Consider the following 67837-nt stretch of genomic DNA (forward strand, 5'->3'; position numbering starts at 1 on the left):
AATACTAGTCTGCCATGTTGATGACTTAGTCTTGACTTAATGATTCAGACTAATACAAAAGTCACAACTAGGTAACTCTCCAAACAATCAGAGGTTAAAAGTATTATTTAACCAGACATCTGCTATTGAGTGGGAGCTATCTGAGATGTAATCAAATAGGGAACATTAGAAGATATTCAAGAAAGATTTATGAAAGTGATCTATATGTCAGATATTAAGGAACTATGTATCAGTTATCCTTGTATCTCACCATCTAATTTCGATTTCTATAAGATGGTGCTTACTTTAGGGGTGGAGGAATTATTGTATAATAATTCAAGCTCTACCAGAGAAGAATTATAACTTGGTCTATTCGAAAATACCAGAAAGTTATATCACTGAAGATAAGTCTACACTGTATTATCTCAATTACATATTTTAAAATATGAGAGATATGTCTTCTGTTTATTCAGATGTACTTTTAAAACAGTAAAGATTTCAGTATCCCTTGATAAGTAAAGCATATAGTAAAGGATGTTTCATAAGAGTATTTATGAACTAGTTTCCAGAAGTTTGGGTGGATTCAAATATACTACACTTGATCTGAAGATCATGACATCAGATTGACCTATTTGCACAGTTTGTTTTATATTAGTGCAAGTGGGAGTTTGTTGGGTTTTATGCCCTAAATAAAACTCTTTACAATCTGATTAGTTATCAATATAAGAAATTTGAAGTGATTGATGTTTGCATGAATTTTACATGCTAATGGTTTAATATGTTAAATATGTTTATGACATTCATACACATAAAATCAGTTAAATCCAGATCATATGTTTATTCACAATTACAGTATCGTCAACACAGTGGAATGTGATTGTGATCATATGAATCAAAAGTTTTGGTCCCTGTTTCATCAGTGTTATTGGATTTACACTAATGTGATAATCAGCGATGATGTGTACTTACACTTGGAGTAAGTGATATGTACTTTCCAGGACATTAGTAAAGTATACTAGTTTCGAATGTATGGAGTATACATTGGACTGGACCGATATTGCAACTAAGTTAAGATATTACAAACTTACCGTTACACATATCTTTCCAAGTCAATATCAGTAGTTGATCTTAAGATTAAAAGAATCTAAATCCTGATATGCTTAGGCTCAACTCAGGAGTGCTATTCATGTTCTTTGATTTATTAGTTAAGCCTACTTTTGGGTCAGGATGATACGTATATTTTGGGAACATGATAGTATGATTGAGTGGGAGTGCTGAACATAAATATGGAATCTATAGCTTCTACTGGTGTATAGAAGTCAAGTGATGATTCCCTTCGAGCTTAGCAAATAGAAGTAAATGGATGAGCTCTTGTTTAACTGACTAATTATTAGATCACTAAACACCATTTACAGGTAGCTAAGTGTTTTAAGGGGCAAAATACATTGAGGGGTGAGAACGGTAAAGAAATCCCATCTCGATGTAGATCATCTATATAGAGGATCTTTGTAATGACCGCTCTAGTAATGTGGATTAGTAAAGGCAATTAGCACTAATTTTTATTATTTTATTATTATTTGTGAATTAATTTAATTGTGGACCCCAATATTTAGAAATAAATATTAGAGTTATAATTTCTCAATTCCGGGGATTTTATTAAACTCTAGGGGTATTATTTAGCCTATATGTGTAATATGCTATTTTTGTAATTTTTGCTCGGCGACAACGGAAAATGCGATGGATGGCTAGATTGATCACATGGGTAAGTTTAGAACCCTATTTCATAGTGGGAAATAATTTAGAGAAAATAAATTATCGGGATTGAGCGGGGTTATGGAATTGACCATTTTACCCCTAGCTTTAGAAATACCCTAGTTTTAAGTTAAGGGCCATTTTAGTCATTTGGTGAAATAATGGGTTAGGTGGCTGCCTTGTATAGTGACACCTAGCATATTAAGTTAGAAGAGTTAAATTGATTAACTCATTTCATTTTTGGAAGAAATTAAGGAAATTAAAGGAAAAAGTCAAACCCTCTTGAACTCTCTCTCTCTCTCTTGCTTCGGCTGAAACAAACCAAGGACCAAAACTAGAGTTTTCTTCTCTTTTCTTTGGGATTAAGCAAGGATTCAAGGCAATCTTAAGTGAGGTAAAACCCTAGACCTTTGTTTGTTGTTTTTTTTAAGCTTTTAGTTAGGTTGAATATGTGATTCTTGGTGTTTGGAGCTGTTAGGTTTTAAAATGTTTGGGGTTCAATTTCTGGGGTTAGTTTGAGTTAATTTAAGTTCCTAGCACCTGTTATTGTTGATTGGGTTGAGCTTTGTGCAACCTTGAGCTTTGAATTCAAAGCTTTGGTCTTTAATGGCAAGTTGAGTATTGTTGGTTTGTTCTGTGATTTGTTGGTTGGAAATGGATGTTTATGCATTGTATAGGTATACTGGAGAGTTTGGTAAGGTTTGGGCTTGATTTGAATTAAGGGGGATGATTTTTGGTTTCAAAGCGGCAGGAATTAGGTTCTGGGAGACCAGTACCAACCGGTCGACCGATTGGTGACCCAGAACTGGATTGCCGGTTGGGAACCGGTCTGCCTGTTGGGGGAATTTCCAGAACCCTAGTTTTGGCCAATTTTTTGATATCTAGGGTATTGCCATGAGGTTTATCGATAGGGGAACTTTTAGTTTCAAGTTTAAGTCCCAGAAAGTGATTTAGCGAGTCACTCATCTGTGTTGCGATTATTGTGATTAGGGCATCCATCTAGCACGTGAATTCCGTTCAGGTCGGCCAGCACACTTGAATTCGGAAAACAGGTAAGAACTGTGTATAATGTATGATGTGATTATCTGAATGTGTGTATATGTGTTTATATATGCATGCTTGAATTATGTTAAGCACTACCAACACTTGTATGAAGAAGTTATAGAGTGCATTGGTATAGTGATTATTGTGATTGCGAGTACGATACAGTGATACCAACACAAGCATGGGAAAATGCTAAGGTGTGTGGTACATCACTCAGTGTTACTCAGTGATCGGGGTAAACCCTACCAACACTCGTACAGTGAGGTACGATGTGTATGTGGTATAGTGGTTGTACCCTGGTATTGAACGTTCATACTCATCTGTTAAGCTCTGTAAATAGGTGTATGGGCGCCTATTTACAGGTCGGAAATTATATGGTATGTTATATGCATTTCTTGCGAGTCCGTTGACTCACGGTCGCTTCTATGTGTAGGTAAAGGAAAGGCGAAGGCTGAACAGGAGTGAACCTGAGCTCGGGTGAGATTGTACAGGTCAAGCGGCGCGACCTGGAGTGTTCGGTCTCGGGACATCTGGGAGTTATATTTTGAAAGTCGCTGTGCGACCTGAAAATTATGTATTTTGAAATGTAAAGTTTAGACAGTAAATTTTACAAAGTTTGAAATCGGGATCCCGAAATTTGTAAATATTATATTATATTACAAAGTTTAATATTTAAAGCAAAAGTTTTAATTTAACACGTTTTTCGAGAAATTTCTTTGATTAGCAAAGATTGCACAGTAATTGAAAAAGCACTGTAGCGTGCCTTAGCATTAGGGCGTTACAATCTTTAAATCACAATAAGATTATAACAATGGTTAAATGAGATAGTATATTGATATCGTGGAACATACAATATGCTCTATATAAGTCTGAGAGTGCAATTCTAAGTTCTAAGAGTGGATTCAACGAAGAATTAATAAGTAGGAATTTACTTGGTAAATTTGGTTCACTTATTGGAAGCTCAGCATATAGATCCATGGTCCCCATTCTAGTTGAGAACATTCTGCTTGTAAGACTCATTAATTGATTCGTGATTGATCAATTATAATTCTAAAGTTAGACTGTGTCTAATTTTATGAATTTTCACTAAGCAGGGGTGAAATTGTAAAGAAAAGAGTTTTCTAGGTTTATTTATTTATTAATGGACTTTATATGTCTAATTAATAATTAAATTAAATGACAATATTATTTAATAATCTATTTTAGTTATTAAATAATTAGTTTTGGCATTTAAAAGGTTAGAATTGGAAAATTGGCGTTTTTGAGAAAATAGAGATAAAAATTTGATAAAATTGCAAAATTAAGTGAGGCCCATTACTACACCATGGCCGGCCACTTAATGTGCTTTTTCAAATTAATATTTTCATTATTTTAATGCCAAATAAATCCTAACCTAAACCTAGTAGTTGCCTATAAATAGAAAGTGATGGCTCAGTCTCATACAATGCTTTCATTAGTAATCTGACAGAAATTTCTCTCTTCAGAAAAACTGAACCTTCCCCACTTTCTATACCTGGCCGAAACCCTCTCTCTTCTTTTCTCCTTGATCAATTTCGACCCTAGTGAAAGAGTAAGTGCCCACACACAGCAAGCAGTAACTCAATCATAGATTGGAAGACTGTGAAGGATCAAACTTGAAGAAGAAGGACATTCGGGCTCAGATCTTGATTATACTCTGCTACAGAAAGGATTCGAGGGTTAGAGATCTGAGTGGAAGGAGACATTAATTCTGCTGCATCAATGTAAGGTTTTCTTAACTTTATATGTGTTTAATTTATCGTTTTAGAAAGTTCATATTTAGAGTGTTTAAACAACATACTTGTGAGTAGATCTAAGATCCTGGTAAAATAATTTCCAACAGTTAATTCTTTGTTGCATCCACGCATAGAACTCAGAATTGCACTCTCAGTTATATAGAACGCTCTATATGTTCCACCATATAGATACGCTATTAATTATCCATTGTTATAATCCCAATTTGATCAATGATCCTCTATAGATGATTTACATTGTATAAGGATTAAATTACCGTTACACCCTTCAATGTATTTTATCCTTAAAACACTTAGCCCCGTATAAATGATATTTCAGCGAAGTGAAATGAGTACTCAACCATTTATCTCTGTTTAGCCAAGCTCGAAGGAAATCATCATTTCACTTTCTATTTGCTAGATAGAAGCTATAGATTCCATATCTATGTTTAGCGCTCCCACTCAATTGCACTACCATGTTCTCAAAATGTACGTATCACCCTGACCCGAAAGTAGGCTTAACTAACAAATCAATGAACATGTGTAGTACTCCTGAGATTAAACCTAACCATATCAGGATTAAGATCATTTGATCTAGGATCAACTAGGTGATATTGAATTGAATAGATATTACGGTAAGTTTAATATATCTGAATCAAAGTTCAATATCGGTCCCTTCCGATGCATACTCCATCCATCCAACCCAAGCTTTACTTTGACCAATGCTTTGGAAAAACATGGAACTTATCCAAGGTGCAAGTAAACTATGTTGTAGATTGTCATATCAGTTAAACCCTATGTACTGATAAATCTAGGAATATATCTTTAATAACATAATCTTGATTACTTTCCACTGTACTGACGACACAATAAACAAGAACATAAATGTGATAAGGGCTTGGATGAATTTATAAATCAAATAAACAAGTAAATGATAACATGAAACAAATGACACACAAATGAGTAAAAAATACTTCTGTTTCTTTATTGATATTGAATAATATAGATTACATTGAAATAGAGTTTTATTTAGGGCATAAAACCCAACACTCTAACCATGTGTTCTCAAAATGAAAACGTTTATTAACAAAAGGTACACAACTATCACTATACTGATTAAGCAGGACCTTAATAGCTCAATGATCAAAACCATAAAATGGCAAATGGTAGAGAACAACATAAGGAAACAGATTACACTAAGAATCGGATCCAATGGCCCAATCTAATCTCTCAGAAACAGTATTATTTTTCCAAATATATTTATGACCAATAAAAGGAAGTGGAAATAAATGAAACTTATTCAAAAAATTAGAAAATTTATCCATGTTATTATTATCAAAATAACTTTATCTTTATGAAGGAGATAACTATTAAAATCTCCCATGATGAACCAAGGAAGATTAGAAGCATTGTAATAAACTTTATCAAGAAGATCCCAAGTAAAAACACGTTGGGAGGCAATAGGAGAACCATAAAAACCAGTAAAATGAAAATTTTTATTATCATTAAGAGTTATAATACAGTCTATATGATTACATGAAAAAGTTAAAATATTAACATCAAGACATTCTTTCCACAACAGCATGAGTCCCCCACCAAAATACTTCCTAGGGACTTCAAAAGCATGGTCAAAACCTAGTTTGACTCTAAGGTTGTTTGTTGTATGGATAGGAAGCCGAGTTTCCATCAAAAAAAGGAGTAGAGGTTTGTGATCTTTCATCAAAAGGGAGAGCCGTCTGAATGTTCGTGTACTCCCTAAACCACGTGCATTCCAGCACAATAAACTCATTTTTCTGGGCGGATGTGCTCCGCATCACCCGCCTGTTCTGAATCAGAATTTGTAGCAGAGGAACCATCACCACTGTCCCCAGCATGAGCTCGCTTGAGAGTAGATCTCAAGGAGCCACCAACGACAGCTTGGTGAGCTTGAAAAGAGGGGCGTTTAACCCCAGAAGCTGAAACCAATCCCTTACCACGTACAACAAGATCCGGCTGGCCTGTAAGAGCATCAGCTTCCAGCTCCATGGTATGAGTATCAAGAGCTAGATCTCCATAGCTGGTGGCAGGGATATGAGTTTGAGCATGGAAGGCTTCCATCATAGATTCCGATCAAGCCATATTTGTGGAAGCAGCTACCAAAACAGAGTCAGTAGAGTAAGATGTGAAAGCAGAATTATTGGAGGAGGAACCAAGACCAAACCTACTAAAAGATGGTGGCATTCCTCCAATATTGGGATTAATAGGTGTAGGGATCATAATAGCTGCAGATTGTTGGGAATGGGTAAAAGTGAAACCAAAAGTGACATGATTAATGAGGAATGAGGGGAATCGAATGGCTGGCCCCGAAGAATCCCTAGCAGGGATGCTAAGATCAACAGTAGGGATGTTAAGCAATGTCATGGTTGGTGAGTGTGGGTATTGGAAAGGTGCACTCTTATCAGATATTTTTTCTTTTCCCCTCAATAAGATAGTAAAAGGACAAAGAGGCTCAGAGTGAGTTTCATCACATTTCTGCAGAAAAGCATGGCAATATCTTTTGGTATTATCAAGACAACCACAATAGAAATAAAAGTCAAGAGGCCTCTCATATTTAAAGTCAAGCCACTTAATAAACTCCCTCCCCATACGAATAAACCTAACATTCATACCCCTTCTAATAGGCAAATTGACATCTAAGAGTATCCTGAGCCTCAAATAAGGCCCAGTACCTTCCCTAACCGTGTCTCTATCCACTTCAATGAGGTACCCAATTTCAGAGGCAATAAATTTAGCTAATTCATGGGACTTACACATAAAAGGGATGCCATACACTTGCAGTCAGAAAGGGACATAGTGGAGGTTATTAGGAGTGATAGGGAAAGAACTCTCAGGAATAACAAAGATAGTGATGCTCTGAGCAAAATGCCAAGGCTGGCCCTCAAGAATTCTACCCTTATCCCCTTCACATCCAAATGTAACCATGAACAGACCATTGGCATGTTCAGAGACATAAACAGGGAACCTACATTGCGATGACTAGATACCCCAGAGGGTTTTCATAAGAGAGGGCCTATTAAAAGGTTTAACAGTGTGAAGTTTAAGTAGTAAACTAATAGGAGCTGGAGAATTATTTGAGGGGTTGGCATCAAAGGTAAAAACAGTGTTTTCATCAGTAGAAAGTGCAAGAGAACTCAAAACACTATTTAGAAATTCATCCATAGCAGAGATAAATAAGTTAAACAGTAAAGAAAATGAGGAAGAAGAATAGATAAGAGGTGAGAAGAAAGTGAAGTACCTAAATCTGGCTTTATAGATGTAGAACCAGTAACCCCTAAGGATGACTCTCCAATAACCCTTAATCATACCCTAAATTTAGCCAGAGTAGCCTCAATGATGAAATAGATCTGATGAGCTTCAATAGATCCTTCATCCGCCTCCATCTTACGGTTTCCAACACCAAAATAGAAGATGACAAGATGGTTTTTAATGCAAGAGTTTAGAGAGAGTGAAGAGAAATGACAGGTTGGGTTAATATGAGGAAGAAGATGAATCAAAGAGCAATAAATGCTCGGAGTAAGACAAACAAGATTAGAGAGAGAATAAACATAATACTCAGAGCAATAAGTGCTCTCATTAATTAGATGAAAGCTTAGATTAGACAGAAAATCAAGAGAAAAAACCACCACATAGACAATATGGATGGACCAAAACCCCTATAGCAGGGACCAGACACTCACCAAGAGAAGAACGGGTTCACATACTTACCAGAGAGTTCCAGAGAGAAAAAAGTCTTTTTATGTGAATTAGATTTTCTTTGTTCCCCATTTGTTTATTTATTAGAATATGGAATAGATCCGCGCTTCGCGCGGTTTTAATAATTTTTTAAAATTTTACATTAAAGAAATTAGTTTTTAGTTACGAATAAAATCTCAAGTCTAATACTATTTTATATTATTTATGAATAATATAAAATTATATGATATATTTATGTAAATTTTCTTTTATCTGTGATTAGCACAAATATTAATCATAATACAATAAAAATAAAAGTACATTTCGGATAAAGTTATTTATAATAATTAAAAGCTATTAAAAATATAATTTTTTAAATGAATCAAATATTATAATGGTATAAATTTTTATGTAATTAAAAAAATTATCATTTTTTTATTTATTCATTTATAACAAAATTTAATTTTTTGTTCATATATATTTATATTAAATATTGTTATAGTTTTTTTATTTATATATAAATATTAATTTAAGTATTAATAATTTAAACATTATGAATTTTTAACCTTTTTATTGAATGAGAGGTAGATATTTTAAAATATTATTTATTAATTTTTTGTTGCAATAATTCATTAAATTAATAAATTATGATTTCTTATCTTTTTTATTACTATTATTACTTATAATATTAATTGTCTGTATCAATTTTTTTAGTTAGACTAATATTATTATTTTGGGATATTGGCGGCTAAACCACCTGAACTTCACGGTTTGTAACACTTAACCATAAAAACTGAATTTTTGGCGGCTAAACTACCTAAACCCTGGTTCCGTTTTGCTTTGCACACTTCCGTCCAAAAATCACAGTTAAGTGCCACGATGGACAGTCCACGTGTACACACTTATACACATGGAAAATTTTGAGTGGTCCACATAATATTAATTTTAAAAAATAATTATAAATATTTAAAAAAATAAAAATCAGAAAAAAAAAATATTTTTTTTTACTTTTTTTTCTTTTTCTTTTTTTTTAAGTAATTTAAAAATTATAAAATTATAAAAAATAATTTAAAAATTATAAAAATAAATAAATTATTTTATTTTCTTATTTTTCTTTCTTTCTTTCTCTTTTTTTTTTCTTTTTCTTTTCCTGACTGGAACCATCAACACCCTCTTCTTCTTCATATCTTCTTCTTACTTTAATCTGCCATTATCACCATGAAATTCATCTCCCTCTCTCACGATCTCCCTCTCGCTCTACTGCCCTCTCTTAAATCTGAATATATATACATGTATGTAAGAGAGATAAAGAAAAGTTTATGAGTTTAGGTTTAGATCTGAACTCGCAATGCAAGAAGCGAGGTCGACGCATATGGTGCTTGGATGGAGGAAGATGCAGATGGTTCTTCGACTAGGATTCCCGTTGTCACTCTCTCTCGCTTTCTCTCGTCATCGTCGAAGATGGTGCTGGGATGGAGTCGTTTGGGCAAAGATTTGTTAAAGGTGTGGTGTGATGGTAGTGGTGGTGTGGTGGTTATGGTTTCAAGAGAGAAGATTATAGATCTAATTGGGATTTTAGAGTTAAGATTTTATTTAGACTTTGTGATATTGTTTATGATTTGTGTTTCAATTTGTGTGTTCTTGCCCTAATTTTTTTCTTTGATTTGTGCTTATAACCAACACTAAGCAGTAGCATCTTACAAAAAAAAAAAAAAAACTAAGCATTAGTCGTGGTAGTGATATGGTCTAATGTTGGTTATGGTCTAGTGTTGGTTATGGTGTGGGTTTAGAGAAGAAGAAGAAGGAAGAAGAAGTTGTGGGTTTAGAGAAGAAGAAGGAAGAAGAAGAAGGGCACTGGTTTTGTCGAGAGAAGAAAAAAAGCAAAATAAAAAGAAAAAAAAAAAGAAAATAGAAAAAGATTTTTTAATTTTTTTTAAATATTTATAATTATTTTTTAAAACTAATATTACGTGGAACACTAAAAATTTGCCACGTGTACAAGTGTGTACACGTGGATAGTCCACTGTGGCACTTAACTGTGATTTTTGGACGGAGGTGTGCACAGCAAAACGGAACTAGGGTTTATGTAGTTTAGCCGCCAAAAATTCGATTTTTGTGGTTAAGTGTTACAAACCGTAAAGTTCAGGTAGTTTAGCCGCCAATATCCCTATTATTTTAATTGATGAATATTTTTGTCTCTTCTCTTTCTTAGTGTCACATTGTTTAAACTCAATTAAGATGTATATACATAAACTAATTAAGATATACATTTAAAGTAATTGTGAAATAAAAAAATTACAAATATTATAAGTAAATGAAAAAATTACAAATATTATAAATAAATAGAAAAATATTAATTTTTGGATATTTATACAAAGTTGATCAATTGAATATATATTCATATATAAATATATAAAATTAATTGGGTAAGGTATTCAATTGCTCCTACAAAGAGAAACAATATTAATTATTTTTGGACAAATCGGTGTGAATGAAGAAATATTTTACTTGTAGTATTTTTTTAATGAAATATAATATATATTGTGTTTACTTGTAGTTAATGGGTAAATACCATTTTGGACCCTGTGTTTTGTAAAAGTTGCCGATTGGACCCTCTGTTTTGTTAAATGACAAAATGGACCCTGTACTTTCAAAAATGGTAAAAATAGGACCCTGAACTGATTTTTTGTCAAAATAAAATTTAATAATAATCTAATGTAAAAGTGTTATGACAAAACTGTTTACATTTTTTGTATCTGTTTGTATTTTCAAGTTGGTTATATTAAAAAAAAAGTTGTCAAAAATTAAGCTCAGGGTCCTATTTGTACCATTTTGGAAAATACAGGGTCCATTTTGTCATTTAACAAAACAGAGGGTCCAATTGGTAACTTTTGTAAAACATAGGGTCCAAAATGGTATTTACCCGTAGTTAATAAGTATACTACTTACATAGTTTGTAAACAATGTGAGACTCTTATAAAATATATATATACTACTTAGAAGACATACTATAAAATAGATAAAATATTAATAGATAAATAGTAAAAAAAAATGTTCATAAGATGATATCTCATTTGATTTGTATTTTTCTTTATATATTGAGAAAAAAAATTATGTTCAATTTCATTTAAAATTTTAGTTTGAATATTTTTTGGCTAATAAAAATATAGAATTATATATATAAAATCTTAAAATAAAATTAACTTAATAAATTGTATATTATTATATATTACATCAAATATAAAAAACTTAAATATAAATAATGAAATGTATATTAGATGAAAGATAAAAAATTATAAGACATTAAAAATAAAATAATAAGAACTCATAAGGTAAAAAATTAATCAACCACCCATAAACAAAAATAGTTTTGGATGAATTAGTATGTGTTAGAGTTAGTTAGAGTCAGTCGGTTTAGATGTATGTTAAAATTTCAGTTACAACTGTAATATTACTTTCTTTTGTCACGTGTTCTTATTTCTCAATGTAACAGTACTCAGTATAAATACAATCTCAGCTCATCTTTCTTATTGAGCGTCTCTTTCATTTCATTCTCTGTTCTCTTCAATTTCTTTCTCTACTTTCAACTCTCACATGGTATCATACCTATGGCTGATCCTAATGATCCTCGCACCAACGCTCCCCCTCGTCCACCACAAGCTCTGATCGATAATCAGGCTGCCGCTCTGCAATTTCAAGTTCCCAACACTCTGCTTCCATTAAACATCCGACTTGATCGCAATAATTACTCCTACTCGCGATCTTTAATCATCCCCTCTGTAAGGGCTCATGGTCTTGAAGGTGTTCTTCGTGGTACAACTCCTCGGCCAGAACCAATTCTTGCAGGTACGAACACGATAAACCCTCTCTTTGATCACTGGATTCGTTGTGATGCTCTTCTAATGAGTTGGCTCATGAATTCTCTTTCCGAGGCAATGCTTGGCCATGTCCTTCATTATGAATCTGCTGCGGATGTTTGGACCGTCTTTGAGAGTCTCTTTGCCACTCAATCAAAAGCTCGACAATTGCAACTTCGCCTTTCCATTCAGACCACCAAGAAAGGGTCCATGACTGTTGATGAATACATATTGAAGATGAAGAATCTTGCTGATTCTCTTGCAGCAGCTGGACACAAACTTTCAGATCAAGAACTGGCGATGTATATTCTTGGAGGAGTTGGTCCCGAGTACGAAACAGTCGTGGTTCTAATGACTGCTAGAGCTGATGCCCTTACTTTACAAGAGGTTCAATACATGTTGCAGAATCAAGAAATGAGGATCGAACAAACAACTATGCCCAATCTCTCACAGTATGACATAAAAAGAATAGTATTTATAACCTACATAGATAATGCCTATATAATTTATAAACAATGTAGGACATTTAGTTTCATGTATTTTTGTAGTTGTATTCTAAACAAAATAAAAAAAAATCACAAAATTTTAAAAATAGAATAAAAAAAAATTTAAGATGCCATCTAAACTTATTTTGTGCTTTCCTTTATATTATATATAGATAGATTAGAAGGGATGAATGTGGTGTTTGTGTTTTGGTAGTAAATGACTTTTTTTTTTCTTTTTGAATGAAAGGGATAAAACCTTAAAAGAAAATCAACTGGAAGAGAATACGGTAAATTAAATCCTAAAATAAAACCATTAAAATTAATTAATGAATTTCAATAATAGTATTATAGTTTATATTATACTATAGAAGTAGAATTAAAATTTAAATAAATTAGAAAATTAGGAGATGAGAGATTAGAAAATAATGACAATTAGGCTGCCACATCAACTCTTAAAAACACTCTTTTATATATATATTGATATTTATTATATTGATTCTATTGAAACATTATCATAATAAATATATGAAATCAATAATAACAATATAAATATTAATAATAATTAAATATTTATTAAACATGTATATACGTTAATAAAATATAAATAAAATTCGTAAATATATTTGTATATATATATTTAATTTGTATTAATAATTTTAGTAAATATATTATTTTAGTAATTGTATATCAAAATATAAATATTGACTTATCTATTTTTATATTTAACTTCATGCGTTTTTAAAAAAATTAATTGAAAATAATCAACATGTTAAAATCGTAAATATTTATATTTATTTCTATTATATAATGTGAATATGATGGTTATTTGTAAATTTTTATAAGATTGTATTTGCTCATTTTTTTATAATATAATTACTTTACTTGTATATAATTGAAAATTACCCAAACTTATATGGTTAGCTAGAGGAGATCTCTTCTTTTTTAGAGATTCTTTTCTTTTAGACTATGTGATATTATTTTTATTTTCAATGAATTTGTTCATTATTACAAACATATATATATATATATGGAGGAGGTTTTAATGGTTACATTTAATATGTAACCATCATAATTACATTGTTGAATAGTTGTAATTAATTTAGAAATTAAAAAAATAATAATAAATAACTTGTAACTTGATACTTTACTTTCTTATAAAAACTTTAATTATATTTAAAATTAAATTACTAATAATTATTAATTAATTTTATACAATTTGTTAATTAGTAAAAATCTTGTAGCAATTATTTTTTTTAACTTAAATAATTAAAATAATTGCAACAAAACTCCTTATATTATAAAGTTATTACACACAAAACCTTAATTAATAAAAAATAGTATGAATGACCTCTAATTAGGTAATTTTACACTAAATATTACTTTTTAATACTTTTAAGGGTGTGTTTGGAAGTAACTGTATAATTACTAGGTATGGTAATTACTAGGGTAGTAATTACACAGTTTAGTAATTACACTATATTTTAAAATACAAGGTGTGTTTGAATATGAGGTGGTAATTACATATGAATTCCTAATATCTTGTTTGACAAAATAGTTAGTGATTATATGGGAAAATAATATTTTTTAATAGCTAATGTTTAATATGGAATGTTTTTAGTAATTACACAGTGTAATTACATTCAATTCTCATGGGGGGCCATGAGAATTGGAGAGTGTAATTGGAACCCCTCAATTACTTCTAATTACACAGTTACAGTGTAATTACATGGTCAAACAAACATGCCAAATTGTGTAATTACCTCCAATTACACACAAATCCAATTACATTGTGGCTTTCCAAACGCACCCTAAGTGTCAAATTAGTGTGTTAGTCCAATGTTGGTTCAAGTTATTTAGTTTTTTTCTTTTAAAAATAAAAAATTAAGTTAAAAAAATGTAATAACAACTATAAAATTAATGATCGTTAACTATTTTCGCTCTTCATCAATCTAGAGATTGTAAAAAAAAAATTACCAAAGTAGATTACTAATTAATTGAAATTGTTGTTTGTTTTTCACAAATAAACATAACAATAGGAAAATAGCAATCAAATTATTAAAAACCAATGAGAAATCTAACTGTAGTTGGTTGAATAGAGAATTGGGTTTGTGGCATAGATGTAGGAGATTGTATCGAAGTGGAAAATTCACATATTAGGTTGGCACAAATTGAAACCCTAATTTTTTTTAAAAAAAAAAATTATAAAAGAGGAAGATGGGTCAAACAGTTGTTGCAAAATAATAATTAGATGTAATTTTTAAAAATTAATTAAGTATTCAAAAATTTATTTTAGAAAGGGTGGAAGTTTAAATTTTGTAAAAAACTAGAATTTTATTGTAAATATTATAGTTAAATGGTTTAAATGTTAAAAATATTATAATAGGGACTTAAATATAAAAATAAAATTATTTATAAATATTAATTGCTAAAAATGGTCTTATTAAATATTTAAATGAAAATTAATTATTTTAGGAAAATTGTTAATTATGATTAATTTAATTCTAAAAGAGTAATTTTTACCTATTGGTAACCTGCTATTACAGGTAAAAAAAAATGTATGGTTACCATAAAAATATAATTATTGAGTAGTCACCCATATAAATATATATATTAATTTATATTATTTTAATATCTTTTCAATGAATATTATTAATGAGTGGTAAAGATGTAATTGAAAAATATGGTATTTATTGTAGGCTAAAATTTAGCACATACTATTTTTTGTGCTAAATTTGATATAATGTTTAATTTAGGTTGAATTCGGCACACATTTTACTATTATTAAAGGTAAGTTTTAATAAAATATTATAAAAAAGTGACAATATATCACATCTATAACTCTCCATTAGAATAATCTAATAAATGGAAATATGTTAACGTATTAATCTTGAGATTTTTTTTATTGGTGCTTAAAATTTTCCTTTGTTATATTCTTATTAGTGTAATAACTATCGGGTCTTATATAAAAAATAGCTTTTAAGAATATTACTAACCAATTGTAAAACAAGACTTATAAAAAGTATTGAGTACTACTGTGTCCAATTATAATACTCTTTGTACACTAAAAATACAAATATAAAACTTTTTGTGGAGAGCCGTTGCAGGTACATTACCAACTTGTGTCCAACTAGTGATCAAGCATGTCGATATTTCAGTTACTTGCCCTGTTTGTACTCTACAACCTGAAATCATCAGCCATGCCCTCATCTCTTGCCCGTTTTCATTTGATTGCTGGTAGGGGTGTTCGCGGTGCGGGTGGTGCGGTTTTTAACCATTTTTTCAAACCAATCCGCACATGCGGTTTTTTCAATTTTTCAAACCGCACCCGCACCGCGATACTAAAAAACCGCAAAAATTGCACTGTAAAAAATGATGCGGTGCGGTGCGGTTTCTCGGTTTGAACTATCACAATTTTTTTAAAAAAAAATCATCATAAAATAATTAAACTATCATTAATATAATTATTCCAAAACACTTAAGAAAGTACAACAAACTTGAGACTAATAAAAGTTATAACAACAACAATAAGTCAATAATCTTTTTAAAATTTCAACAACACACCTAAATCAAAATAACAAACTTGAAACTAATTAAATTCCAACAACAATATAAATGTACAACTAACATACTTTTAGCAATAGATTAAAAATAAAACAAACACAAACTTCCAACTCCAAATTTCAATACACATATATGGGCTTGGGTTTGTTGCTAAGAAGAGAGGGTTTGTGAAGAGTTATGAATTTTGTCCTAAGATTTATAGGCTTGGGTTGGGCTCATATGTATGGGCTTAATTAAATAAATATAAAAATTGAAATTTTAAAACATGCGGTGCAGTGCGGTTTGAATCGCGGTTTAATAATTCAAAACCGCACCGCGCGGTTTGGGAAAAATTCAAACCGCAACCGCACCGCGAAGAATTGTAAATCACATTTTTTTTGCGGTGCGGTGTGGTGCGGGCGGTTTGAGCGGTTTGATGTACGCCCCTAATTGCTGGAGCCAATGTGCAACTCCAATAGTTTTTGATCCTGGCGGTTCTCTCGGCAATTGGTTGGAGACCATCTTTAAGCAAGCTGAAGCTGATATGATTTGTCTTATTGCCCTGTATAGCTGGGCAATCTGGAAGGCTAGGAAAAAGGTTGTTTGGAAAAAGAAACACTCCTTTGTTAATGACGTGCTTACTTCTGCACAAGTAGCTCTTGATCACTAGAATAAAGCTCAGGATAAAATTTCGTTGTCATCAATCTGTCTGAAAAGCATCAGTGATGGCGCTGAGTCATGGACTAGACCCGTAGAAAACACAAGTAAGATTAATGTAGATGCAACACTCTTTGATAGCGACAACAAGTATGGTTTCGAAATTGTTGCCCGAAACCATCTTGGTCACCTTGTTGCAGCACGGGCCGGTTGCCATAGCGGAAGATATGCAGCTGAAGTCATTGAAGCCATGGGGAATAAAGAAGCTCTCGGTTGGGTAAAGACCAATAATTGACAACATGTTCAAATTGAGACGGACAGTCTTGTTTTAGTACAATCTATTCGAAGCAACCAAGCAATGAGGTCTACTTTCGGCCTTTTAATCAAAGACTACCAACTTTTGTTATCTACCCTCCCAAATGTTAATTTATTTTTCATTAGACGATCAGCAAACCGAGTAGCACATTATGTTGCTAGACATTCTTAGTATCAATCTTATCGTAATAAATTTGATATTTCTATTTTTGGTGAACTCTTACATCTTTTGTATTCAAAATATTAAATTATTCAATGAAATTAATATTTTATCAAAAAAAAATACAAATATAAAAATATGACCAAATATAATTTGATAGTATATTTGGGACCAAATCCATTGGAGATGATGTTATTGCCAAAAAAAACACACTTACATTTTACACAAACTAATTATTGCAGGTGTTTGATTAAAAGAGAAAAGAAGAAGAAAAAAATAATCCCACGTGTCTTTATAATCCCACGTGTAAGACACGTGGCAGAATGGCCGGAGTGATGAATGTCGTTGGCTGTCTACGGTTCCAGCAGGGCAAAGGGAGGCACCAACTTTCGTGACCTCTCTACAAAATAAAAACCTCATCTCATCGTCTTCTGTCTTCTTTCTTTTCTAACCCATTCATTCATTTTCACGGACCTTAAAAAGTAAGGGAAAACCCCTTCTCCTCCACCTCCACCTCCACCCCCAAATAATAATATTATTAATAATAAACTTATTATTCATTTACAACACACACACGCTCACGCACACATTAAATTTAAAAACACTCGAATAATTTTATCCCTCTCTTCTCTGGGGTTTCTGTTTGGATTCTTGTAAAAATGGCGAAGAAAAGAAAGTCAGACGCTACGCGCCTCGACGAGGTCGATCGAACCATGTACACCACCTTTTGCAGCGCCGCCAACTCTCTCTCCCAACTCTACACCCAGGCTATGAACCATCAGCGCCTCTCCTTTCAAGCCGGCGAACGTCAGGGCCTGGTTCGTCTTTTTTTTTTTTTTTTTCCTTTTGATCTGATGTTGATGCTGTCAAGATATATGTCTCTACTGATTGAATAACGTTTTTTAAACTTCAATTTGTTCGATTAGGCCTTAGATTTTTTTTTTCTTTTTCTTTTTTGGGTTACGATTCTTGTTTGTTCTAGGTGTCTTTGAAGTGAAGTATCTTCTTTTGGGTCATTGCTCTTTTGTTGTATATCTATAGGTATATTTATTATGTAATGTATGGTTCTTTTGAAGATTATTCCATTTCGTTGTTTGTAAATTGTTTCTTTCTGCCTTGGGATTTTCGGTCTCGAGTTGGAGCCATGACTCATATTTTAACTTAAAGATTTTCTTAATCTTTTATGCTTTCTCTTTCTAAAGGTTTATGGCTTTAACTAAAATCTTATGCCGGAGGCCATGTGACAAAATATGTTGTTCCGGTCATTCTTTCTTCTATGAAATACAGTTTAAACCCTGTCGATTAGGGTAATGAGATACAGTATTTTTGTCTTTACATTACCAGTGCAAGGTATTTTCTAATTTAGTTTATGGCAATATACCAATCTTATCCAATCTTCATTGATAAGAATCAAAATGCAAGGAAGAATATCTTCCAACCAAGTAAATTCTTCGTCTGTCGAAAGTACATAATCCAGAAGTAGCAAAGTAACATTTTCAGGCACATTTACTGAACATTTGTATGGATAATGTACGAGGTATTTACTCATAGAAGGGGGAAGTAGCAAAAATTTCTGAAATTTTAGGTGTTATGTCGAACATGAACTGAGCTACTTCTGACTCTTCTGCTTGCCCTACAGTACATCACTCACTAAATTTTAGGTGTGAAAGATTAGATTGATTATATCAATCATGCAGTTGTGGAAACCTTGAATATGAGTTATGATTTCTTGCTTAACGAAATTGTTAGGACCAGAGTTGAACAATTTAGGATCTTCTTGGTTTTGGATAATCTACCAGATTTTTTCCTCCTAGAACAGACAGATACCATGTAGTTGTGGAAACCTTGAATATGAGTATTGATTTCTTGCTTAACTAAATTGTTAGGATCATAGTTGAACAATTTAGGATATTCTTGGTTTTGGATAATCTACCAGATTTTTTCATCTTAGAACAGACAGATGTTTTTCTAAATGTTATTTTTAAGCCTTTGGGATGTTATGGAGTGGCTAGGACTGTCTTGCTTTTTAGGCTCGAGAAAAAGAAGAATCGGGAAAGTGTACTTATTGGGGGGAGCAGGGCTGGTTTTTATGAGGTTGAATGGAAGGCTCACCTTGATCCGTCCACTTTGTTTTGGCTTCGAAGCCTGTTTATTTTGTTCTTGTTAAGTCCTAGGAGTGCTATCATAGCTGGAAAATTTTATATGCCAGACAACCCCACGGGAAAGAGAAAGATGGTGACTCTAAGGCTCGCTTGGTGTTTGGGAAGTTGCTGTGTATTCAAAATCCAATAGTGGCTTGGTTATCTGAAGTATAAAAGTATGGCTTTGAACTTTTGATGTCAAAATGGATTTGCTGTTATATTTTGGGGTGAATTTTATCTAGTACTAGGATTGTCCCATAAGAATGAGTGAGGTGTGAACAGGATTGTTAGAGAGGTTGTTCAAGCTGCCCCTATAAGTTCCTGAATTCTTCCTTAAGTTTATTTCCATTTTTAAGCTGGAGGTGAGGATCTAACTTCAGCTAAGTATCTCCACCCCACCTTTGCCACTTTGAGTTTGATTTTGGAAAAATCATCACAGGGTTGATTCTTGATTTAATATCGCCCTAGGCTCTACTTTTTGCTTGGTCCTTAATGTTTAATTTTTTATGATTCTCTTTCCAAATCATCTTTACCTTATTAATTTCAATTGTTATTCTTATTGATAAGGAAGACTTACAATGTTAGTATTTTTATGATGGCTTGGATTTGAGAGAAGTAGGGATGACTAAAGGGTCTAGTTCAATTATTCAGTGGGCATCTTTTCTTGCAAAACTTATTTTGTTGTCACTGGTTAATAATTGGATTCTTTGAATTTCAAGTCTCTTTTAAGGTGTTTGGAAGTCCTTTTCTTCTGATCGCATAAAAATTATGCTTGGTTTTATCCATTTCCAGTCCTCTTATCTATGAAGAAGTTTTCTCTTTCAATGGTGAAAGCAAATGTAGGGTGTTATGGGATCTTTAGTTTTGGCCGTGATCTGGGGCTGTTTAATTGAAGACAACTACCTGTATTTTGAATACAAGGTCATCATTAAAGATTTACATTGAAGTGGGTGTATCTTTCAGTTTCATCTGACAAAGGGTTTAGAAATTGTCTTTTCTTCACTATTTATTGTAATGGAACAATGTGGTCCATTACATGTGATGATGTTGTTAGGTGGGTGGAATCTGGTTTAGATGGGTGGTCTCTTGTCCTAAACCTTGTCCCCTGTTTCTGCTTTCTTCATTAATACATTTAGGTGCTCCTTATTTGAAGGAGAATAAAAAACAAGAAGAGGTAAGTTGGGAAGCATAGCAGTTATGCACTGACTTATGGCAACATCTTTTCAGGATCAGGGTTGGAATTACATTTTGGTGTAGTTGTACAGTTTAGTAGATTATTTGGCTGTATTTGATTTTTGTTTTCTTATTTTCTCCTTTAGCTTTACGATTATTTGATTGTCAGTCTTCAAATGTGGAGGCCACACTTTGGTTTTGTTCTTCATGGGAACTTGGGTTGAAGTTGAAATATATAAAGAGGATATATAAATTGTAAGAGAGTTTTCACTTACCCTGGGAAAGGATAAATTCTTGGATGGCTTCATGGTTATCCAATGTAAAAAAAGAAACTAGAATTTTAATGTTTTTCAATTTGCTTTGGGATTGTGAATCATTTTATGTATTTATCAAGCACTCCTAGTCCTGGCTCTGGGATTTTTTTTAATCAATTTAGTGCAAGTTTAGTCTTTTGCAATTTTTTTTTTCAAAAAAAAAAAAAAAAACTGGAACTTGATAGTACCTCACTCTGACAGATGCCTTTGCTGGGGTATATTTTCGTAGAAATTTCCCACATAAAATTCTACATCACTCGAATTGTTTTATTGTCCTTGATATACACAACATTATGCATGTATCAAAATTACTCACTCACTAATCTCATCTTTTCCTTCACAGGAGAAAATTTACCAATGGATTGTAAGGCAGCAAGAGGAAGGGTCAAGAGTGACAACACCAGATATAGTTGCCTACTTACAGGTATTTATATAAATAGAGTACTTATATACATTTAAGATGTCCTCTATCAAACCTTAATAAAATGCTATAAACATTCAGCCAGTCAGGGAAAGGAAGGGAAAAAAAGAAGTGCAATGTCATTGGAATATTCTTTATCTCACTGCACCTTGCATTTATGTACTTAGCCACAGAACTTCCTAGTTTCATGGGATTCAAAATGAAATTGAACATAGAATGTGGCATATGTGAATTTTAATGAATTTGTTGTCCTTGGGATACAAGAACTCTCAATTTTCTGGTTACGTCAAAGCAATTGTGGTAAACTTGGTTGGTTTATTTGACACTTCGATGGTATCTTTGAAGTTCTACTTTTATGGATAAAGAAAAGTAGCTGTATTTTGTAACATGGCTAAAGAGAAATAATATGATCTTTCAACTTTGGGATAGAGTGAAATATTGGGCGGCTTTTTTGATCTTTAAAACTCTGCCATCTTTTTCAAATCTAACCAAATGTAGTTCCCTGTCTTTGTAATATAAGATGATCCCTTGTCAAAACACAACTAAGCTCGATAATAAGTTTGAAAACTTTTCCTCTTTGTGTGAGCCCTACTATTTTTGGGGGAATAAAATTTAAGCATTGCAGGCATACCATGAGCTCAATCCTTCAACATAGAAGTGTCTTGTGCTCTTTTCTTTGCCTTGGGTTTTTGGTGGAGAATTAGCAAATTAACCTGCCATTAACTTTGCAATTTCTGCTCTTCTATGCTCATGCAAACATCTCCTCCCCTTAAAAGCATTGCCAATAGTTATCTAATCTTGAAGTTGAAGATGATTGAACCTCTTGTTTTATTATGAAATTTTGTGCGTTGCCTGAAAGATGTTTGCAGTTTATCTTCAGGGTCATTAATGTGTTGTGTTCTTGTGCAGAGAACAAAATTTTTGCTATTTGTACTTGGATTTTTTTAAAATCTTTTAGGAGAAAAGCTGGTTGCGTGTTTCATTGTTTCTATTATAATATCTTACTATTAAAGGTTAGACTCTGTATGCTTTGCTTGGTAAATGACATTGCCATTATTTTCCTTGTAAATTTGTAGAATGAGCTGGATTATGGAGCCGAGGAACCTCCAATGTCTCCCAGAATGCTACTTCAGCAACAGCACTTACAAAATGCAATGCACTCGACCAATCTAGGGCCAACCGCTCCAGCTGCTCCCACTCCTGTTGGACCAGGAGTACGCTGGGGGAATCCTGATCAGCAAGCTAAAAACTCGGTTTTCTCTAATGCTCTGTCTAGCCCGGTTCGCCAAAGCCTTCAACCGTATCACCTTGCTGCGCAGGGAAGTTACCATTCAACTAATCCAACTAATGTCCTGACATGTGGAAATGGACCTCGTAGTAACAATGAGGGGAACCATCATCATCACCAAAACAGGGACACCAACTCTCCCATGTCGAATGATTCCTTGGATATGCATGCAGATAGTCCGGATTCTGGGTTTCCTCGCTGAGTTTGGTTCTATGATTGAAATAAATAGAAGAAAAGAAAGTATATGATAAAGAAAATGTGTTTGTTTTGTGATGGAAAATTATGTTTGTAGTGCTGAACTTGAATTCATAGAAAATTTGAACAATTTCATTCGCTATTTGTTTTTGTTTTTTGTTGCATGTAAAATGGGTTCTATTATATTGCATTTTTAGATTGTTCTTGCGATTTGCAAGTTCAATAAAACTCAAATATAGGAGGAAGAAACTAGAAGCACCAATACGAAAATCAACACATAAAGAAGAAGAATCATCAACAAAGTGATAAACAGATTATTCATTTTTGTCATCTGCTTAAGTAGCAGCATCAACATGGTGGAATAAGTTAATCGAATATGAAGATAAAATGCAACAGCAAATATATGCAAATCACCCCATAATAATTATGAAATCAACTCCCAAATATATTATAAGTTACTTTCAAATCTTATTTAATAAAATCAAAAATAAAATTTGATTACAAATTTATGACATTAACAAAGTTCATATTAATAGCATTGGACAAAAATTATAATTTTACTAACATAAAATGTATACCACTGAAAAATAGGAGTGTGCAGAAAGTTATCTAATCCAATTATAACTGACCGATCCAATAGAATCGGACATCCAATCATAATTGGATCGAATCAGATGTAAATTTTGAAAATCCAATCGGATCAGATCAGTAGTTAGATCGGATATCTGATCCAACGGATAACCAACCAAACCGATCATGTTATCATCCAATAGTCATCTAATTATATTTATATATTTTTAAAATGTATTTATAATTTTATATATCTAATATATTTTATTTAAAAATATATATTAATTGATTTAATATACATTTAACACATTAGATTAAAGAAAAAAAAATCTTAGATTTAAAGTATTAATTTTTATTTTCCTAAACGCTAATAAAATTATCAATACGTATTGAATAAAATTTATTTTTTAACAGTTTTATTATAAGATCATGAGAATTAGGTTAGACTAAACTAATGTTTATTATATATGTTAGATTATTAAGTTTTAAATAATATTTTTTTTTTAATATTTATATTTTTTTTAATGAAATTAACTTAAATGGTAGCTAAAATGGATTGGATGGATCCAATCCAATCTAATAAAAAATTAGTCAATGCATCCAATGGTTAGAACCGATCCAATCTAATACATTCACTGGATCAGATCAGATCAGATGACTCAATTCAATTGGATTGGATCGGATGACAAAATTCAATATTCAATAAATAATTGGATTTGATTGGTTGGGTACAAATCCATTGGAAGTAATCTAATGAACACAACTACTCAAAAAGATATTAAATTTACTAGAGCACTCCTAATATATGAGTTAAAATAGCTCAATCTTAAATTTTAGCTATTTTATATATTTTTTAGCTCAATGAATAGTGCTTAACTAAATATAGAAATAACTATTCATTGAATTAAACATATTTTAATATTATTTTCTTAATATTTTAATATAATGTAAAAGTTTGATATATAAAATAGATAAAATAGAATTTTAATAATGTATTCAAAAAAAATAAATATTGGAGTGCTACAAACTCAAAACTGAAATTATTTATACTAATTTAGAGAATAAAATAAAGAGTTTCTTTTTTCTACATTTTAAAATAGGTTTTTTTTTGCAATTTTATAAAATTTCACATAGCAACCCACATAATTAATGAAACAACTTAAATTATAACTAAAATTTACATAATAATCTACATAAAAATTACTAAAACAATAGGGAAATTTGATTTTCTATACTTAGAAAATCAAAAAAATTTTCCCTAAACCAAAAATTTAAAACCTAAAAAAACTATTCCTTTTTTTTCAAAACCCCAAAAATACCCCCCTCACAATATTCTCTCTCTCTCTCTCTCTCTGCATCATCTCTCTCTCCCTCTATCTCACCCCAACCGCCCACCCTCACCCGAACCACCCTCACCCACCCACGTCAACCCCAACGCCGATCACCACCCTCACCCCCGTCGACCACGACCCCAACCCCTCCGACCCCAACCCCTCCGACCCCAACCCCAACCCGAAAGAGCAACCCCAGTCCGACCCCAACCCGTCCGACCGTCTCTGAAACTTTTTTTTTTCCTGCGATTTGAGAGAGGGAAGAAGACAGAGGTCCGATGGTCGGACCTTGGGGTCGGACCCATCGGACCCCAAGGTCCGACCGTCTTTTAAATTTTTTTTTTCCTGCGATTTGAGAGAGAGAGGGGAAGAGAGAGGTTCGATGGTCGGACCTTGGGGTCCGATGGGTCCGATTGGTCGGACCCATCGGACCCCACGGTCCGACCGTCTTTTAAATTTTTTTTTTCCCCGCGATTTGAGAGAGAGAGGGAAGAGAGAGGTCCGATGGTCGGACCATGGGGTCCGATGGGTCCGATTGGTCGGACCCCATGGTCCGACCATCGGACCTGGGGTGTGGGATTCTTGGGACCGGCCGAGATAGAGAGAGAAAGAGAGATGTTGTGAGAGTTTGGGGGTATTTTTGGGGTTTTGAAAAAAAAAGGTATAGTTTTTTTAGGGTTTAAATTATTGGTTTAGAAATCAAATTTTTTGATTTTCTAAGTATAGAAAATCAAATTTCCCAAACAATAATATATGAAGTAATTTTGTTAAAATAAATAGAAAAACAGTTTTATAGTTTTTAATTTATAATTAGGTTACGTAACTATGCTTTGCGCGGTTGTTATAATAATTGATTTAAAATAAAATAGTTTAATTATGACACAATTGTTATAATAATTGATTTAAAAGAATAGTTTAATTGTGATTATTTAAATTTAAAGTATTTTATATTGTTAGTATAAAAAAAAAGTATGCTTTATATAGTTGCTATTAATTTTATTAATAAATGCTATGATAAAAATAATATTATGATTTGTTGTTTAATAATTATTTTTTTTATTTTAAATAAATAATTATTTTTAGTAATTATATATTTCTTTGAATATACATAAAATATATATGAGAAATCACTAATATAAGATAAGTTTGTACTTCATGATTTTATACATAACATATAATTTAAATAATATTTTGAAATACTTCTTTGTAAATAATATTTTTTTTATGAAGGTTCTATCTTCCATCTCATCATCATCCTTTAATATAATCAATTCTTTTCTTGTAGTGATTCGAGAGACAACAACATATAATTGACTATGGGAAAATACTTACTTAGAAAAATATAACCCAGCATGTTGAAGAGATTGTCCTTGACTTTTATTTATTATCATAGCAAAATATGGTGCTAAAAGAAGTTGTCGTTTATTAAGCTTGAATAGTCATTTCGATTCGTTGGGAGACATGATAATTTTTTGGAATTGTGACATTTTCATCGATATTTGTTTCAGAAATAATATCAACTCTAATGAACCATTTTTCAAGATGTGTAACAATCAATCTTGCGTCATTACATAAATTTTCTGTTTGATTTATATTTCTAAGGAGCATTACTGGAACACCTTCCTTAAGTAGAATGTCGTGATTTGGTATGCCATTAAATTTCAAACTATGTAAAAATTTAGGTGGATACAAAAGATCATCGTCACTTGTCTTTACACTTGCTTTGTTTACAGTGTCTGAGCTATAATATATTCCCCCTTCACCTAGTATAATATTCATAATCATCTCATTCAATTCATGGACCATTTAATTTTTTGGTGTTAATATTACTCTTTCTTTCAAATATGCAGGATCGTTGTAGTTTTGTAAAAGTGTGTTGGGTTTTCTGCCCTAAATAAAACTCATTTCAATATAATCAGATTTACTAGTTAATAAAGATCAGAAATAACATTTTATGTTGCATGGTTCACATGATTTATTTCATGATTATATATATAATATATAAATTCTATTTAAGTCCAGAACATATGAATTTGTTAATGATTATAGTGTTGTCAGCACAGTAGAATATAATCTTGATTATATGTTCGAAAGTTTATTCCCTGATTTGTCAATTCACTGGATTTAGACTGGCATGATAATCAGCAATAGGTATTCTTACACCTTGGATAAGTGGTATGTCCTTTCCAGGACATTGGAAAATTTTACCAGTATCGGATGTATGGAGTATACATCGGAAGGGACCGATATTGAACTTTGATTAGATATGTTAAAATTTACTGTAATATCTATTCAATTCACTATCACTTGTTGATCCTAGATCAAATGATCTTAATCCTGATATGATTAGGTTCGATCTTAAGAGTATTATACATGTTCTTTGATTTGTTAGTTAAGCCTACTTTTGGGAACATGATAGTATAATTGAGTGGGAGCGGTAACATAAATATGGAATCTATAACTTCTATAGGAATTTAGAAGTGAAACGATGATATCCTTCGAGCTTGGCTAAATAGAGATAAATGGTTGAGATCTCATTTCACTTCGCTGAAATATCATTTATACGGAGCTAAGTGTTTTAAGGATAAAATACATTGAAGGGTGTAACGGTAATTTAGTCCCTATATTATGTAGATCATCTATTAGAGGATCATTGATCAAATTAGGATTATAACAATGGATAATTAATAGCGTATCTATATCGTTGAACATATAGAGCGTTCTATATGACTGAGAGTGCAATTTCAAGTTCTAAGAGTGGGTTCAATAAGGAATTAATAAGTTAGGGAATTTACTTGATAAATTCGGTTCGGCTTATTGGAAGCTCGGTTATATAGGCCCATGGTCCCCACACTGTTGAGACCATACTGCTTGTAAGACTCAGTTAATTGATTTTGATTAATCAATTATAATTCTAAAGTTAGACTATGTCTAGTTTATGAATTTTTACTAAGCAAGGGCAAAATTGTAAGAAAAGAGATTCTAGGTTTTATTTGTTAATTAAGAGACTTTATATGTCTAATTAATAAATATATTAAATGACAATATTATTTAATAATTAATTTTTAGTTATTAAATAATTAGAATTGGCATTTAAGTGGTTAAATTGGAAAATTGGCGTTTTTGAGAAAATAGGATGGAAAATGACAAAATGGCAAAATTGCAAAGAGGGCCCAATCCACACTTAGTGTATTTTACCATTTATTTTTTCATTATTTTAATGCCAAATAATTCTAACCTAAACCTAGGTGGTTACCTATAAATAGGTAGTGATGGCTTCAGGAAAAGACGATGCATCTCATTCCTTCAGAGAAAATTTCTAGCTGCCACTTTTGCTCTTCTTTTCTTCTTCTAAATTTTTAGCCTTGAGTGAATGAGTGAGTACCCAGGACATGATTTGATAGAGTTAGAGTACAATATCTCAAGGAGAGTTGGACACTCACATCCTAAGATGTGATATAACGACTTCAAGCAGGCGAGGATTCTAGAGGAATTAGGGACAAGTTGAAAGGGTGCAATCCCGAGGTAATTGTAGAAATCTTTAAAATAGTCCCTAAGGGGGAGTACAGCCCCTGCTCTAATGTGTTCAACACTCCAAGCTCCTATTCTTGAAGGTTCACTGGTATTGTAACCCTTGTCCTTCAAAACACGTTCTGGGGGAAAAACAACTAAATTCGCGAGGCGCGACTGAGCGAATATGATATCCTTTTTCATTCCTAATATCGCAAGACCTTAAAACATCCCCTACATAGGGGGAAATTGATCTAGCCATAGACTCGATCAATTCTGTCTCGAATGTAACAGTGGGATTCTGGGACATTATAGATTTGTGAGCTTTAGAAGCCATAATGTCGAATTCCAAATAACCTGGTGGAAAAGCAACAATGACTTATGGTAAAAATAATAGCTTTACTAAGGAAATATTTGCTAAGATAGGCGTCTCAGACCAAGCTGCTTCTCCTAGACAACGACATCTACCCTCTATGACTTCATTTAAGAATCGCCTATAGTAGGTGGTTACCTCTTCCTTGTTGGTCCTAATGATGTGTTTTCTAATTTTTTTCATCATTAATTTTGAATATGGATTGGGGTTTATGAATTTGAGGTTTAAAAACTACAGCCTGAAATTGAGAATAATCTGATTTTAAAGGGTCTGAGTGTGTAAGTTCTAGATTGGAATGGGAACATGGTATTGTCACAAAGTATAATGCCCCAAAAATGATTAGAAAAACAGAGCACAGTTAAAACTCAAGACCTGCGAATCACATAACCTTAAAATTTCTAGCCCTAGATTACTTAAAAATTCATATAAAACCCTCTCCAACAATAAATGGTGCAAAATAAAAAGGAACATACATAAAGGAAGCAAAACATAAAGAAATAAGAAGAATTGTGAAAGAGAAGCCACTTACTAGTTTGGAGCAAGAAATTGGGTTCCGAAGAATTCTTTGTTGAAGATCCTTGGTGCAGAGAACCTGGACGTCCTTGATTCTGGGTTTGAGAAGTGAAATCACTTGATACACGAAGAAAAAAAGTAAGGGATAATGATGGCAATGAGTTTTAGGAAGCAAAGTGGGTTGAGGATTTTTTCGAGTTCTAGGTGTTGGAAATTATTTTACCAGGATCTTAGATCTACTCACAAGTATGTTTATTAACATCCTAAATATGAACTTTCTAAAACGATAAATTAAACACATATAAAGTTTAAGAAACCTTACATTGGGTGCAGCGGAATAATATGACTCCTTCCGTTCAGATATTTAGCCCTTGATTCCTTTCTGTAGCAGAGCATTATCAATATCTGAACCTGGATCTCTTTCTCTGAATCTTTGATGCTGAAACTCCTTTGCTGATGATCTTTCTTCACGATCTTCCTCACTATGATTGAGGTATCACTTGATGTGTGTGGGCACTACTCAAATCACTAAGGATTTCGAAATATTGAAGAAGAAGAGAGAGAGTGGTCAGCTAAAGATAGGGAGAGAGAAGACTCAGTTTTTCTGAATAGAAAAAGTCAGAAGAAAAGTGTTATTTTTCTGAAGCCTTCACTATCTATTTATAGCATTCCACTAGGGTTAGATTTGAATTATATGGCATTAAAATAATGAAAAAATCAATTTAAAATGCTACAATAGGTGGCCGGCCATGCCTTTAATGGATTGGGCCTTGGGCTTTGCAATTTTGCAATTTTAACACCTTTTGTATCTGATTTTCTCAAAAATGCCAATTTCTTAATTCAAACATTTAAATGCCAATTCTAACCATTTAATAACTATAAATAATTATTAAATAATATTGTCATTTATCATATTTATTAATTGAACCATACAAAGTATCATAATTAACAAATATGCCCCTATAAACTCTTTCTTTACAATTTCGCCCTTACTTAGTGAAAAATTCACAAATAGACATAGTCTAATTTGAGAATTATAATTGATTAATCAAAACCAATTACATGAGTCTTACAAGCAATATTATCTCAACTAGTGGGGGGACCATGGGTCTATATAACCGAGCTTCCAATAAGTAGATCAAGAATTTAGCACTAAAATTCACTAACTTATTAATTCTTCGTTGAATCCACGCATAGAACTCAGAATTGCACTCTCAGTATATAGAATGCTCTATATGTTCCACCATATAGGCACATCATTAGTTATCCATTGTTATAATCCTAATGTGATCAATGATCCTCTATATGAATGATCTACACTGTAAAGGGATTAAATTACCGTTACACCCTACAATGTATTTATTCCTTAAAACACTTGACCCCGTATAAATGATATTTCAGCTTATGTGAAATGAGTACTCCACCATTTATGTTCGTTTGGTCAAGCTCGAATGAGATCATCCTTTGCTTACTATTCGCCAGATAGAAGCTATAGATTCCATGTTTATGATAGCGCTCCCACTCAATTGCACTACCGTGTTCCCAAAAAGTACGTATCACCCTGACCAAAAGGTAGGCTTAACTAACAATTCAAGGAACACGAATAGCCTTTCAAGATTGAGCCTAATCATAACAGGATTAAGATCATTTGATCTAGGATCAACTAGGCGATATTGACTTGAATAGATTTTACGGTAAGTTTAATTAAATCTAAGTCAAAGTTCAATATCGATCCCTTCCGATGCATACTCCATGCATCCAACCTGAGCTTTACTTTAACCAATGTTCTGGAAAGAACATAGCACTTCTCCAAATGCAAGTAAACTCTGCTGTAGATTATCATATCAGTAAAACCCTGTGTCTGATAAATCTAGGAAACTTTATTCACATAGTCATGTTTATTTTCCAATGTGTTGACGGCACAATAAACAGGATCAAGTATGTGAAAAGGGTTTCAGATGAATTTATACATTATGTACATATAATCATGAAATAAATCATGTGAACCATGCAACACTAAATGTTATTTCTGATCTATATTAATAAGTAAATCTGATTATATTGAAATGAGTTTTATTTAGGGCATAAAACCCAACAAACTCCCACTTGCACTAATATAAAACAAAAAGTGAGTTTCAAATAATCTCAACACCTTGATATACAAATCAAGTGTAGTAGTAGTAAACTCCTCGTAATAGGATCTGAAAGGTTGAATTAAACACAACCTTTTCTCCACCATTACTCTTCCTTTAATCACAAAATCATTGATAATGTGAAATTCCTCTCTATATGTCTACTCTCTTGGGATACTGGATTCTATACCTTTGGCAACTACTTTTGGTTAATCAGGAAATTAACACTAGTAGTTTAAGGCAATTTGGAATGGTGCCAAAGATGTATAGAACTTTCCTTAGACTGAATAAGTACCTTTCCTGCAGCTTTAACATTCAGTCTCTCTCTGGTAGACCTAGAGACTTCAGATAAGTTTTTACACTTCTCCAAAATCACTATTCCACCCCCAGAGTAACCACCATCTTATCACAAATATTTACTAGCACATAGGCAAATTTCAAAAATCTGATATGGTGTAGTCTAAGAGTTTTAAACACACCCTTATAGACTAACATATAGTTCCTCTTCTTAATCTTAAGATTTACTTGATTGTCTTCCAATGTTCTTCTCCTGGATTAATCTGATACCTACTCATTACTCCCACTCAACAGCAGGTGTCTGGTCTAAGGCATACAAAAGCATATCTAAGACCTCTCACTGTTGATATAAGAAATTCTTTCATGGCTTTATCTTTTCTGAAATAGTTGAAACTTTTCCTTAGATAAATAAAATCTATACCTTAGAAGTTGTGAAGCTTCTATAGATTGCCATTAGAAAGAAAATGCTTCAGCATCTTACTAAAGTAAGTTGCTTGCATTAGAGTAAGTAATTACCAGGTATACCACAAGCCATAGGTTTAGATAAACTCAAACCTATAATACTAGGAACAGGAAGTTTTGTTAAGTCCGTTGAATAGACTTATAAACGAAATTTCCTTTTATGTCCTTGTAATAGAAAACTTTAGGTTATTCCATGTGAATGGATTAAACCATAGTTCTATTGGCTTTCTTCTTAGTTTCTTATCTTGACAATCCATTACTTGTTTAAACTCACAATGGATTTTAATCACTAGTGTCTCCCAAGTCATAAGAAGGTGAGTTCCTAGAAACTCTCCCACTACGACAAGGTACCGTGAATTATGTCGAAGAAAACTAAATGGTATTAACCTCTTTGGTTGTGACAAGACAACAGAGGCAGTGGGATCATCATATATCAAATAAGATGATAGAACACTTTTGGAATCAAGAATTAAATATCTCCTTTATTTGCTACTTGTTTTTCAGACTTAGTCATTTTCTTAGAAAAGTAGTATTTGTTTGAACAAACACTTTCTTATCTATTGACAATGGGATGGTCCACCCCTAATCACTTATAACAGCTAACAAACCATGGTTAACAGTTCTAGCTTTTCTTAAGATTTTGATTAGGTCATCCATGAATCTAGTAATGATTTACATTAAGTACACAACCATTACATCATTCTGAAATTGTATTACCATAGAAGGATTTAGGCAACGACTAGTAACTAATCATCAATATGCAACTCGAAATTTACGGGAGGTAAGTTTGGATATAATTCAAAAATCAATTTAATGATCTTTGAACTGCATATCTACTAACTATTTCTCCACCCCTATCAGTTCGCAAGATCTTTAACCACTTACCTTAATGGTTTTAACCATTGCTAGAAATTAATGAAATTTTTCAAACATTTCAAATTTCTTTGCTAAAAGGTATAATCTAGAGTGATCGTTTTAAGAATACAACGAAAAACTCATATCCACCCCTGAATGTACATCCATCTGCGAATGAGATGAACTACTTTCAGTGGATATAGGCATATTATCTCTTTGCAGAGATTGATCTTGTCAAATCCACTATGAACAAGATACAAATGCCATAGATTAAAAAAAAAATGTGGTAGTGTCTATTGATGACATAGGTTTAGTTACATCAAAGAGTTCTTAGAATACATGTGGATCCTGGTCACAGAATACCTAACTCATATTCCATACAGTTTTAATCCATTAATAGAAGATGGATATTAAACACTTGAGAAAGTGTAACTGTATTGTATTCTGGAATTAGAAATTTAAGAAAATTTCTATTTGGAATCTAAAATTAAAGTCAAAGACTTAAATTTATACCAAATATAATGAGTAATTCTATCTTGGACCAGCACTTATAATACAAACTCTAAGTCAGATTTGCCCATACAAGTAGGAGATTTCTAAGATTGAGGATTTATATCAATTGGGAATAGAATTTCGGGATTATAATCATATACGTCATTTAATTTCTTAAGAGAAAATATAGAATGACATGAAATGATTTATAGACCATTCATCCAATGATATATTATGGAGCTAATTCGAAATGAATAAGCTAAGAGGAATTAGGATAATTTCGTTTATAAATAAGAATCCAACGATGCTTCGATTAGCGAAAGACAAAGTAATCTTATTTATGTAATCTTCTTGTTTCATACTGTAAAAATACTAGTCTAAGGTGTCATCAATTGATGAACAGCTAGATGTTGCATATACAATATTTATCTTTCGAGATCTTACACTATTATGTATGTCTAATGGTGAAAATCCATTAGGGGTTTATCTCATTAGAAAAACAAACATGTTAGACCAACAATGAAGATTCGAAATTAAACTACAACTTAATAACAGAAAATAACATGGTTCAATATAAATTCATACACAATTCAGAAATTATAAACATATAGCAAGCAGGAATGACAAGTGAAAATAATAAAACTTACAATCCTAAATAATTTCCAAGGTTTTTCAACAAACTGATACAGTGTCCCGTTTAGGCGAGAGTCAAAGCATCATCCATTGGATAGAGTTGTCAGCTCATCTAAAATGATAATCATTCTAGCAACATTTTATTCGATCAAGATTGGAATTCAGCGTTGTCCCGTTTAGGCGAGAGTCAAGGCAATTCTATCTTATGAGCTTCCACCATTGTTTCATAATTTGCAAGTCAAGTATGGTCGCCACCATTAGGGTGATCCATACCATACAAAACACTTACAAACTACTTATCATGCGAGGTTAAACGGTGCGAAATTGCTAATGAACGTTCCTCCATTAGGGAGGATTACTCACTAAAACAAACGCGGTGTAAAACCCACAATGGAGATCGAATATCCTAATAATAATCAAGCTCATTATTTAAAGTGAGTTGTATTTTCTTTGATTCTCTTTATTTATTCTATTTATTTTAAATATATATTTATTTAATTAAAATTTCCAATTTAGAATGAAAAATTCTAAATATAAATTTTAATTTAATATTTATAAATTTTACTTAGATGGATATGAAAATAACATGAATTATTTCCATCTTAGTAATAATTTCCAATAAATATTTAGAAAAAAAAATATTTAAGTTGTTACAAAATTAATTTAAATTAATTTACAACTCAAATTTAATTTTCTATAAATATATATTGCATTTCGAAAAATTAAAGTATTTAAGAATACAATTTTCGAAAAATGCATGTTAAAATAAAAAATAAATCCTGGAAAAATTATTCTAATTTAATGTTGGCCCAAAATTAATTTACAACAAAAAATATAATTTTACTATTTAATTAAATATATAAGAAAAATTTCAAATATTTAAGTATGATGATGAAAATCAACTTAAATATTAATTTTCTATTTAATTAAATACACTAGAAAAATACTTCAAGCAAAAATATCATCTATCTAGATTTTTCTTTGACTAATTAATTCAATTTCTAATAATATACTTTAATTCAATTTATTTTAAATTAATCAATAAATGAAAAAATCATTGATTTAAGTTGATCCAAGAATTAATTAAAATAAATAATTAATTTACAACTTAATCATTTTTCAAGATAAAATTCGAAATTCTAGCATTTAATAAATGCAATTTCGAAAATTGATTAATAAAATAAAAAAAAATATATTTTGAAAATTATTTAAATTTAGTTGAAAAAATAAATTTCAACTAAAAATAATTTTCTATTTAATTAAATGTCATGAAAAAGAAATATTTAAGTATCATGATAAAAATCAACTTAGATATTTAATTTTTCAAATTAATTAAATGTATTAAATTCAAGAAATAAATAATTAAGTGTAGAGAAGGCTTAATTATTAATCTCTAGTTTAATACTAGGAAAAATATACTTAAAAATAAATTGTACCAAAATTAATTATTTAAATAATTAATTTCACAATGTATAATATTTTCTTATTTAAAATTAGAAATAATAAGTAGTCTAGGAATAACTATCTAGAAAATATCTTATTTGACTAAGTATCTTTTCCACAAAACTTGAAAAAATATCTAATTTAAGTTGTACTAGAAAAAAAAATCTAGAACTTAAATATTTTCAAATTTAAATTTAATTAAATATCAAAAATTAAGTTGTAACCACTTAATTCAAAAATATTCCATTTTAAGTTAATATTCGAAAAGATATTAACTTAAAAAATATCTAAAGAATCTTAATAACCAATGCCTAAAATTCCTCAACTTAATTTTGAAATTTAAAATTCAAAAGATATTCAGATTTAAGTTGGTTAGTTGTAGATAACTAAATATCAACTTAAATAGGAATATTTAATGAAAAATTTAAATTAAGCTCCAGAAAGAATCTAGATGGTTATAATTCTATATTTAATTAAATACAAGAAAATACATATAGTTTAGCTTAGAATAAAGAATTCTTTAAACTATAATTTTCTTAAATTAATTTCAAAATAAATGAAATTAATTATGTTGCTAATCAATTTTTATTAGGTTAAACTAGTGTAATTAACCTAGTACAGTTGTTCAAATCAGGCAAATGGGCCTTCACAATTGGGGTGGTTTGTGTGAAGGGGTGTTGGGTTCAGTATGTCGTACCCACTTCTATGGCTCCCAACTCTCACACAAGGCCCAAAAGAGAGGAATTTAACCTTAATAAGAACAACTGTTATTAATTGAATAGGCCCAAAAACTAAATGGGCCTAAATAAATTATATCAAAAATTATGATAATTTATTTTAGCAACATTAACCTATATGCATCTATAATAAAATTAAACACATAGGCTCACACAGGCACACTTTGGATGGGTCCTATCATGTTGCTAGGTCATACACAGATGAAAGAAGATTGTAAATATACATGTTACAAATTATTATCTTGACTAAGGGAGCCATCAGATCATTAGATCTGGAAAAAAGTAACCATGGCTATTTGCAATCAAGTAATAATAGGTTTTGAAAACTTACACATAAGCTAAAACACATACTCCTGCAACAGGGTTAGCTGGATAGTTGGAAGTAGGATTTATTTAATTTTAAATAAATAATTTCGAATAAATAAATAATTAGATAGAAAAATATTTTAATATTAAAAAAAATTAATTTCGGAAATTAAAATTAAATTTCGAAAATAAAAAAAAATTAAAATTAAACCTACTTTTATCTTATATCTATTTAAAATTACATGATTATAAATATCTTATTTTAAATTTAAATAAGGTCAAAATATCTAAAAAGATTTTAAAAAAAAATCTTAAAAGATAAGATATTTTTAAATATCTTAAAAGATAAGATATTTTAAAATATCTTAAAAGATTTTATAAATATCTTAAAAAGATATTTTTAAAATATCTTAAAAGATATTATAAATATCTTAAAAGATATTATAAATATCTTAAAAGATATTATAAATATCTAAAAAATCTGACCTTAAATTTAAAAAAAATATAATCAAATTTAAAAATAAGATAGATTTTTAAGCAAAAAGATAAATACTAATTCTATTCGAATTCAAATTACACTAATATCTTGAATTAATTTAAAAAAAAAATTAAATTAATTCAAAATGATAATTAGAATTGAATTAGGAATAGTAATAGTATATATACAAAGCCATACAAAAATTTGGAAGTTAATTCCATGAAAAGGTATGAAAAATTGAGGAAAAAGGAAAAAATCCGAAACTGTACGGACAGTTCTGCGATGGCAGAAAAATATCAGCACAGCCCCGATTTTGTCAAATCTTCAAAAAATCATAACTAATTCAAATAAAATCCAAATTGAGTTCTGTAAAAGGCTAACTTGCTTAATTTTTTCCATACTATCCAATAAAAATAATTCCAGAATCGAAATCACAATTATTTTTCACGAAAATTTCACAAACATCAATCATTCATCAAATAACACTCAATACAACATGATACCATCCAAAGAACATACAAACAATCGTTTTAAAGTCTAAATTTCATGTAAGTAAATCAATTACCATGGCTCTGAGGCCAGTTGTTGGAAATTATTTTACCAGGATCTTAGATCTACTCACAAGTATGTTTATTAACATCCTAAATATGAACTTTCTAAAACGATAAATTAAACACATATAAAGTTTAAGAAACCTTACATTGGGTGCAGCGGAATAATATGACTCCTTCCGTTCAGATATCTAGCCCTTGATTCCTTTCTGTAGCAGAGCATTATCAATATCTGAACCTGGATCTCTTTCTCTGAATCTTTGATTCTGAAACTCCTTTGCTGATGATCTTTCTTCACGATCTTCCTCACTATGATTGAGGTATCACTTGATGTGTGTGGGCACTACTCAAATCACTAAGGATTTCGAAATATTGAAGAAGAAGAGAGAGAGTGGTCAGCTAAAGATAGGGAGAGAGAAGGCTCAGTTTTTCTGAATAGAAAAAGTCAGAAGAAAAGTGTTATTTTTCTGAAGCCTTCACTATCTATTTATAGCATTCCACTAGGGTTAGATTTGAATTATATGGCATTAAAATAATGAAAAAATCAATTTAAAATGCTACAATAGGTGGCCGGCCATGCCTTTAATGGATTGGGCCTTGGGCTTTGCAATTTTGCAATTTTAACACCTTTTGTATCTGATTTTCTCAAAAATGCCAATTTCTTAATTCAAACATTTAAATGCCAATTCTAACCATTTAATAACTATAAATAATTATTAAATAATATTGTCATTTATCATATTTATTAATTGAACCATACAAAGTATCATAATTAACAAATATGCCCCTATAAACTCTTTCTTTACAATTTCGCCCTTACTTAGTGAAAAATTCACAAATAGACATAGTCTAATTTGAGAATTATAATTGATTAATCAAAACCAATTACATGAGTCTTACAAGCAATATTATCTCAACTAGTGGGGGGACCATGGGTCTATATAACCGAGCTTCCAATAAGTAGATCAAGAATTTAGCACTAAAATTCACTAACTTATTAATTCTTCGTTGAATCCACGCATAGAACTCAGAATTGCACTCTCAGTATATAGAATGCTCTATATGTTCCACCATATAGGCACATCATTAGTTATCCATTGTTATAATCCTAATGTGATCAATGATCCTCTATATGAATGATCTACACTGTAAAGGGATTAAATTACCGTTACACCCTACAATGTATTTATTCCTTAAAACACTTGACCCCGTATAAATGATATTTCAGCTTATGTGAAATGAGTACTCCACCATTTATGTTCGTTTGGTCAAGCTCGAAGGAGATCATCCTTTGCTTACTATTCGCCAGATAGAAGCTATAGATTCCATGTTTATGATAGCGCTCCCACTCAATTGCACTACCGTGTTCCCAAAAAGTACGTATCACCCTGACCAAAAGGTAGGCTTAACTAACAATTCAAGGAACACGAATAGCCTTTCAAGATTGAGCCTAATCATAACAGGATTAAGATCATTTGATCTAGGATCAACTAGGCGATATTGACTTGAATAGATTTTACGGTAAGTTTAATTAAATCTAAGTCAAAGTTCAATATCGGTCCCTTCCGATGCATACTCCATTCATCCAACCTGAGCTTTACTTTAACCAATGTTTTGGAAAGAACATAGCACTTCTCCAAATGCAAGTAAACTCTGCTGTAGATTATCATATCAGTAAAACCCTGTGTCTGATAAATCTAGGAAACTTTATTCACATAGTCATGTTTATTTTCCAATGTGTTGACGGCACAATAAACAGGATCAAGTATGTGAAAAGGGTTTCAGATGAATTTATACATTATGTACATATAATCATGAAATAAATCATGTGAACCATGCAACACTAAATGTTATTTCTGATCTATATTAATAAGTAAATCTGATTATATTGAAATGAGTTTTATTTAGGGCATAAAACCCAACACTAGGAGCTTCGAGAATGATAATGGCAGAATAGAAGGAATTTCAAGTTTTATACCCAAATAATGAAAATCATTCGATCGCGATGATGATTGATCGAACAGATGGAAACTATTAAAAAAAGAAAGGTTAGTGTAATAAATGCCGAAATGATGTATACCTTGAAGTTTTGAACTGCCAAAATAAAGCATGCAATTTTTAAATGGGAAAAATACGATCGTACCCTTAAAGCAATCAAAAAGTCCTTTTTATTTTAAAAAACACTTTTTAGGGGGCAATTGCTATACTTATATTTTGAGCAACAATATGGTACTAACACATGTAATATAGCTGGAATATGAACCAACCTGAATTATACAATAGTAGATATGTTCAAATAACTTGCCTCAGAAAATACATGAGTTGGTAGAAGTATTCAAACTCACCATCTTAAAGAAAATGGTGAGCCACAAATAATAACTACTGACTGATGAGACTAGTGAAACGAACAAAGAAGGTCCATATCGGGATATACATAATACACAATATAATTGTTTAGAAAGGGTAGATAATGAATAATCTAAAGAGCTTGCAGCTCATTGACCCACATACTCGTGAGTATGTTGAAAGACTAAAGGCAACACCTTTAACATGATTCACCACGTAATTGTCATATGGTGATAATCGTCTCGCTTATACCTTACTCAACGTTAATGGGAGAACGAGAGAAGTACTACTTGACATATACTTAAACACTGATTTATGATAAAGTGTCTAGAGGAGGATTGTTACATTGCAAGAAGAATGAAACATAATCAGCATAATTTCCTATAGATAAAGTTAAAAAAACGGTTATGAGAAGTTACTTGTAATTATCCCATGTGTATAAATATGAAAAGTGAGGATTGTCTACGTCTCATGAACGGTTACAAGTGATAAGATCTCAAGGGAATAACTGTCATCTTAGACTCCTATAAATATGGACGACCAATTGGAGAATGAAAGAGAATTATATATGTCATCTATTTTGTAAAATAATTTATTGTATTCTGTATACAATTTATCAATCTCTGAATAAGATAGACTTGTAGACTATGAAAAGTTAACTTCAAAATCACATTAAAAATTCTCTTGTTATTTATTTATTTATTTATTTATTATTATTATTATTATTATTATTATTATTATTATTATTATTATTATTATTATTATTATTATTAATTATCCATTTAATTCTTGAGTATATTTATTATAAAAAAAAATTATTTATTAGTTCACGAAAATTTGCGTTAACTAATAATTTTGGACTAGGCTTTTTGACAAATAAAGCAAACATGAAATATGAGATTTAGAATTTAAATTCACACAAATATGGCATATTAAATCTCATAAAAAACTTAAAAATAATAAATTATCATAAAAAATATACAAACTTAAAACTTTTATATTTATCAAATAAAATTTTAAAATCTCATAATAATTGTAAATTTCTCAAAAATATGTTAGATTAAAAAGAATATTTTTAAAAATAGAAAATAATATTTTAATATTTTCTGTTTCTTAATTTTTAAAATTCAATTTTTAAAAAATTACTTTCAAAAAAGGGAAATTTTCACAATTGCACTAAAATAGGAAAAATTTAACAAAAATACGGTTACACCCCAAAATACAACTTATATACGGTAAGTGTAATCTAAATTACATAAAATACGGTTTCGGCTTCTTCAACACCTTAAGCATTCTCGTCCGACTGAAAAAGAAAACAGAGCAGCCATTGATGCTCGACAAAGCTTGCTGAAACAAAAATTCAACAACATTTTAATGAAAAATCTACAAAATTTATTATCCCATAACTGAAAAAACAAAATAGTAAAATCAATTAAACATAAAAACTACAACAACTATGAAAATAAACATAAATAAACTATGGATAAATAAAAAAATAACTAACACAAAAAAAAAAAAAAATAAACAAGTTATAAACTCAAGAAAACAACAATATGTAAAGAAAAAGAAAAAGAAAATAGAGGATATAAATTAAATTATTTAAAAATGGATATCGAACTTGTTACATCAAATGAACAACTAATGAACAACAGATAAACAGAACAACCTAAAAATCAAAAAAATAATCAAAAACATATAATTGAACAACAAAATAACAAAATCATATGAAAACAATCACAATTTATATAAAAACAAATTTCTAGCAAAGATTGAACAAAATCACATTGAAAAAAACTTGATACAAAAAAAAATCTCTACGTTTAAACGAAAACACTATATCAACAAAAAAGCAACAAAAAAAAAATACATAAAGAACCTAGAATAGAATTGAAGAAATATGAACAAAATAAAAAATAAACAAAAAAACTAAGAACATAAAACATAGAATAATAAGTTGAAAAACAATCAGATTGAAACCCACAACATAAAAACAACATAGAAAAAACCCTAAACCCAAAAAATTAAAGAAATAAACAAATAAAATAACAGTCAAATAAAAAATGAACAACAACATGAAAACAACAGATCAATAAGAAAAATACAAAAAAAAAAAAAACTACCTTTCTAGGACGAACAGAAACAAAATCATCATCATTATCAATCCTCTTCCTCTTAGCTTTCCTAGCATCACCAGATGAAGGCTCACCAGCAGAAACCACAACTTTAGATTTCTGCTTAGAGGGTTTTGAAGAAGTTTGAGCAACTAATTTGGGTTTAGATTCTTTAATAGACTTTTTTTGGGTTTCTTAGGAGAAGGGGACAATGAACTTGAACGAGATTGAGAAACAACCATTACTCAAAAACAAGGAAAAATCAAAGAAACAACAAGCAGAAAAAAAAAAGTAAGAACTCGATGATCAGAAAGAAAAAGAAGAGGAAGATGAGAATGATGTAGAATATGAAAGTCAAAATATAATAATAATATGGAGTGAGTGGGTTAGATAATGGTAACTGGCAGGGAAGTGATTGAAATTTGACATATTAGAGGGAAACGTGTAGGCAATTAAATGATAAAAACGAAAACCGTATATGATGTAATTATTTAAAAAAAAAACCGTATAAAAGTTTAAAAAAAATAGTAAAATTGAAAATTAAAATTATGGTACCGTATAAATGTTGAAAAAAAAAAGGCATTTTATGTAAAAATTCCATAATATTTGGTGAAACACCTCGTATTAGTTGTGAAGAGTTGTTTTTTCAAAAATTGAAAAGTTATGAAGGCTATCAGCCTCATACTAGTTTGTATAAAATTTGTTTATATAAAACAAGGAATTTTTAAGAAAATATTAGATTTTAGAATTTTTTATAAAAATACTATTTTTTTATAAAATAATCTAAAATAACCGTAAAACAACATAACAAAACAATTAAAAACAACAAATAGAACAACTAAAAAATAACCGTAAAAATTAATCACAACAGTATAAAACTTACACAGTATTTTTTTTTTAAAAATAGTATTTATGAAAAAAATAGCCCTGAAAAGAAAAATTAAAATTTTCAGAAGTAAAAATCCTATAAAACAATCTGAATTCCCCAAGGTAGATCCGGGCCTAAGCCCACTAAAAAAAAGTTTCAAAATGATATGTGGCGGCAAAGCTGTAAAACTTTTTAAGCAAGGCAGACTGAATTTCAGAGAGCTCCCGCCATAATCTCTTTCTCCAAAATCTCAACACTCCTCCCTCTTGGCTTCGATTCAGGTACGCTTCTTTCACAATTTTTCAGTGTATATCAGTATTTGTTGAGAAATTCGATCAGTGTTTTCTTTTTTTACTTTAGATTTCCCGCTTGTTCCTCAAATCTCTTTCTTGATTTTGGTGAAACCAAGCCAATCGGTTTTGAGATTTGGGAGGCGCGAATTTTAGTTTTCTCTTTCGAGGGAGTTAGCAAATTAATGCAGTAAGGGTTAGGATCTCGATTTCGATATTTGTCTCGAGAAATTTAAGCGAAATGATTCTTTAATTAATTGTTTGAATAATTGTGTGCGTTGCCGCTGATGCCCAAATCTGTAGTGTCTTGAATTCTAGGTTTTTGTTAGTTGATTTGTTTATATATACAGGGATTGAGATCTGGGTTTTGAATATGGGGAGGTGGGATGGTGAAAATACTAATGGCTTAAGTTGCAGGAGAGCCAAATCACTATGAAAGCTGCTACAGAGAAGAGCAAAAAAGCAACCACTGTTCCGAGAGAGAGAAGATCAGGTATAAGTAAAACTGGAGCCAGCAAATTTAGAAAAACTAGCGGGCAAAATTCCAAAAGAACAGGTAAGGGATCAGGTCTTTCAGTTCACTAAGTTATTACTGTTGAAGTGTTTTTAACTTAGAACTTAGAATCTGTGGACTAAGTTAACAATTTTTTTTTTTTTTTGACTAATAATGTCTTGTGGCATTCTGCTTATTTTAATTCTGGAGGGCAAGCTGAATGTTCTTCAGTAAAACAAGACGAGCATCCGTTACCATCGAGTAAAGCTGAAGTACTGTTAGTGAAGCCTTTCGATGAAACTAAAGGGACACAGGACTTGTCTGCACCTAATCTTTGTCAAGGAAAGACATTTCTTCCTGATGCGAAGATTAAGTTGCAACTTTTCCCCATAGATGAAGTCACTCGCAGGGGTTTAGAACAAGTAAACTCCTGAATCTCTTTTAAAAAGCATTTTGAATTTCATATGCGTTTAGATATCATTCATTTCGTGCTGTTATTTTACTGTTTGGTTGTGCATTTAGGATGGACTTTATCCCTATTTGGAACTCACCTTAAAAGCTAGAAAGAAGATTTCTTCTGTGCTCGAGCACCTCAATAAAAAGTGGGGCAGCTCAAAAATTGCTATTGGTGAACCGGTGCTTTTTCCCTATGATGTACATGGTAGTATGTCTAGTTGCAGAAGGTGGACAAAGAAAGATATTGACATCAAAGCAGGAGAAATCTATGCATTTATTGGAAGTCCTGCAAATTTTCAGTTAAGGTATAAGGTCTAATTTTATTCAAAGGTGTGAATGAGATTATTTTAAGCAACTGACATGATCTCTCATTATTTATTTTATCAACTTATAAGGTACGGTTGGTTCTCAACTTCTGATTCTAAAACATCTGAAGAGCTTCGTAAACCATCAACTCCTTGCAATGTTAATTTGCAATCTGAAAATGAACAGAGACTTTGCAGTGCCGTTGGAAAAAAAACAGATACGGAGGACAGACAAGTTGTGGTATCAAGTGAAGATTTTAAACTGATCAATGTAAGTTAAAGAACGACTTGATTCCAACTGAGAATCAAGATGCATTTTAAATTAGCAAATTTTGGCTGTAATAGATTTTTTTGGTCTGTTATAGATTATAAAATATTAAGATGCATTTTAGAAGATTGAAGTCCAATGAACTTCCTTGATGGCTTTTTGTTTATTAATATATTTTACAAGTACATCTTTATCTACCTTGTTTCACTAAACATATTTACCGATGAAATGGTTAACTGATTAATTGTTGTGGCTTTGTAATTTGATGTGAGTAATATGCTGCTGGAGATCTACGGTATAGTTAATTGGACTTAAATTGCACGCCTACCTAAACTGTCTTTTTTTTTTTGGTGTGTGCATGATGAACAGAGGACCGACAGTAAACCCGGAAATTTTGCTGCACGGTGGGTTGATGATATAACTAATATAAGCATTGGAGGCCTTTTATCAGAAGCATCTTTACAGGGTAAGTTCGGTAGCCATGAATCAAACTTGACAGAGAAAAATAATGGAGTGCAGCCAGTCCAAACAGAGTACTTCCCTAGATCACTGCCATCTTGGGATGATGGTCTAACCAATATAAGCATTGGAGGCCTCCTATCCGAAGTATCCTTACAGGGAAAATTCAGTAATAATACTGAAAAAGCTATTGTGAGCAATGCAGACTTTCAGCCAACTCAAATGATTTCTGACTCACTTGATGCTTTTATCTCTGCTCAACATATTTGTCCTCAAGGTCCTAGGCCACCTGCTCATGATTCACACTCGTCTATTTTGGATGCTGAAGAGACATGTCATGCATTCCCTGTCCAAAAATTCTCTTCCTCAAGCAAAAGGGTTTCAGCTTTTAGTGGCAGTTCTGGAGGCAGCAGCCAGGATAGTGGCTCCAGATCATTCAGATTTCCAAAAGTTGACGAGGTTTGTTTAAAATTTCTAATGTACACTATGTTGGCAACTGCAAATTTCAATTTTTTTTTTCCTTTCTCTCAATTTAAGACCTGAAGTTGTAATTTTAAGATTAGAAACATGGACATTGGAGAAGGCTTCGCAAAAGTTCTTTTCCAGCATGTTTTGAATTATGCTCTAGAGATTATAACCATGACACCAGTGCTGGATGAGTGATGGCTATAGGTATCTAGTTGCTCACGGATTAACAAGAATTTAGTGCTTACGGTGGTCTTAGAAAAAATTGTTGCGCTTGAAGTGGAAAATCATATGAATATCATAAAAAATAAAAATCATATGAATATCTAAAATCAAATCATATGAAAAATTAGGATTAAGCTGCTTCTGAACTTTTGATATTATTTGCTCAATTTCTACATTGATCTTTTGTTATTTTACCCACCTTTGCTGTCTATTCTGAATTTGACATCTGCAGGATGAAGGAAACTATTTCTATTTATTTGTTATAAAATTGTCATTTGAGAGGGAGTATTTATTGAGAGTTAAAATAGTGTACACCTTTTTCTAAACTATTAATGTTGTGTTTTTTTTTTCTCTAATGTTTGTTACAGACCAATGTTCAAGTTGAAGTTCCAAAAGATCATGCATATCAAGAATCTCAGACAGATGTCTTGCCTTCCTCGCAGAAGTATATTGATGAAAGCAGCCTTGGGTTCGGAGGCATCAATTGGGTATGTTGAATTTCTTAATTATTTAAATAGCTAGTTGAGTCCCATATATGGTTCATATAAATTTATATAAATATTCGATGCTTCCATGCAGAGTGAATCATTGGGACCCTTTGATCTTGGTCTACCTGCCTCCAGAAATCTGTTCAATGGAGAGAAAGACAGCATAAATGGATTTGGTAAGTAAAAGTTTGAAACTGAGAGGTTACTCCTGTTTATCAAAACACAATCAAATTCAGTAAAATAATTGTTTAATAATAGAGAAAAAATATGGGTTAACATTTGATTTGTGTAACTATTCTATAGTAAACAAAGCCCAGAGTACTTTAAGTTCAATTCAATGTAATGTATAACAGTAAAAAATATTGTATCTTATACCAGATAGCATTATCTTTGGTGTATTTTTTTAATGCTCTTTGATTGAAATCCTGTTTTTAATGTTTGATTGCGCAATGTGTTGGTGTACAAGTAGGAAAACAACACCGATATCAGAGTTGCCCCTAAACATCACAAATGGGGTTTTCTATCTACTTCTATGATCAAAATTATTGAATTGGTTATCTCTGTCAAATCATTAATACCACTGTTAAACGCCATAATGAAAAATAAAAAAGCAGTGCACTGTTTTGGAAGGTTTCATTTGGCATTTTTGGAAATCCAGATTATCAGAAATATGATGTAGACGGCAGGCTGGCCTATGATTATGAAAGAAAGTGACTCCATTGAAATTCTGATTGATTGAATTTACTGTTCGGATGAATTCTTTCCCTTTAACAAAATAATTATAATAGAAGACACATCAGAAAGGAAATAAACTAAAATTACAATGGCATCAGCAAGTAGTATGTTAGTACATTCAATAGTTTGGTTATTGTAGTGTCATTGACTTGTCTGTATAACTCTTTTATGGTATTTTACAACAGATTTTGTATGCTTTAAACAATTAAACGAAGTATTAAACAGTAAAATCTGCCAAGAAATTTTTTACACTCTTCCATCTTTTGAGAAGTTTCTTGAAAAAAATTAATCAAAACTTTGTCGATTGAAAATTATAACTATCTTGCTAGAATAGTAATCACCAAAGTGTTTGTGTCATGAAATAGTCTAATATTTCACGTATACATTTTGATTAACAATAAATAATATTAGCATGCAATATAACATGAATTTATTGTAGCAAGATTGTTTTCTTGAACAAAATTTAGTTTTCTAGTTCAACTTCAACAATAAAGATAAACGTTATAAACTAAGTTGTAAACCCAGTAAAAGTAGCGATGATTAACATTTCTAAACATTAAGGAAGATTAAAACAGTAGAAAATTTCAAAATAATTGCATGGTTCTTAGTGATTATAGTTAATTATTAATATTATGGAGAGGAGTCAAAGGTTTTACTTTTCAATGACCCAAATTATTGAGAAATGCTATATGAGACATCATCACTAATAATCGCTAAACATTCACAAAAGAGCCAGTGCCTACTGCCTAATGTGGGTTTTTTTTTTTTTTTTTTTTTTTAACTTGATAGGTATTAAATTTAATTAGCTCCTCTCATACACCCGCCAAAGTTAGGTAATTCAACTACTTTTTAAAGTCTCCTCTAGAGAGAGAAAGTTGCTCAACATTGAATCCATAGCGGAAAAATAGAGGTTGAGAATGACAATGACAAAATGGTGATAACTGACTGTCCTTTCTCAAGCAAAAATCCAAGCAGTGCAGGCCAAAGCATCAAACTTTCCTTGCTAATATTTCATCGAATACATTACTTCACTCCCAAACAATTTTCCTTCACTTTTATCCACTACTTAGTTTCCATCGAATCTTTTCTTCCCGCCAAACAGGAACGATTCAGAGAATTCCAACTACGAAAAATGGGTTGTATTCAGGCGAAGCACGGCGACTCCCCGACTCAGAGCAGGGGCAGCGTTCAGAGGTTGAAAGAGAAGTATGGTTATGCTAGCGGTAGTAGAGCTGAGGATGGGTCACTTGTAACTGCAAAACAGGTTGATAAAGTTGTGGTGTTTCAGACTGAGGGTGCTAAAATAAATGTGGTTGATCTTGGTTGTGGAGCGGACCTTGAGAAGGAGACTAGTATTGGCGGGAATATCAAAAGTAATTCGACGAAAACTGCCAGGAAGAACAAGAAGAAGCATAATATAGGAGGAGATGAACTTGTTAATGGATGGCCTAAATGGCTTGTAGATAATATAGCTTCAGAGGTTTTGGCTGGTTTGATTCCAAAGAGTGCTGATTCCTATGATAAACTTGCTAAGGTTAGTATTCATCTACTTTTAATGGTTGTCATTTAGTGAACTTCAATCTATTGAAGACATGTTCTTTTATCTTTTTTATTATATAAATATGTTTGTGTCATCTTTTTTATTATCAATTCTACTCCTTGTCCCGGAGAAAGAACAAAACCTCATTTTTTGGTCAAAATTCTGATCAGAACTTTGTTTAATGAAGATAAATAGATGAGCATTAACAGAATAATAAGAACTTTCATTCTAATAATCCCTGTAGTTCTTTTACTTCTTACTCTCAATTTCTGTATTGTACCTTTGTAGAAAAATAGAAAAATGATCAACCTGTTCCAAATTTGTAGTAAGATAAGGTTTGAATAGGTCATTTTGGTGTTTATAGATTGGCCATGGAACCTACAGCAATGTGTACAAAGCCCGAGATAGAAGGACTAGAAGGATTGTTGCTTTGAAGAAGGTCCGATTCGATACATCAGAGCCGGAGAGTATCAAGTTCATGGCAAGAGAGATAATGGTACTACGGAAGCTGAATCATCCTAATGTAATCAAGCTTGAAGGGCTTGCCACATCAAGAATGCAATATAGTCTTTATCTGGTTTTTGATTTCATGCAAGCAGACTTGACCAAAGTTATCTCCCGTTCGGGACAGAAGCTCAATGAGGCACAGGTTTGCATTGCCCTTCATGTTCCTTACATTTACCATAGGTTTACTTTTTTCAGAAGTTAAAGAAACACATAGATAGGCATGACATTAGTGTCTTGCATACAGGTCAAATGCTATATGCAACAGTTGCTTTCTGGGCTACATCACTGTCATGAGGTGGGGGTTTTACACCGTGACATTAAATCTTCCAATCTGTTAGTAGATAGAAGTGGAAGACTCAAAATTGCAGATTTTGGGCTCGCGAATTTCTTTCCTCCTAAACAAAAGCATCCTCTTACAAGCCGAGTTGTGACACTCTGGTATAGAGCTCCAGAGCTTTTGTTAGGCTCAACGGATTATGGAGTTGGTATTGACCTTTGGAGTGCTGGATGTCTATTGGCTGAGATGTTCATTGGACGACCATTCATGTCAGGCAGAACAGAGGTAAACATCTTAAATTTTTATTCCACAATCATCAACATTCAACAGGTAAGGAAGTTATTAGTATCAATTCATTATTCTCTCTAAAAATTAATCTGTGTTTTGCTTCTTGTCTTTTGTTTACTTGCTTATTTTTCATGATCAGCTTTATGAAAATCATATCTGTTCAAGCCACAAATAAAAGTTTTTCGTAAGATGTTCTTGAACACCTACAAATTTTGTCTTGGTTATTGTTTTGCAATCAGGTTGAGCAACTTCATAAGATCTTTAAGCTTTGTGGTGCACCGTCAGATGATTACTGGAAAAAAATGAAACTACCAACAAGTTTTAGGCCACCTCAGCATTACAAACCTACTCATGAAGAAGTCTTCAGAAATTTTCCTGACTCTTCTTATGGTCTCTTGACTCAACTTCTTGCTTTAGACCCAGTAAACCGAGGCACTGCTGCTTCTGCTCTTCAAAGTAATGTGAGTACAGAGAATGTTTACCCCTTCCATTTTTTTGGGTGAAAGATGGAAGATTTTGTCATAAACTGTGTAAGAGAAGTAGGATGGAAAAAGAGAAAAGTTAATCACATCTTTATATAAGTATATATGATAGAAGAACAAATAGTGCTTGAGACAACTATTGAATATGAAGAGAAACATATCAATCTGTCAGTTCATGAAGATTGTTTAGAGGATTAGCCCTTTCATTAGTACTTTCAACGAGTCTAGAAGAAAAACAAGAAGATTATAAATACAGAAAGAATTTGCCACATATAGAAGTACAACTTTGTTAATAAACTCTTCTGCAATTTCCCTTTTGATTTTTTAAAGGACTTGGGTCAATTATACTATTTCTTTCTGGTTTCAGTTCTTTTGTACAAGTCCCTTGGCGTGTGAACTTTCAGCACTACCAGTTATTTGCACGGAAGAGAATGAAGCAACTCAAACCAATGAAAAGAAGTATTTTACTTTGTAACTTAACCTTTCACATTAAATGCTTCTTTCTATTTGAATATAGGATATGGAAAGAAAGCTACAATAGAAGGTTAAGTTTCAAAGTATTGAATATATTTTAAGATGAATAATGTTTATTTTCATTTATATTTTTTAAGGAAAAACCTTGACTGGAAGACTACCATGGTCATTAGCTTGTATTTTGAATTGTTTGGGAGGCCACCAGCTCGTAAAATTTTCATTTGCTATCAAAACCAGTGATCCAGGCTCCATTATATGGTGGCTGAAAGTTTATTTTGTTGAGCTAATTGATTCTGTTTTTTCTTCTTTCAGGCTGAGGAATTCAAGATCAAAGAAATCATCTCAGACAGATCGCAGAACTCGTCGACTGGAGCTACTTCGTGAGCAAGCTAAACGTGCTAATGAACCTTCTGAGGAGGTAAACTTGCACTGATAACTTTCATTTGATGAAATATAGTGCATAGATTTCAGAACAAGTTATTGTAAAAATCTTAATCATGTCTTATTCATTCTAGATTCAATGTATTCTAGGAAAAAGAACTTGGGATGAACTCTAATCTAAATGCTCCTAAATAATATCTATTTTCAAGATTAATTATTTCTCAATGGAGAAACTTTAATCTTGTTACCTATAATTACTAGAAAAGAAGGTAACTGGTTACCCTAAGATTAATTATTAGTACATATTGCTCTAACAAGAGTGGCGTCTCGTAAATATCTAACTACAATAGGACACTTTTAGCTCATAGTTTTTCTTTTTGGTTTTCCAGGAAAAACATTCTGATCAACCAAACATGTACAACAACCAAGATACTGGCAACAGTGCAAGTAGCGGTACATCATCAATGAATAAGGAAGTAAGAGGAGAAGAAAATCAGATGATATTCCAGACATATCTATCTCCAATTCTGAAATCTGACCAAAAGAGATTTGCAAGAAGTGAGGCTCATCCCAATGGTCTTAAGAACATTAATTTGGATATTTTTAAGAATGTGAAAGGCTGTACTCTATTAGAGGCCTCAGTCACTGATCTCATTAACCCCAAAGAAGGCAGTGCCTTGACTCAGTATTTCAGGTCCCTTTCTGCTTTGGATTTTCGAAATCGTGATCCTCCTGAAATCTCTGACATATCATTTGGATCACACAAAGAATAATCTTAGTTAGGGCTTGTTATTAATATTGAATTGAATTATATATTATATTTTTATATAATTTTATATTAAACTTTAATTTATACTAAAATATTATATATTTAATTGCTTATAAAAATTAATACTATATATAATTTTACATAAAAATATAAATTAATTGTATTAACAGGACTAAATTTTAATCTTAAAAAAACAACCAGACTAAAATTTAAAATTAGTTGTCATAATATTGTTGGTCAATTAATTGGCATATATACCGTTACTAGCATATCATTAAAAAATATTTATGTTTTCTTATATTGACAATGACGCACACACTTCTCTAGTTTTTTCCTTTTTTTTCTTTTTTCTTTTTTCTGACATTTTATTTTTCTCCCTTCATGCATTAGTAATAATAAGTCTGACTTAACCACTGAAATTGCTTCAGTGGCCATAAAAAAGTGCGTGTGTATTAGAGCGTCCCGGGTTCGAGTCTAGGGTTATCTTTGAAAGTAATATATAAACGCTTAAATCAAAAAAAATAATAAGTCTGACTATTCTCTCTCATGATATAATATATAAAATGACATATCATCATAATAGCATATATATATATATATAATTATACTTTTATTTTGTTGACACATATAATAAAATATTTAATATTTATTAAAAAAAATAATTAACTTTTAAATTTTTTTCTTTTTATTTTATTTTTTAATTTAAAAAGTAAATATATATTAAATAACTTCATATTCCTAATTTTTTTTGTATTTTATTAATAAATAAATAAACAATATTTAAATTTAAATAAAATTTGATTTATCAAACAGCTTAATAAATTATTAAAAAAAATATATTTTTTATTTTTATATTAGACATTACAAGATTAAATAAAAAAAATTATTTTTATAAAACTATTTTAATAGGTTTATGAAATAATTTGTAAATAAATTGAATAGTATCTGAAACATCATATAAGTTACATTAAAAAAAAAAGTAACCTCAAAGTATCTTAAACAATAAAATAACATAATATATCCTAAAAATATAAAAAAGAAACAAAAAAGTTTCTTTTAATATTAGTCGTTTTTTTAGAGACAAAAAAAATATATGTTTCTCACATAGTAAAATGATTATTTTATTATTTATATATGTGTAAAATTCTGAAATAAAATTTTTTAATGAAAAAGTAACCAATTGATATCTTATTCACATCAAAAGCAACTATATAATTGCTTTTTCAAAACTCTAAGAAAGCGAAAATTTCTAGAAATGAGATTTTTCCAGTTTTTTCTATTTTCGGTAATTGTTTTGAATTTCGGTATGTATTTCGGTAATTGTTTTGTCCAAATAATTTTCTTAAAAGTATTTTTTATAAATAAAATTAATTTTAGGTATAATATTAAAAAAACCCCTAAAAATATTGTATAAAATACAATTCAATATAATATTATACAATACAATACGATGTAATAAGACGTACCAAACGAACCCTTAGTGAACTATTATTGGGAATATACTTGTTTGTTTGGTATATTGTGTTTGATTGAATATAATTTTGGTATTTTATATTCTCGCTAATGATACACACTAGCATTGTTAGACTATATATATAGTGTATGTAATATAGCATATACAAACGATATGAAATGCGGAAAACAAACTGTAATCATATCAATAATATATGCAATGAAAGGATGGATATACCTCCAGCCATTGAATCTTTGAGCTTTAGTCCCACATAAGCTTGATCTGCAAAAGAAACCGATTGATGTGGGTAATCGGGCTTCCTCGCTCTCTCAACTCTCTTTAGATGAAATTTGCTGTTATGAACATAATGAGTGAGGAGCGCGGGGACCGAGACCCTATATTTATAGGTGAGATACTCCATCAGTATCTGCGCCACATTCATTGTCAGAATATTTTGACAATTAATTCAGGAAATCAAATCGGGTAATGAATATAGAAATATGACCATATATAGAATATTACATAATTGATTTTGTCCAGATTCAATGAATATAAAATATTCATTTATCAGAAAATCAATTATTTATTTTATTTCCTTAAATAGAAATTTATTTCCTTAAATAGAAATACATTTCCTTAAATAAAACTATTCTTATATTCTCCCACTTGGTCAGCATTTAGACTAAAACATTCAAACCCAAATGTTCCTCATTATATAATAAACATACGAATCATAGCGACATGTCCTCATTATAAGTCGAGTATTATCTTTCATGTATTACGATATATTTATTATATAATAATGTACTTAATGTGGCAATGTGCTTGAGCGAATAAACCCTAATCCTTATGTTTATTCAGGTCCTCTTACGATAATTTTCTCAAACGAAATTACGGTGCACATAAATATGAGAAAATATCGAAATTAGAGTTTCATTGAATAATTTTTGGTTGTACAAATATAAAAAACTGCATATAGGTTAACTGAATCCCATATTTACTTTATGATCCTTGAATTTGTGTACGGCATGCCTTTAGTCAAGGATGTGCAATCACCCAATTCAGTTTGCGTGATTAATGACCACTTATCACGCCTTTTTATGACTAAATTCTTAATGTCGATATGCTAGCTTCGACCAGTACTTTTATAGTTATTTAGCCATAAATATTGTAGCTGATTTTATCGCAAAATTTTCTTAATGGCCTAATGAAACTGTAATTCTGAACTCTAGGCCTACTATGAAACTCTATAATACATCATACGAGATGTATCCTCAAAACAATAAATGAATGTGACTTCTATAGTGGAAATAACAATCAAGATTCTCCACAATATAATCTTACTGGTAATCTTAAGGTTGTAATAAAATATTGATTTACGTGAATCAATACAACCAGTGAAGTACGTTAGAATCTGATTGGTTAACTATATTTCCAGATGGTCAATTCATCTTAACAAAATATGTATGAATATGAGTTTTAGTATCTTAAAGACACCTCATCATTTTGTATGAAAAATAAAGTGGTCTTAACTTTAGTTATTCTGACACTACTTAACGATCCTGAAACAAATGTAATGCAAAGTCTTATTCAAACTCTTAGGCATACATTAGGCTTCTAAAATAGAAGCAAATGAATGTTCTTAATTTATTCTCACTCCAGATCATTTTTCAGATGCTGGTTCGAGTTAAATTTATCACACTTAAAGATAAAAGTTATATCAGATGAATAATACATAATTTTATTTAATCAGAGATGCTATGGCTACTCTCTAATTAATTAAAATTATATATATTATTTAAATTCCTTATCTCAAAATAATATTTTGAGATATGAATTATTTCAACTTATAGAAAATTTTTATCATCATTTGCAAGTAACATATTGTCTACGTATAAAACAAATATTACTCCCTCTAACCTTCTGATATATAATTATTTCCATAATTCTCTTTTCAAACCTAAGGGAAAAGATGATATAATACCAATTTGTGAGATGTTTGTTTTAATCTATAGGTAGACACTTTAAGCTTGCATATGTTCACCACTTATTAGAGGAAAATCTTTATGGCAGTCTGTATACCTTCTCCTCTAGTTCACTGTTTGGAATTAATTAATGAACTGAAACGAGCAACAAATGCCAATGTCTATAATAGAATCTTTTATAAAGACAAGTGAGAATGTAAATCTCTTTTGTTATTGATTCTTAGTTCAAAATGAACTTTTTAACAATGAATATTCTTTTATATCTTTATGTTTCTCAATGTTGCCTAATGAGTATTTATTGGTGAAAAACCTATGCTTAATTAATGTTCTCCACCCCATTAGGCAACTTTACTAAAGATAAACTTTATTGCTCTTTAAGATATTCATTTTTTCATTCATGGCATATTGTCTTTATCATTCTTTAATTTAATTTGTGTCTCAAATTAATATTGTAGTTGAACTCTTATTGTACAAAATGTAATCACTAGAAAACATTGATCTTATTGTTCTAATAAGTCATCTTAAGGGTGGACCAACAAACTCTTAAAAGAGCAAATGGTTCAATATGCATGTTATTTTAGAAATTATAAGCAATTACTAAATAACATAACTTATTAGAATTTTATCAATGACTTGTAGATTATTAATGATTAGTTATGAATTCTCAATAACCATTAATCTTAAGGGTTGTTGTGAATCTTAATTAATCTAACACTTGAGGTGGAAGTTTGAGAAAATATGAATGATCTTTCTCAGAAACTAGGTTCCTAGATTGATCACTCCCACTGATCAAGTCAATTCTTAATTCCACAGTTCTAGTGTTGTGAGATAGATAATAAAATATGTAACTCTTAAACCTTATAGCTTTTCAAATGAAATATGCTCATTTATGGTTTTGGGCCCAGATCTTTTCTTTGACAATTGTACTCTAACTATATGTAGGTATTTATAAAATGTGTACATGTCATCCAGTCGGTTTTCAACCTTATCACAACTCAAAATATGTTTGAGAAACAACTTTGGTTAGAACACGATTCGATATGTACACCCCCATTGAAGAGTATCAATAGACAAAGATTTAGGAAAGTTTGGAGTTGGCTATGTAGGCTCCACCCCATATCCAAAAAATGCTTAGTTTCTTAAATCTGTCACACACTATAATTTGGGTGTACCAAGCATATGTATCGGCCAATGAAAGAAACTTTGCAAATAGACTGCGAGTTTATCCATACTCACGAATTTTAATGTAGTATTCTCCATTTTATATTTGATCTCACTATCTTAATATGCAAAATGCACCATTTCTCTACTTAAGATTTAAATGTCTTTGAAACATATAAATCTATACTTTTGTAGAAAAATTATTTATGTGAGTAATCGTTAAAAATGAGATGCAAAATTGGAGTCCATGTCTTCAAAATTAATTGACTTGTATGATTTCTAATATGATAGAATTCTAGTATGCACCGATTTTGACTTGTTGGAATACACATTCTTCATGAAATTCACACAAGTTCTAAATAAAGTTAGTAAAATCAAGTGAATATCCCCACCATTTACTAACATTTATTCTATTTATGGAGACATGTTCCATAATCTTTGGTGCTATAATGTAGAAGAATTCTTATTGATAACATATTTCTTATTGCCAGATTGAACTTGCATATCTTTATGAGTGACATCATTTTATAGTAAAGACCTTTAAATGTGTCTAAATCAAGTTTCAAAAGAAGCTTGGAACATAAAGGTCTTTGCTAATTTTAAAACAAAGTCACTACTATATTGCTTGTTCCTTAAACTTCTAAATGTGAGAAGTTATCTTGTCTGTGGATAAGATTTGCTCACAGTTACTGACTTTCTTAGGTTTATTTGTAAACCTTGCAAGAAATTATAAATGTGGAATAACAATCTAAAATAATTCACTATGTGTTAATAATCACATTAACTATATTAGAGTGAATTCATACACAATAAATTAAAATTTATTGGTGATAATAAAGTGTGATTTATTTTTCTTAATTATACAGTACAACTGTACATTTTAGATGAAGTTATCAGAATAAATTTTGGAAATTTCTACTGGTATGGAAGAAATTTATGAATAGTGATGTAATAAAATTACATATATAGTTTTGAGGTTTAAATAAATCATGTTTTTACCAATGAATAAACATGCTTAAATATGAAATCTTATTAAACAAAAATTGCCTGTGGGCTAAATTTTTAATTTAATAAGATTAGATTTAGATGTAGATTATGATAGATTTACACAATTTATGAAAAAACTTTAAGTTTAATATTTCTATCTCAATGAAAGGTATGAAACACTTAATTATTTATAAATGTTTCAAAATTTTATACTTTATTATAAAATTATTAAATTAAATCTACATAATTTATGTGGGATAAATTAAGAGAATTTAATTTAACATATTAATTATGTAAATATAATAAAATCCTTGTAGGGTAAGATTATTATGTTCACATAATTCATGTCCATCATGTGATCTTGATCCACTTAATATATATAATTTTATATAATTAAGGATGCTGTGGCTACTCCCTAATTATTTAAAATCATGTGGTTCACTAGACACCAAAGTATAAACTGAAGATTAAAATTTTACTAAATCCAAAATTTCCTGTGGGCTAAATTTTAAATTTAATAAAATTAGATGAACTTTATGATAGATTTAATTAAACAATTAGTTTAGAAAAATGAAGGTTTATTATCTATCTTTAATTAAATTTGTGATAACACTATTAAATTAAATCCCCATAACTCCCTGTGGGGTAAATTAAGAGAACTTAATTTAACATATTATCCTAATTAATTATACAAATATAATAAAATCCCTGTGTGGTAAAATTATTATACCTATATAATTAATTACAAGTTATGTTCATTAAGGTGAATTTTAATTAATATATAATTTTATACAAATAAGGATGTTGTGGCTACTCCCTAATTATATAAAATTATATTTTCACTTTGACATTAGGTATTGGGCTCTACCTAAAAGTAATTTCGTCATTAACATAATAGACAATCACCGAGATTAGTGCTTCTAGTGTGGTCGTCCGAAGATCATTAAAAACCGTTCTAGATATGAGCATTTGTCCCAAGTTCATGTTTTCTTATGTCAAACCACAAAATTACTTACATTTTATTCATATTTTATTCATTTTAGGAAGTTTTATGAATAATTTTATGAAGTTTTATGAAACTTAATGTGCTATATAAAATATTCAACTTATCTTAATGTTTGAATATTTCTAAATATATCTAGCACTATAAAAGGAATTTATGTATAGCATTTAAATCATACAAATCAAAATTAATTATATTAAAAATAAATTTGCCAAATAAATACAAATTAAAACAATTATTGTATGACAATAAATTAAATGCTTAATTCCATGATATGTAATTAATTATGCATTTATATTCATATAATGTCTTAAATATTTGTACTAATAATTAATTTGTATAAATAAGGTAAATATACAAATTAGTACAATTAATTATATGAAATGAATTAAATGCAAAATTAAAGAATATACTTAATGACAGATTATCAATTAATTCAATCAGTAAATTACTTAATTGGTAAATAAATATAATAATTGCGCACTTAATTGTAGAATAATCAAATATTCACATTCTTAAAATATCATAATTATTGTAATTACATGTAAAAATAAAGCATGTAATTAATTTACCAAATTAAAAACAAATTTCTATTTTCAATTTATACTTGATATATGTATTAAACAAAAATAGAAAATTGACTAAATGCAATTTATGGACTAAATTAACACAAAATAGGAAAATAATTAATATTCCAAATAAATAAAAAATTTATAAAAAATTCGGAATTTTTTCCCTTTTTTTTTTTTTTTTTTTTTTTTTTTGAATTATGCATTGCCTATAAACCACATGTCGTTTTTCGCTAACAAGCAAACGACACGTCATTTTTACAATATGAAGGTGGCTGAAAATGTAACGAAAAACGACACGTCGTTTTTCCACAAGGGGAAAAACGACACATCGTTTTCTCTCCTGAAGTGCTGCCTCACAAGACGGAAAAACGACATGTCGTTTACAACAAACGACAGCTTCAACATACCTTCCAAACGACACGTCGTTTTCCACAAAACTACATGTCATTTTGCGTCATCTTCTTCAACCAGACTGGGTCTTTTTTGACCCGTTTTTCAGCCACGCGGGTTTGACGGACCCGACCCAAACCCGATCCGAAATTTCTTTTCCGACGACCAAATTACGTGTTTTCAAATCTAAAATATTCTAAATCGAATAATAAAGAGATCCACATTGATTTTATGCACGAAAACACAAAAAAATATAAACTTTAATATCACGAAGTTAATCGGGTCCGTGAAAAGTTTTAACTGAAATTTTTTTCAATCTTTAAGTTTTTCAAGGAATTTTCAATGCTTAGATCGATCTATAATACTATACGAATATAGTAATATATATAGAATTCGAAATAAACACCAAAAAAAATGAAAAACGGAAAAAATTAAACTTTACACCGATAACTTTATGTTATATATATATGCATGTATATATCACATAAATGAAAATGAATATTATGAATATTATTATGCGATAAAACATATATATAATATACAATATATATAAACATGTATACATATATATGTAAATATACCAAAAAAATGAAAATTATATATACCGTACGTGTATGTATATAGTATATATATAAATGGTATGAATAAAGATATATATATATATACTAATGAAAATGTATATATAATATAAATGGTATGAATATAAGTATATATGTATACACACGAACTGAACCGAAAACAAATATATATATATATGAACAATGTATATGTGTATATATATAAAGCTCAACCCAAATCAAGGCAGAGATAAAACCGCTCTGATACCAACTGTTAGACTATATACATAGTGTATGTAATATAGCATATACAAACGATATGAAATGCGGAAAACAAACTGTAATCATATCAATAATATATGCAATGAAAGGATCGATATACCTCCAGCCATTGAATCTTTGAGCTTTAGTCCCACATAAGCTTGATCTGCAAAAGAAACCGATTGATGTGGGTAATTGGGCTTCCTCGCTCTCTCAACTCTCTTTAGATGGAATTTGCTGTTATGAACAGAATGAGTGAGGAGCTCGGGGACCGAGACCCTATATTTATAGGTGAGATACTCCATCAGTATCTGCGCCATATTAATTGTCAGAATATTTTGACAATTAATTCAGGAAATCAAATTGGGTAATGAATATAGAAATCTGACCATATATAGAATATTACATAATTGATTTTGTCCAGATTCAATGAATATAAAATATTCATTTATCAGAAAATCAATTATTTATTTTATTTCCTTAAATAGAAATATATTTCCTTAAATAAAAATATTCTTATATGCATCGCATCCCTTGTCATTACCATAGTTCACTTGTAGTTGTCACTATTGTATTTCCCAAATCTATATCTTAATCTTAAATTTTATCTCGAATTTTAAACATTTTTTTTTTTTATATTTTTAAGGCATTGGAGAGAATTCATTAATTTGTTCTGTTATTATTAATTAATATGTTTTAAAAAAATGATTATTATTTTTTAATATCTTAATTAAAAAAAGAAAAAATATAAAAAGTGTGATATTTTAATTATGAGAAATGCTAAAAGGCAACCCTCCTTGGTATCATACCACTATTGGTGTAATTAAGTAGCAGGTCCCATATAACTTTAAAAAATAAAATTTAGGGAATATCGCTAACCAATCATAGGGTGCCACTTATGAAAGGTGTTGGGCAATTGAAATATTATTTCAAGTATCACGTACAACTGATTTTTTTATTATTATTATTATATCTTAGTTTTTTTTAAGAAAAGACAAAAACGTACACATTAGAGTTATTATTTTTATATTATTATAATATTTTTTTTTTTGAAAAAAAAGCCAAAAACGTTAAGGTATATATATTGATTGATGTTTTATATTTGTATATAATCGAAATTTACGATTATTATATTTGATTTAAGTTTTAATATTTTTTTTGAAAGTTATTTTTTATTTTTTAACTTTTTTTTTAATATTTTATGTTTTTATAGAAAAAATATTAAAATAATAGTAAAATATCAATTTGTAAATTTATACTTTTTTATAGAAAAATTATTAAAATAATAGTAAAATATGAATTTGTAGATTTATGTTTTAATAAAATATTAAAATTGAGAGAATTAAGGAGAGAAGAGAAAAATAATTTTGGAGTGATTTTAGAATGTCATATCACCGTCTCATACTTCTCCTCCTTTATATATATATATATATTGATAGGTGGCAAAACGTGTGTCGTGTTCATATCATATATTATTTGACATGCTTTTATATTTTGTTTCAGGTGTGTCGATCTGCGTCTAATTATCTCGACCCTAACCTGACTTGTAACAATTGTGTTGTGTTCGTATTGACCCACTTTGATCTGGTTTACTATTACTGAAGTAAGAGTTGTAGAAAAAAATTAGAGTTATATTAGAAAACTTATATATATAATTAGATTTTTTTTTTAAATATTATCAATTTCTTTTAAAGATAATTATTTTTTTTTTTTTAACTCAACAATAAATCATTAAATATCTCATGGTATTAGAGCCATAATTCATACTATCCTATGGACGAGTGTCTACTTTACACTATGGCTAACTTCGATGAATCCTCAAGCTCACTCACTGTTCTTCTTTCAGCCCCTCTTGCACTAACACCCTCTCCTACGTGTAGAAAATTGACTTCAAATAAGTTAGATTTCCTTTAAGAGCTTTCTTATGTTTGAGATAAAAATTAAATTACCTCAGCTTCTCTTCCTCATTCAATCCATATCAACCTTTCACTAAGACACCTTCCTCCTTTACTAGATCCATTAAAGCACTTATTAAAGCATCCTTCAAAACTCCAAAAGAATACATTCAAGCCTCCAAATTCAGCCAGTGCCAACTTGCACAAACACCAGAAGTTTAATTTGTGACTCTTGAAATTCCACAATGAATGACACAGGGTTATACTTGCTGGGTTTTGTGCCCTAAATAAAACCCATTTCAATATAATCAAATTTACTAATAAAGATCAGAAATCACATTTTATGTTGCATGATTCACATGATTTATTTCATGATTATATTTAATGTATAAATTCTATTAAGTCCATAACATATGTATTTGTTAATGATTATAGTGTTGTCAGTACAGTGGAATATAATCTTGATTATATGTTCGAAAGTTTAATTCCTTGATTTGTCAGTTCACTGGATTTAGACTGGCATGATAATCAGCGATAGGTATACTTACACCTTGGATAAGTGTTATGTCCTTTCCAGGGCATTGGCAAAGTTTACCGGTGTCAGATGTATGGAGTATACAATGGAAGGGACCGATATTGAACTTTGATTAGATATGATAAATTTACCGTAATATCTATTCAATTCAATATCACCTAGTTGATCCTAGATCAAATGATCTTAATCCTGATATGGTTAGGTTCGATCTCAAGAGTATTATACATGTTCTTTGATTTGTTAGTTAAGCCTACTTTTTGGTCAGGGTGATACGTACATTTTGGGAACATGATAGTACAATTGAGTGGGAGCGCTAACATCCAATAGGCTTCATCGATAGATAGTTGGTAGAAATTGGTGGTACCATCTCCTCCTTCTACCCATTCTCTTGTGCTTAGATGCAACCTATTTAGGAAGACTTCAAGTACACACAACCATAGTTAGGAAACCATATTAGCAAATCCTTGTATCTCCATAATACTCTATGTAAAGGCTCCGAGTCATGTTAAATGAAATTAGTGAGAACTTGTTGATGAGACATCTTAAGTACCTTGTAAGAAAAACTCAAACAAAACAAGCAAATGTAAAAGCAAACAAGAAAAATAAAAGACCAAATTGAAAAGCAAATGATTTTAACAAGAAAAATTCTTTAAATCAATCCCCGGCAACGACGCCAAAAACTTGTTGTGCAAAAATTAGATATACGCAAGTGCATGTAGTCACAAACAAGTAATACAATGATAAGTAAAAGAGTATCGTCTCCACAGGGATTGATTAGAAATTAATTATGCAGATATCAATACTAAAAAATTTAGGTAAAACAAACAAGAAGTGATGATGATTTGAACTAGGCTAAAAACTAAACAATAAAATAAATAAAATGAGAAAGGAAAATGAACAAAATGATGAGCTAGAACAATCAAATCCACTTAGAATGCAAATTCAATGTAAATGTCATAGAGGAATGCATTAGTAATTAAATTTTGTTACCGAAAATATAAATGAACATATGATTTTCCAAACCTATATGTTATGGGCTCTCAAGATTAAATTAACATATTCCTATGCAAAATTAGACCTAGAGAACACAAATTAAGTACCAATTTCCCATGGGTCATACAAGGTAAATAGCATATTCCTATACCATCTATAAATCACACTTTTCTAAGGTGATAATCTTACATTAATCAAGTATTTCCACTAATCTTATTTTTTCCAAAATCAAGATTAGCTAACAACCTACAATTAGTGATCAAGCAAAAGTAGGTAGACAAACATTAGACATTCTTGAATGAACAAAACTTTCTTACTAAAAACATTCATAAAACATCAACAAAATTCACAATCCAATGTTCATTAAAATTTCTAACTAAAAGAAATTAGTTCATGCTCAAAAACATAAAAATACCCAAAATAAAAACAAAGAAGTATAAAAATGAAATACAAAAGATTAAAGGAGTAGAAGAAATTATGTGGATGGCTCCTCCTTCTTCCTTCTTCCTTGTGCACTCCTTTTCTTCTTCTTCTTCTTCTTTTTCTTCATTCCTCTAGGTATTTTCAAAAATGGTGGCTGCCAAGAAATGTGTTCCTCCTTTTTTTTTTTGGTATATTCGAGGCTAGGTTATATTGCCCCCTTTTTCACCAACATATCTTTCATAAAAATCTATTCCTCATGTGCCCTAGGAATTTTCTAGAGACTTCCTCACAAATTAGCCACAATCCACATGTATTCATGCCACCTCAACTATTTTTGCCACATCAATTAATGAATTGCCACATCATCTTTTTCTACAATAGTTTCAACAATCAACCATACTACTTTTGCTGCAGCAAAGTTCCTGCAAAACTTCAGCAAAACCTTGCACTTTCTCTATTAAGCCAATTTCTTTACCAAAACCCAAATAAAACTTAATAATTTCTACTAACAACTCCAAATTACCCAAAAGAACATAAAAATACAAAATAACATATATTCTCACAAAATGGAAGGAAAAGAACTAAATATAAGTTAAATAAACACACAAATTAAGCTAAAAAAAACATGACAAATAACTCTTTATTCAAGAGTTATCAGTAACCAAGTCCACTAGGAAGAATGCGCAAACTCTTCTTCTTTGTGTAAAAATCAAAGCTGACAATCAAGTCTTTTCAGGTAATTTGATCCAATGACCCTGTGAGTAATAGAACACCCTGGGAAGAACTGTAACGAATCAGTTTGCTGCAAAAAAGTACTTCCATTTGCAGCATGAAAGTATTGTTTATCTTTTCTCTAATATTCTTTAAGAAGAAATTAGGGTTCATTATTGTGTATGATGCTCCCGTGTCGAAAAATGCTACCACTTTTATTAACTTGACATATTTTGTTGGAAGAACTTGCACAATGATGACAAGGGATGGTTGCATCGTGTGAACCGTAGACATTTGATAACATTCAAGAGTGTCTGAATCACTCCATTGTTCGAATGCACAAAGAGATTTTGAGTTAAATTCATCATCTATGGAGAATATTGACTCTATGTCATTTTCCTCAAGAGACATCACAGTCGTTTGTTGGATATCTGAGAGAAGCTTGACTGTTTTTCCTTTAAGGAATCATTTTGCATAATGACCCTTTTTTGCACATACATAGCATCGATAAGATTTTTTCCAAAAGTCGCGCTTCCTTTGCAAAAATTTTATTTTGCGCCCTTTGTGCTTTGAGAACTTGAACGTCTTGAACTTATTTCTATTCTTTGGGTTTTTGCAAGAACACGAAGATTCAGAAGGACATTTGATGAGTAAATCTCGTCTGCTACAAACTTTGCCTAGTTTTTTGGATCACTTCATAATTTCCTAGAGAAATTTCTTTTGGGAGCACATTTTTTCAAAGGTCTTTAAGACTAGCTGGAAAATTTCTCCAATTGTAGAATCAGGTAGCCTTTTTCCCAATCTAGAGAGTAGATTGAAAGTTTCTTCTCCAAGTGGCTCTAGAATAGAGGAAAGTATGGCTTACTCTAGATTTGGATCATCAATGCCACCTATTTGGTAGAATCATTGAGTCATTCTTTTATAATGCTTTTCCAAGTCTCTTTTATCCATTGAACAAAACTTGAGCTTGAAAAACTCTACCCAGAGTCTTTCAGTTACTTGTGTGTTTTGGCCACAAAACTAGACATGGAGATAGCTTAAGGCATTTGCGACAGATGAGAGTTGCAAGAAAGTCATTTTTCTGTATTAGCCTAGCCTAAGCTTGTCCACTAATCTTGCAAAGTTCCAGTGAATCTTAAGACAAAATTCAAGAGGATCGTCCCCCGTCTGTGCCTGTGGTTTTTGTGTTCCCAGGCTAAGCCAAGCTTGGAATTCTTGGAATCTTTCTCGCCACTTAGATGGGAGAATGTCATCAACAGTAAAAGTTTGAAATTTGGAATATTCTCTTTTGATGATGATTGGATTCTGGTTTTATTGTAGCTGCTTGTTCTTCTTCACTTTTGTCTTCACTTTTGACAATAGGCTCGGTTTGGGAATATGATTCTTTTGCAAATTGGGCCATAAAATAAGGCGGTATGTCATCTTCACTAGTATTTGAATCTTGAGACCAAGTTTCAAAAGTCTCTTCTTGGTCAAAAGAAGATGACTGATTTATTTCATTGTCGAGTTCTTCATCTATTTGATGGATCATTGCAGAAATATGATTAGTGGGATGTTGATGATCAACAAAACTAGTAGGTTGTGTCATGTAAATTTCTCTTTGAAGATCCCCATTCAAAAAGGCATTGCTAACATCTAATTGCCTCACTATCCACCCTTTTGTTACTGCGAAAGTGAGCATAATTCTGATGGTAATAGGCTTTACAACTGGACTGGAAGTTTCACTAAAATTAAAACCAGCTTGTTGGTGAAATCCTTTAGCAACTAATCTGGCCTTATATTAACTAATGGACCCATTTGGATTCTCTTTAATCCTATAGACCTATTTTCACCCTATTGGAAATCTATTGTCAGGTAGATACACCAAAATCCAAGTCTTATTTCTTTTCAAGGCTTGAATTTCAGTATCCATTCCAAGTGACCATTATGGATCCTTGAGTGCGGACTTATTAGAGGCAGAGGTAAGAGCTTAGCTCTAGTCTGCATTTGATGATTGTTAACACAAGGCTCAGATGGTGGTGCAACAGTCTGTGTAGAAGTAGAAGTTGGAATAGCATTTGGAAAGACACCTAAAGACACTGCATTTTTAGAAATTGGTGCTGGTCATGGCTCAACATGAGGAGGTTCTTGTGGACAAACTAAGGAAGGACATGCATGATTGTTGTTAGTAATAACATGTGCATTAAAAGTAGTAGAGACATGAGCAATATCAGAAGAGATTGGTCCAGTGTCAGATTGAGATGAACTGCTTGGAGTGTCCTCATTAGTTGGGATATAATCAGGAAAATTTACAAGGGGTTTATAACTCAGGTTTGAGAAATATGCTGAAGGACAACTGATGGAGAAGCTTTAGAGAAGATAGTGGACTACATAAGAGGGGAAGGGACGTGAGAAGTGGTAAAGCAATAAGGAAATTAGTTTCATCAAACAAAATATCCCTAGAAATGTAAATCCTTCCATCCTTAGCCAAGCATTTGTAGCCTTTATGTGCTAAGTTGTACCCTATAAAAGGGCATGGTTGAGACCTAAACTACAGCTTGATCAATTGTAAGGTCTGACATTTGGATAGCATAGACAACCAAGCACTTTAAGAACAGAGTAATCTTGTGGTGAGCAGAGCAACACTTCAAGAGGAAATAGATATTTGAGTTGTGGGTTAGGCGTTCTATTACTTAGAAAAACTATAGCCCTATATGCTTTATTCCAAAATTTAAAAGAAAGTGATGCTTGAGCTAACAGTGTGAGGGGATCCATAAATCCACTCCGTTCCTCGAGTGAGGGGATCCATAAATCCACTTTTAGAGTGTTATGCTTCCAAAAGTCTCTGGTCATATCTGCATAGGCCACATGTGGCTCCTGATATAAAGGGCACATACTGTATGCTATCCCCTCCCCTCTATAAACTTGGTAAAATAGATTTCTTACAAAGCAAGTTAAACATAGAAATTTGGATACACATTACTCTAACAAAAGATGCACACACATTTTCTAAATTCTTGTATATAAAAACGTAACCAGTGCCTATCACATCACAACTAGACAAGACCAGTCAGAAACAGGTTACACCCTTTCTCTAAGCCAAACCATTAGGCCCTTAGGAAAATAAATGGTGTTAGCAATATATTCCCTGTATTAGTGAGATTAATGAGGATTAACTCCTTACTCGGCCTAGTTAATCTAGCCCATATATCGTTGTCTATAAATATGATCAATTATAA

At 30.9% G+C, this 67837-nt stretch overlaps 3 protein-coding genes and 1 long non-coding RNA gene across 5 annotated transcripts; 3 read left to right on the forward strand and 1 right to left on the reverse strand.

Moving 5' to 3' along the window:
- The first annotated feature begins 17622 nt into the window (after nt 1-17622).
- On the forward strand, nt 17623-22925 carry LOC115714302 (uncharacterized). The gene is made up of 3 exons (XM_030642949.2): nt 17623-18069; nt 21223-21303; nt 22377-22925. The coding sequence occupies exons 1-3, from the start codon at nt 17911-17913 to the stop codon at nt 22788-22790; spliced, it is 654 nt and encodes a 217-aa protein (XP_030498809.1). The 5' UTR covers nt 17623-17910; the 3' UTR covers nt 22791-22925.
- Nucleotides 22926-40967: 18042 nt separating this feature from the next.
- Nucleotides 40968-42890, reverse strand: LOC115715215 (uncharacterized). The gene is made up of 2 exons (XR_004011191.2): nt 41933-42890; nt 40968-41159 (listed from the first exon to the last, which is right to left on the reverse strand). It is a non-coding gene; the product is annotated as an uncharacterized LOC115715215 (long non-coding RNA).
- A 36-nt stretch (nt 42891-42926) lies between these two features.
- On the forward strand, nt 42927-46663 carry LOC115715337 (TSL-kinase interacting protein 1). 2 transcript variants are annotated; one of them, XM_030644195.2, is made up of 8 exons: nt 42927-43072; nt 43499-43637; nt 43785-43996; nt 44097-44335; nt 44426-44606; nt 44973-45521; nt 46121-46240; nt 46332-46663. In XM_030644195.2, the coding sequence occupies exons 2-8, from the start codon at nt 43514-43516 to the stop codon at nt 46422-46424; spliced, it is 1518 nt and encodes a 505-aa protein (XP_030500055.1). In that variant the 5' UTR covers nt 42927-43072; nt 43499-43513; the 3' UTR covers nt 46425-46663. The 2 variants fall into 2 exon arrangements, with proteins under 2 accessions (XP_030500055.1, XP_030500056.1); XM_030644196.2 differs by having other exon boundaries at nt 42989-43072; nt 43432-43637.
- A 1243-nt stretch (nt 46664-47906) lies between these two features.
- LOC115714900 (probable serine/threonine-protein kinase At1g54610) lies at nt 47907-51773 on the forward strand. Its single transcript, XM_030643656.2, has 7 exons — nt 47907-48509; nt 48880-49164; nt 49267-49584; nt 49827-50048; nt 50437-50528; nt 50856-50961; nt 51314-51773. The coding sequence occupies exons 1-7, from the start codon at nt 47907-47909 to the stop codon at nt 51695-51697; spliced, it is 2010 nt and encodes a 669-aa protein (XP_030499516.2). The 3' UTR covers nt 51698-51773.
- The last annotated feature ends 16064 nt before the right edge of the window (nt 51774-67837 follow it).

Source organism: Cannabis sativa, chromosome 4 (assembly GCF_029168945.1).
Source record: "Cannabis sativa cultivar Pink pepper isolate KNU-18-1 chromosome 4, ASM2916894v1, whole genome shotgun sequence".
Lineage (NCBI taxonomy): Eukaryota > Viridiplantae > Streptophyta > Magnoliopsida > Rosales > Cannabaceae > Cannabis > Cannabis sativa.

Bases quoted from the DNA above. Each gene is read 5' to 3' on its own strand.
- LOC115715337 (XM_030644195.2), top strand. From the start codon at position 43,514: ATGAAAGCTGCTACAGAGAAGAGCAAAAAAGCAACCACTGTTCCGAGA. The intron at 44,607-44,972 runs GTAAGTTAAAGA...CATGATGAACAG, and splicing joins AAGATTTTAAACTGATCAAT to AGGACCGACAGTAAACCCGG. The intron at 45,522-46,120 runs GTTTGTTTAAAA...TGTTTGTTACAG, and splicing joins GATTTCCAAAAGTTGACGAG to ACCAATGTTCAAGTTGAAGT.
- LOC115714900 (XM_030643656.2), top strand. From the start codon at position 47,907: ATGGTGATAACTGACTGTCCTTTCTCAAGCAAAAATCCAAGCAGTGCA. The intron at 49,165-49,266 runs GTTTGCATTGCC...TCTTGCATACAG, and splicing joins AGAAGCTCAATGAGGCACAG to GTCAAATGCTATATGCAACA. The intron at 49,585-49,826 runs GTAAACATCTTA...TTTTGCAATCAG, and splicing joins TCATGTCAGGCAGAACAGAG to GTTGAGCAACTTCATAAGAT.
- LOC115714302 (XM_030642949.2), top strand. From the start codon at position 17,911: ATGGCGAAGAAAAGAAAGTCAGACGCTACGCGCCTCGACGAGGTCGAT. The intron at 18,070-21,222 runs GTTCGTCTTTTT...TTTCCTTCACAG, and splicing joins CCGGCGAACGTCAGGGCCTG to GAGAAAATTTACCAATGGAT. The intron at 21,304-22,376 runs GTATTTATATAA...GTAAATTTGTAG, and splicing joins ATATAGTTGCCTACTTACAG to AATGAGCTGGATTATGGAGC.